This window comes from Panicum virgatum, chromosome 9K (genome assembly GCF_016808335.1).
Source record: "Panicum virgatum strain AP13 chromosome 9K, P.virgatum_v5, whole genome shotgun sequence".
In the NCBI taxonomy this organism is placed as follows: domain Eukaryota; kingdom Viridiplantae; phylum Streptophyta; class Magnoliopsida; order Poales; family Poaceae; genus Panicum; species Panicum virgatum.
Window position 1 is genome coordinate 70998394 of NC_053144.1, and position 63006 is coordinate 71061399.

At 51.5% G+C, this 63006-nt stretch overlaps 2 protein-coding genes, 2 long non-coding RNA genes and 1 pseudogene across 4 annotated transcripts; 3 read left to right on the forward strand and 2 right to left on the reverse strand.

Annotated features, from left to right (window-relative positions):
* The first annotated feature begins 21535 nt into the window (after window positions 1-21535).
* Window positions 21536-23338, forward strand: LOC120647661. The gene is made up of 2 exons (XR_005664854.1): window positions 21536-22982; window positions 23173-23338. It is a non-coding gene; the product is annotated as an uncharacterized LOC120647661 (long non-coding RNA).
* A 1029-nt stretch (window positions 23339-24367) lies between these two features.
* Window positions 24368-25380, reverse strand: LOC120647660 (annotated as a pseudogene).
* Window positions 25381-27593: 2213 nt separating this feature from the next.
* On the forward strand, window positions 27594-30679 carry LOC120647659. Its single transcript, XM_039924534.1, has 9 exons — window positions 27594-27864; window positions 27986-28113; window positions 28209-28280; window positions 28369-28514; window positions 28598-28712; window positions 28785-28865; window positions 29329-29466; window positions 30011-30098; window positions 30189-30679. The coding sequence occupies exons 1-9, from the start codon at window positions 27636-27638 to the stop codon at window positions 30347-30349; spliced, it is 1158 nt and encodes a 385-aa protein (XP_039780468.1). The 5' UTR covers window positions 27594-27635; the 3' UTR covers window positions 30350-30679.
* A 1815-nt stretch (window positions 30680-32494) lies between these two features.
* On the forward strand, window positions 32495-35601 carry LOC120647662. The gene is made up of 4 exons (XR_005664855.1): window positions 32495-32641; window positions 34624-34663; window positions 34765-34818; window positions 35056-35601. It is a non-coding gene; the product is annotated as an uncharacterized LOC120647662 (long non-coding RNA).
* A 630-nt stretch (window positions 35602-36231) lies between these two features.
* Window positions 36232-39890, reverse strand: LOC120648288 (protein NRT1/ PTR FAMILY 7.2-like). Its single transcript, XM_039925009.1, has 3 exons — window positions 39716-39890; window positions 37818-38203; window positions 36232-37689 (listed from the first exon to the last, which is right to left on the reverse strand). Exons 1-3 carry the CDS (start codon window positions 39888-39890, stop codon window positions 36232-36234), a joined length of 2019 nt encoding a protein of 672 aa, XP_039780943.1.
* Between the last annotated feature and the right edge of the window lie 23116 nt (window positions 39891-63006).

Sequence of the window (63006 nt, forward strand, 5' to 3'; positions counted from 1 at the left end):
CCAAGGAGCTCCTGGGTGCGGAATGGAGTGACTGGGGGCGGTCGATTTGGCCTGGGCGAGTCGACGGCGAGCGGGCGGAGCGGCAGCGGCGCGGCGCATGGCTGGGGGTGTCGTGGCGGCTCGGGGAGCGGCCTGGGACGCGTGTGGGCGTGGGAGGGCGCCAAGGGGCGGGCCAGGTGGTGTGGAGAGGTTTCCCCGGGTCCATTTGGCCGCGGGCGCGCGGTGGACGATGTCCACCGGCGGCGTACGGCGGGCGGCGCGAACAGAGCAGGCCGGGAAAGAGAGAGATGGAGATAAGGGCATATTTGTGATTTCTGAAATTCCAGGGACCTCTCGGTAAACTAAAATTATCTCCTAATTGGAGGGCTCAATTGGAAAAGTGTTGAATACCACTTTTGCATAACTTTTCAAGATCTACAACTTTTGTGTTATGCAAATTTTCATTTGAAACTCACATTTTGAACTATTGGTACATTTGCATATTTGCACAAAAGGACTTTAGTTTTATTCAGTTTTTGAATTGATTTTTGCTGAAGTTCAATTGAGAACATGTCAATTGAAACACCTCCCATGAGCTAACTAAATTTTTGTGCATATTTTTGAATTAACTTTTGAATAGCTTTTCACCCTTTTTCTTTCTCCTTTCATTTCTTATGCAATAACTGGTCTTTTATTTGAACCCTTCTCTTGAATTATTTTCCCAAATTTTCTTTTAACTTTAACTAAGGTGTATTGATTGGATTTAAAAGTATTGACACCTGAGGTGTCACAAATACTCTAAGGGAAAACTACACGAAACCGTGCGCTTGCGGTATATAAATCGGGGGCGCTAAGGAGTGTCAACAAGCTTTTCTGGCGCCGTTGCCGGAGAACCATCGATTTAAGATCCAATCTTACTAGCATTCGTAAATATTTCTTTTTCTTGATTTTTCTTTTTGACCATTTTAGATCTCTTATTTTTCTGAGCTAACTAAAAAAAGGGATCTATTCCACGAAAATCAATCTAATCTAGAGTTTTCTTTATTTTGCTTTATTTTTCTTTTATGTTTTAGATCTTGTATATTCATCTTTTAGATCTCATATATATTTTTCTTTTTCACTAACCCCTAACAGGAGATGGACGGGAGCCTCTCCAACAAACCCGAAAATTTTGTGGATGATCCAGAAAAAAATTTACAGGCAAAGGAGACGAGAAGCACGATCAAGGAAGCCGGAACTAGTAGATCTAAAAGTTGAAGCCGACGATTCATCGTCTTCACCTCATGCAACTCCACCAACAAGTCCAAAGGAGGCGCCACTTCACCAAGGGATGGCGCTACCGGAGCAGGAGCGTAGGATCGGAGAGCTATGCACTCCGGACCTTCGGGACTTGCCGATCCAAAATCTCGGCAACATCGGAGTTCCATTTGAGATCAAGACTTCAATCATAAGGATGGTGCAAAGCTCGCCCTCCATTGGAAAAGAAGACGCTAATCTACATCTTCAAGCATTCCTCCAACTATGCCGCACCTTCGACATGCAAGGGATGACTCAAGATCAAATAAGAGCGAGGCTCTTTCCGTTCTCTCTACTAGGGAGAGCATTGCAATGGTTTCATTCTCTACCACCGCGCACGGTGCAAAATTGGGAGTCCTTGATGAAAGAATTCATGACGGAGTTCTACTCGCCGGGCAAGACCTAGATTCTGCGCAACAAGATTGTAACATTCGCGCAAGCCCCGACGGAGACTATTGCGGAAGCCTATGAGCGCTTCAACGACTACATCCGCGCCGTACCTCATCACAAGTTCTCAAGGGAGGATGTGGTCTAGAAGTTCTATCAAGGCCTCACTACTGCATCAAGGGGGATCATTGACGCATCGGCGGGAGGTTCTATCATTGAGCTCATGCCTACTCAAGTTTTCAAGCTATTCAAGAAGGTGGCGGACAATGACACATGGGCATCATCGGGGCACCTACAACCACTCCAAGCCGTGGGCGCCGCGAAGAGTGTATTACAAGTGGAACACAAAGAAGTGCTAGAAGGGAAGATCGACTCGCTCATGAGAAGGTTGGATAAGATGGAAGTGGAAAAGAAAGAAGCCCAAGCTATTGATTTGAAGGCGGCCGAAGCAAGGTCTACATGTGAAGAATGTGGAGAGTACGGCCATGTCCAAAAAAAATTGCCCGGAGGAAGCCAAGATGCTCGACTACATGAAGAAGGGAGAATGGATTCCGCCAACCAACTTCCGCTACGGGCAAGGTAGACCCCAATTTAATGCAAGCTCTTCCATACAAAACTCGGTGCCTCTTCGTATACAATTGAAGGAGTTCATGGAGGAGCAAGGCAAGATCAACAAGGACACTGTCACCAAGTTCAAGGCTATGGACAAGATCTTGGAGAACATTGATGGCAAGGTGACGGAGGTCGGGAGCTCTAACCTTCAAGTACTCAACATGATGAAGATGCTAGAGACACAAGTAGCCCAGCTTGCCGGATGCCTATCTAGCAATGAAGGAAAATTGTCCGGGCAACCTTAAAGTCCGGAGACGGCTAAGGCAATTCAAACTCGCTCGGGAAAGGAGACCGAAGAACCCGAACATGCAGCAGGAGCAAGGAAGCCTAAGCCAAGAGTTGAAGTGGAGACCATCATCAAGGGGAAGGCACCTACTCCTATGCCAGAGATAGTCACCGAAGAGCCGGAGTTTGAGCTAGATGATATAGACACAAAGATTCTACCGCCAAGGCCACGATACCACAAAGGTAAACATGAAGATGAGCAATTCAACAAATTTGTTGACATGGTACGCAGGTTGAGTATCAATATGCCGCTCTTGGACGCTCTACAAGTTCCGACGTATTTTCGCTACTTCAAAGACATCATGGGAAACAAGCGCGAGATACCGCCAAGCACCGTCAAGCTAACCGAGGATTGTAGCGCGGCAATCGCTAATGAAGCTCCTAAAAAGAAGAGGGGCCCCGGATGTCCTACCATCCCGTGTTCCATTGGATATCTTATGTTCGAAAGAGCACTTTGTGATCTCGGTGCAAGTGTGAGCGTCATGCCCAAGAATGTGTTCGAGAAGCTATGCTTATCGGAGCCGGAGCCCACCGCCATGTGCCTAGAGTTAGCGGACAATTCCGTTCGCTATCCTTTGGGAATCGCCGAAGACGTGCCCGTGAAGATTGGAGAACACTTACTCCCCGTTGACTTTGTGATTCTCGATATGGGAGAAGGGAGTAAGGCTCCTCTCATACTTGGGAGGCCTTTCCTCAAGACCGCAAGGGCGAACATCGACGTTGGCAAGGGGGAGATAAAGTTCGACATCAATGGCACCACAAGCGAATTCAAGTTTCGTCCACGCTTCGAGGTATGCAACATGATCAATGTCAAATATGTTCCGCCTCACCGCCGTGTCACAGAGGAGAAGCCAAAGAAAGAGGAGCCGAACAAAAAGGAAGAGAAGAAGGAGATAGAAGTCGTCGCATCCATCGCGACAAAGAAGATCGTTGCACCCGTCAAGAAGAAAGCTAAAAGCCCGCCTGTGAAGACCAAAAAGACGACTAACCTAGAAGACAAACCCGCACCACGGATTGTGCGGAAGTGGGTACCCAAGACTGCAGCGCCATCATCGAGCGTTGGTCCGAAGTAAAGAAGAAGAAAGTCTAGCTATAGACTATAAACGAAGCGCTTCGCGGGAGGCAACCCGTTCGTCGAGTCAAGAATAAAGCTGCCGGGAGTTCAACCCGTTCGTCGAGTCAAGAATAAGCTGCCGGGAGGACAACCCGAGAGGTTTTGGTAAGTGAGTCAAGAATTTTGCTACGCAAGGACATGATATACTTTTGAACAATTGGTCGTTCAGTCGAACAATTCGATTTGGATTTTATTCGCTCGGTCATTCCAATGTTATTTCTTATTTTAAACCAATGACATGAGCCATCCTATGATTTATTTGCCTCTTCTTGAGAAAGCCACATCCAAAATTCCATACCCATTTTTGGTGACCGTCCTGTCCATGACGGCCAGACCAAGTTGAGATAAAACACACGAATAGAGCCGCGCTATGTTTATATAATTTGAATTCTTGATGCGTTGGTTCGCGCAAACATAGAGAGAATTTTCAGCTTCATCACCATAGGCTTAGAATTTTTCTAACTTTAATTATTCTTTTTTTTTCAAAAATCTCTCTATCATTTTGGCAAAAATTAGAACCTAAACCCAAGACCCACGGTTGAATTCGAGATTGTTCGCTATCAACTCATGAAAGTGAACGGTTCCGGTGCAATCAAAATTAATGTAGTCGGGAAATATTTTTCGACTTACAAATGTAAAAATGTTTCAATTCCCCTCTAATTATTCACTTAAACTCATTGCATGCTTTGAGTCAATTCTGGAATTTCGAAGTTAGAGGAGGATTAAACATCTAAGCATGATTTGGAAAGGGTTTATGTGCTTGATTAACATTCATTGATCAAAGTGAGTTCACGGGAAAGAGTTGTACTCTCTACCTACCACCACATGCAAATAATTCAAAGGAGGGAGCAGCCATGCATGGGAAGGACATGTGATTTTCAGCAAAGATGGCACCATGTGATGAATGATGAAGCATGGGACAAGGTGAATGACACAAAGTGAAGAAATAATATTGCAAGTGGACATCAAAGGCAAAGGAGTGGTTCACAAGATTTGGACTGTGCAAAGCACCAAAGATGTACTGGACAGAAGTGAATAATTGCACCAGGAAGCCACCAGAGAAAATTGAAGTGGAGGAGAGCCAGGAAACCCCTAGGCCGGCCGGCCTGGCCCCTTTTTAAGCCCTCTGGTGACACCCTTTGATAGGTACACTCCTCATTCAGTTCCTTGCTTATGTTTTTCAAGTTCTTCACCCAGAAACATCAGTTCGAGCTTTGAAAAATTCGTCCACCAAAACCTACTCCAAAAATCTCAGAAAATTCACCACAATTCCTAGTTTGTTCCACTCTTCGATATATTGTTCTCCCGCCGGCAAGAAACCCCCGGTGTGTTTGTTTTTGAGTGTGTGCAGCAAGGAGTCACCATGAGTGGCCTCATGAAGTTCATCGCCGGGAGGAGAAGGACGCGTTCATCAACATCCGACGCATCGCCAAGTTCTTCGCGGAGGCACTCGGTCTCCGAGTCTCCGCGGAGCATGGAGGAAGACAACCCCGCACCGAGGAGCGACATGCTGCTCCTTGGTGGGATGAGAGACCCGAGAAGCTCCTCCATGAGATTCACTGAAGGGATGCCACCTCCTCCACGGCGTTCGACAAGGTCATCCGCACCACCGCCATACAAGCCCAAGAATTCAGAATATGGGTTTACTATCTTGTCGAAGGAAGAAGAAGAAAGGCTCAAGTTCATGAAAGGAAGGCTGCGAGCAAATTATGATTTTGATGATGAAGCATTGGAGAAGTTGGGATTCCATCATGACATCTATGAGCTCTTGGAGAACATCGGTTGGAAATTATTTTCCGACGGTGTCACGGTAGACATGCAAGAAGAGGTGGCTCTGGAGATGTTCATGACACTGGAGAAAACAACGGAAGTGGTGGATGATGAAGAAGTTCTATGTCTGAAATTTCGGCTCAAGAATGAAGAGAAAGTCATCACCTATGGAGAAATAGGGAGTTTACTCGGATTCAAAAGTAATGCATATGAAATGGTGCAAGTTAAAGATGGAGAGCTTGATGAATTTTGGAGAAAGATAGCAAAAGATGTCAACTGCCAAAAGAAAAATATAAGTAATGTGACCCTCCAAATATTCCACTCTTGGTTGAGCAAAAGAATTCTCGGGAGGATGAGAGAATCAAAGGTCACCGACCAAGAATTAAATTGGATGTATGCTGCATTGGTGAAGAAACAAGTGATTGATCCCACCTACATCATGGTTGAAAGGTGGATTTGTGAAGCATCATCCGGTACGGGAGAAGTTGGTTCGGGGTGTTATCTCACAATGATAGCCCGAGCCATGAATCCGAGGTTACGAGTGATCCAAAAATATTATGTCCCGGGAAGAGATATTGGGATTGAACATTTGAGGCAAGGCCATTATATCGGAGGGGATGAAAAGAAGGGATTCACTATTTCTGAGATGGATATTTCCCTTCCCGATCAAAGGCTGAAATTATTTGCAAGAGGGAGGACTGATTGGCGAGTTGAAAATATTGGAAAAAAGGTGAAGAAATAAAAAAGAGGAAGGTTAATTGAAGGAACATCGGCATCGGCACAACAAGAAGACTTGAAAGTAAACCTTCCACCACCAAGTTTCGCTTATTGGAGGAATGAATTTCAAGGTGCATCAAGTGGACAAGGATACCCACAAGGATGGACGAGTCAATGGGAAGGAAACCAAGAACAAGCATGGGGGCATGCTGCGGCGGCACCTCCACCATTTAGCAACTACGGCTACCCACCCTCATCATACCAAGGAGAGATGCCCGACCCGTCATTTGGAGCACAATATTTTGACCTCCCTCAACCGGAACAAGGAATAAGAATCATGGGTGCCTATGCAAGAAGAAACATGGAAGATATAGACGCCATCCGGAGGCACACAACCCAACTAGAAGATGGAACCGCGGGAATTGCATATCAAATGGGACTTCTAGGCATGGCACCACCGGAACAATTTAATGGAGGAGCATTTCAGCAGTATTATGACCAAGGATACAACGGAAGAGCCAATCAAGGAGAGTGATCGATGGCAAGACCATGAATAAAATGCTCGCACGTGTGGTTTGGATTTTTCTATTTCTTTTCATTTATTTTCAGCATGTGTGCAAGCTTGTGTGTGCGTAGCAATTTTTTGTTTTATTTATTTCAACATGTGTGCAATTTGCTTTCTTTTTTTTCATCACCATGATAAATAAATACATCACCCACGCTTCAATGCTATGGTTAGCGATGATGATAGGAAGTTTGTGCCATGTTAAAATATGATGATCATTGCCACTTTGTCTACTTTCTTGTGATTGGTTTATGAATGATTAAACTAATGCTCTCTCTAACATGATCTGAAAATCAATTAAATGCTGGCTAATTCAATTGTGGAGGTTATGATAAATTAAGACCCATATCTTTTATTCTTGCTCTCTTACTTAAGCTTGTCAAGGAAAATTTAATTTGGATTTAATTTAGAGCTAACCTTGTCAATGATACCTTTTGCAATTGCTCTACCCTTCTACAAGCCTAAATGATATATCATAACAAACCATAGAGTAAGAATTATTTTCAGGTGAATTAATTCAGGATTTATCTTCTTTGGTATGAGACTAAGAAGCTGACCATTCCGTATTTTTGCGTACCTCTCTTTTGCTAGCCATTCTATCCATGCATTGTGAGTTTCTATACCGGGAACGTCGCAAACCTCGCTGGATATCCACCCTTAACCAAAAACATCTTTTTGTGAAACACCTCCTTGATCACAACCTATATATTGAGTATATATTTATTTCGACGGCAAAACAGTGGAATCAAGAGCAAAATTCAGTAAAACATAAGCTTGGGAAGCATCAAAGAATTCGCAGAAGAAAAATTCGAAGAAGTGGAGGCCTACAGGAAGTAGGCCGGCCGGCTCAACACCCCTAGGCCGGCCTGCCTGCCCCTTTTCCTCCTCTGTTGGCTTCAATCTTTCACGAGGAGATGCTCCATTGAATTCCAAAGTTGAGTCCAGAGAATTGATAAAGGTTTTGTGCACTCACTCCATCAAGTTATCACCACTTCATTGCTTGAGGACAAGCAACTGTTCAAGCATGGGGGGAGGTGGAGTAAGTGCATTGTGTTGCCAATGGTTCTGAGGAGCAAAAAGAAAGAAAGAAAGAAAAAAAGAGGAAGGTAGATAGAAAAGAAAAAAATGAATGATGGTGAAAAGCTCCTCGGTTCCTTTAGCTTCATTAAACTCCAGGTACTTTGAAGATTACTCTATACTCAATTATTCCAACCATGTGCAATCCGATAACAAGGACTTCAGCTGTGCCTTGGGATCAACCGTTGCCATTTGCACATGTCCACCATCTAAAGTGTGTGTCCCATTCTCTCCCTCTCCATATAGAAATTATTTTCCAATGGTCTTTTTGACGAGTCTCGGTAAATCCATAAGAAGTATTTCTTGTTTTGATAATATCTTGATTATAATATCTTTTGTTAAGACTAACCTTTCCAGAGCTCCAGATAAAGCCTCATACATACATATGAGAGAAAGAAAGGAGAAAGTTCTAGCAAGTTTGAGAGACAAGATGAGCTGAGAGTTTCCATGAGCAAATTGCAATGAGGTTTAAATTATTGATCTTGGTTTAGCATTACTTATGGAACTTACTTTCTTAATTCTGAGACTTGTTTAATTTTGAGAGCATGTGCTTAATAATTGTGGGGAAGCATTTAAGTTGTATCTACCTTCCACATTGAAAAAACTGGTTACAACTTGAACTATTAACTAAAAAATATTTTGTGAGCATTGTGTTTTCTCGTGTATGATCGAGTGCAGGGATTGGACACTGAAAGGCAGCGCTGATTTTTATCAAAGACTTACTCGAGGACGAGCAATGTTTAAGCATGGGGGGAATGTTGGCGCTCCTTAAGTATCCATTTTATCCCCTATTTAACTTTGATAATGGCATGAATTTAATATCAGAATCACTAACCATCCTAACCTCGGCCCAATTATTGGTCGTTTTCACATTTGCACATATATTTTGGAAGTACTTTGTTTTTGCAGGTTTTTGACCAATTTTGGAGCATGAAATGGTGAGGCCCACTATCACACGATGACACGAAGAAAGACGTAGGCCAAAGCCCGAACAAAGGATCGAAGGCCATGATGATTAGAGGCCCGTTCATGCACATCCATCCTCCAATGAAGCCCAAAGGACAAAGCCCACAAGATAAGATCAAGATACTTTGGGGCTAAGCAAAGCAAAGAGATATTTAAGGAAGGATTTTTCATCCTATCATTTTTCTCGAAGAAATCTCGAAGATAACGACGTCTAATGGGGTGCAATCGTGAAAGACATAAACTCTAGAAGATTCCAGGAGACTTGGGGAGAAAGATGAACATGAGACGGCGAAGGAAAGAGCCAGGCCGGCCGGCCTAGGCCCATTGGGCCGGCCAGGCCCAGCCCTTTTTTAGGTCAGTTCGACCTCCCCTTTGACCTAGGGTTCCCTGAGGCTATTTAAAGACCCCTCCCCAAGGTTCACGCAGAGATCAATTCGGGAGACGACGCCAAGGAGCAGAGAAGATAGAGGGACACCTCTCGGAGAGCCGAGGGTCGTGCTAGTTGTCTAGGGTTTGCCCTAGTCGACGTGGGAACCTTGCAAGGAAGACCACGTCGGAGTTTTGGTGCTAGGATCATCAAGATCAAGGTAGGGCCCCGGTTGTGATCTTGTGATGTACAATCATTCATGGTGAAGTTATTTGTGATTCCGAATGTTTAGCGACCATGTTCTCTCTTTCGATTTCGTTCTTTTATTTGGGTTTGCTTCATCCTAGATCTATTATCGAGATAGATCACTTAGCATGATCTTGTAGTCATGGTGGCTAGAGGTTCATGGCGGAACTACCAAAGGGGGTTCGACTTGCTTCAGAGTACTTTTGTCGAAAGGGGTGGCGTCGTGACAGGACGTTGCCACTAAGTAGGTGGGGTATCGAGGGATCGGATTGGAGATTTTGAGTTTAAAGATGATTTTCATTGAGATTCACATCTATCTTACTTCACTACATCTAGCTGGAACTACAACATATGCATGATCTAGGTGATCTCGATTGGTTATCTCTAACTTTCTCTTACTACATTCGGTGTTTGTCATTTTTAGTAGATTAGATTCGTTTTCACCATCTCAACACAAAGGAATCTCTATGCTAGTAGATTGTTTCTTGTCTCTTTGGTTTCGTGGATTGATAAACCTTGGGGGAATACTCTAAGGGAAAAGCTACACGAAACCGTGCGCTTGCGGTATATAAATCGGGGGCGCTAAGGAGCGTCAACAAGCTTTTCTGGCGCCGTTGCCGGGGAACCATCGATTTAAGATCCAATCTTACTAGCATTCGTAAATATTTCTTTTTCTTGATTTTTCTTTTTGACCTTTTTAGATCTTTTATTTTTTCTGAGCTAACTAAAAAAACGGATCTATTCCACGAAAATCAATCTAATCTAGAGTTTTCTTTATTTTTCTTTATTTTTCTTTTATGTTTTATATCTTGTATATTCATCTTTTAGATCTTGTATATATTTTTCTTTTTCACTAACCCCTAACAGGAGATGGACGGGAGCCTCTCCATCAAACCCGAAAATTTTGTGGATGATCCAGAAAAAAATTTACAGGCAAAGGAGACGAGAAGCATGATCAAGGAAGCCGGAACTAGTAGGTCCAAAAGTTGAAGCCGACGATTCATCGTCTTCACCTCAAGCAACTCCACCAACAAGTCCAAAGGAGGCGCCACTTCACCAAGGGACGACGCTACCGGAGCAGGAGCGTACGATCGGAGAGCTATGCACTCCGGACATTCGGGACTTGCCGATCCAAAATCTCGACAACATCAGAGCTCCATTCGAGATCAAGACTTCAATCAGAAGGATGGTGCAAAGCTCGCCCTTCACTGGAAAAGAAGACGCTAATCTACATCTTCAAGCGTTCCTCCAACTATGCCGCACCTTCGACATGCAAGGGATGACTCAAGATCAAATAAGAGCGAGGCTCTTTCCGTTCTCTCTACTAGGGAGAGCGTTGCAATGGTTTCATTCTCTACCACCGCGCACGGTGCAAAATTGGGAGTCCTTGATGAAAGAATTCATGACGGAGTTCTACTCGCCGGGCAAGACCCAGATTCTGCGCAACAAGATTTCAACATTCGCGCAAGCCCCGATGGAGACTATTGCGGAAGCCTATGAGCGCTTCAACGACTACATCCACGCCGTACCTCATCACAAGTTCTCAAGGGAGGATGTGGTCCAGAAGTTCTATCAAGGCCTCACTACTGCATCAAGGGGGATCATTGATGCATCGGCGGGAGGTTCTATCATTGAGCTCACGCCTACTCAAGTTTTCAAGCTATTCAAGAAGGTGGCGGACAATGACGCATGGGCATCATCGGGGCGCCTACAACCACTCCAAGCCGTGGGCACCGCGAAGAGTGTATTACAAGTGGAACGCGAAGAAGTGCTAGAAGGGAAGATCGACTCGCTCATGAGAAGGTTGGAGAAGATGGAAGTGGAAAAGAAAGAAGCCCAAGCTATTGATTTGAAGGCGGCCGAAGCAAGGTCTACATGTGAAGAATGTGGAGAGTACGGCCATGTCCAAAAGAATTGCCCGGAGGAAGCCAAGATGCTCGACTACATGAAGAAGGGAGAATGGATTCCGCCAACCAACTTCCGCTACGGGCAAGGTAGACCCCAATTTAATGCAAGCTCTTCCATACAAAACTCGGTGCCTCTTCGTATACAATTGAAGGAGTTCATGGAGGAGCAAGGCAAGATCAACAAGGACACTGTCACCAAGTTCAAAGCTATGGACAAGATCTTGGAGAACATTGATGGCAATGTGACGCAGGTCGGGAGCTCTAACCTTCAAGTACTCAACATGATGAAGATGCTAGAGACACAAGTAGCCCAGCTTGTCGGACGCCTATCTAGCAATGAAGGAAAATTGCCCGGGCAACCTCAAAGTCCGGAGACGGCTAAGGCAATTCAAACTCGCTCGGGAAAGGAGACCGAAGAACCCGAACATGCAGCAGGAGCAAGGAAGCCTAAGCCAAGAGTTGAAGTGGAGACCATCATCCAGGAGAAGGCACCTACTCCGGATGGCCACCTCCTTTTCCTCGAGGGCTTTGCCCTTTTCCTCGAGGGTATCAGAGAGCATGGCGACGATCGCCTTCTTGTGCCCGAGCTCGGCTTCCTTGCCTTGGTGCTCGGCCTCCTTGTGCTGGAGCTCGGCCTCCTTCTGCTCGAGCGCCGTCCTAACACACTGCAGCTCGGCAGTCTGTGCCTCGGCCTCCTGAGCCTTCTGTTCCGCCGCGGCCCACTGGACGTCGCGCTCGCCGGCGGTCCGTGCCAGCTCTTCCTCTAGCGCCCGCTGACGCGTCCCTAGATCTGTCATCTTGGTGTTGGCGTTGATGTTCTTGAGCACCAAGTCGGCATTGTGCTACCCAAGCTCGAGCATTTGGGAGTATAGCTGGGTCAGCTCGTCGCTCTTTTTGCGCGAAATGTCCCTCAGCCGCTACAAGTGGAAGAGCGTGAATGAAACACACAAAATCAAGGCCAAATACAAACGATTCCAGGGAGAGAGCCACCTACTTGGCTGATCTGGAAATCCGTCGTTCTATGTAGCTCCAAGGCGCGGTCGAGGTGGCCCAGAATCTGAGAGCCGGCCTCGAATTGCGCCTTCCAGACGGCTTCCTCCTCCTGCTCGTTGCAGAGAAACTCCAAGGGGACCCCAAACTGGATGATCGCCCCGTGACGGGGCCCCTCGGACGTCCCCATGTTGAGTACCTCCTCGGAGGCCGACGTGAACTCGGCAATCCGGTCGGCGGCGCTGGCCGCAGCAACCGGGTCGATGTCCCTCAAGTCCCCGAACTCCTTGCTGCTCTCCGGCAGCTGCACCACCGGCACCATGTTCTCCGGCGCCGTTTGCGCTGTCACCGCTGCAACAACACCGTCGTCCTGGGCCCCCGTAGGCTTCGGGACGCAGGTTTCCTCCGCTGCCGGCGCCCTTGGCGCCGACTCCTCCTTCGTGACGCCCTCGACCCCAGCCCTCGGGGGCTCGAGGACGAGGGTCTCCACCTCTATTTGGCTGGCGGGGCACTCCGAGGCGTCCCCACCAGCTCCTTCTCCTGCGACCGGCCGGGCGGCGCTATCCGCGTCACCCCGACCAGCCTCGATTTCGATGTCCGGCCGGGTGGCGTCATTTGCGCCGCCCCGGTCGGCCTCCCCCTCGGCGTCAGCCTGAGCGGCCATTACAGCGCCGCTCTGGCCGGCGTCGCCCCTGCTCTCCGGCACTCGAACCTGTTGGGCCTTCTGGGCCCCTCGAGTCATCGCCTTCTGGAGCTTCGCGGCCTCAGCCACAATGTCCACGACGAGCAGGGGCTGCGGTGCCGTGTGCGGCGTGGCGCGCGCCCCGGTCTTGAGGGCCTTGGTTGGTGCAAGCTGGGCTGCATCCCTGGCGATGGCCCCGGAGCTGGTAATCGGGGAAGAAGCACTAAATTCAGCAGGATTGGGGGTCGATTAAACAAATGCGAAGAATAAAATCAAAATCACTTACCCTGACCGGGCGCTCATGCTGCGCTTGCTCGAGCCGCTCCTTCGGGCCCGCGGCACACTGACGCCTCTCGACGACTGACCCGAGGGCATCGTCCTCGGATCGGCCTGGAGCCTCGAAGCTATCTGCGTGGGCGTCTCCGCACTCACCGCGGACCCGCCACCACCCGTCGACACCGCGGGTGCAGGTGTCCTCCTACCCGTCGCCGGTGGAGACGACCTCTGTCTTGTCACGGGCGTAGACGATCTCCCCCCTCCCGCCGCTGGCGTGGGCGACCTTCATCCCGCCGCTGGCGTGGGCGACCTCCGCCCCGCCCCTACGAGGGGCGGATCCACCAACGACCCCGACGTGAGCCTTGCCTCACCCAGCATCACGGGCACATCCTCGTCGCCAGCCCCTCGATAGACAGGCGGGGAACCCGCGCCAGTCGCCGGCTCGTTGACGTCCGAGAAGTTGATCTCAGCAACCGAGGAGCCCTCCTCCTCCTCGGTGGACACGGGCGTGGCGGGCCACGGCTTTCCCTCCGCGTGTGCAATTTTGCATGCCTTATTGTGCTTTTCCTTCCTCTTCCTCTTCCTGGCGGCGGCCGCCTCCGCTGCGTCCTTTTGCTTCTTCACTGCCTCTGCGTGCAGGCGGCTGACTTCGCGTTCCTCCGGGACCGGAGGCCTCGAGGTGTAGCCCCTGCGGCTCACCCCCTGCGAAACGCAACCAAGTCAGAATCAGGGAGTGGGGAGAGGAGAAGCACAAATCGGCAACGAATTGAAACTGGAACTTACCCCAGAAAGGTACCCCATCTCGGGGTGCATCTTGATCTCCCAGAGATCGTTCGGGTTGTCGGGGAACTCCGCCACTGCGTTCTTCACCCTCTGGGCAGCGAAGTCGCGGGGGAGCAACACGTACGATGTCCTCGAGCCCGCGCTCGAGGCTTCGGGGGTGAGGTCAAAAATCGGCAGGCTCCTCTCCGTGAGAGGAATCACCCTCTGCCAGTGAAAGTTCGCGATGACGGCCGCCGCCATCAACCCCCTCCTCGCTAGATGCCGCAACGCGTTGGTGAGCACCTCGAGCCTGGCCTGATGCGGTGGGGGCGATACCCCCAGTCCCACTTCTCCGGCCTCTCCCGGAGCACCCTGTTGGTGAACGCCGGGAGCCGGTTGCCGAAGTTGCGCAGGTAAAACCACCCTCGGGTCCACCCAGCGTTGTTCGTCGTCATCCTGTTGGGGATGTACAAATTCCTTTGGGTTGGGTGCAAGTGGAGCATCAGACCGCCGGCGCGGGTGAACCTCTTCGGCTGGCCCCCGCACGTTCTCGATGAAAAGCTCGCCGCGGAACAAATGGATCCATAGATCCCAGTGCGCCTCGATCCCTAGATACCCCTTACAGACAGCGATGAAGACCGCCGCCTGCGAGATGGAGTTGGGGCTGAAGTTGTGCAGCTCCACCCCGTAGTACTCGCATAGCGCCCGCATGAATCTGCCGATGGGGACGTCGAATCCCCGCTCGTGGAGTCACACGGGGCTCACGACGTAGCCCTCGGGGGGATTCGGCTCGGTCTCCTCCGGCCGCGGGGGAATCCACGCCGGCCACTCCGAGTTGATGTTCACCGGCAGCAGCCTGTCGGCGACCAGCTGCTCCAATACCGCCGCGGTGGCGGTGGACTTCCCCCACGACAACGGCTCCTGGACATCCGACATCGCTTCGAACCGCTGGGGGATGCGGGAAGGCAAGCTCTACAGTGGCTAAGGTGCGCTCTCGCTCTCTCCTTCTTCCTCCTCTCGCTCTCGGCTATGGGCTCAGGATGCAGGGGAGGCGGAGAAGGCAGGGGAGACGAAGGCAAAGTGGCCAGGTGAGCCCAAACAATACCCCCTTCCCTGTTTTTATCCATCAAGACTGGCGGATTTGCCGCCACAGCCCGAATCCACCGCATTGAATGTGGTAGATTTTGCTGTCGATGACGGCTGAGCCCCACGACCGCGGAGTCTCTCACGCGCGCACTTGGCAATAATTACGGCGCGGCAACTGACGGGCGCGGTGCAACTGTAGCACTGTTCCATCCGTCAGCCGCCGCCCACGCCTCTTCGCCTACCCGAGGCAGCCGCCTGAAAAGGCGCGCCCGCACTGCACCGCACGTACCGGGCCACATCGCCCATGACCAGCGGAAGACCCGCGCGGACGACCTACGACTCCTCGCCGTCTGCAAACCATGATGGAATATTCCCTACGGGGGCTCTTCACCCTCGAAGGAAGCTTATTCCGAGGCCTTACTGATCAAGGGTTCGAAGCCTGGCCCGTCGAGGGTTCGACAGGTGCCCCAGATCACCAGAGTCAGGGACTGCATGGATGTGCCATACAAGCTACTCTCGAACATGGAGTTCGAGACATCCTACGTAGTGTTCAAGGCCAGTCGAGTGTGCCTAGCAGGGGGATCCCATCGAGGGAGAGCATCGAGCCCTCGGACCCTATCGAACAGGTCCGAGCCCCGCCTAGCGAACCTTTGCGAGCGCTTTATGTGACGTGTCCATAGACCACGAGCCGACCCTTATCGAATAGGGCACGGACATCCACTTGAACCACCTGATAACAGCTCACTGAAGCAGCCATAGCTCGCGGCCCGGGCATGGGTAGCATGGTGCGCTTCACCCCTCATCCCTGCAGAAGGGCAACGAGGGTCGTAATAAAAAGTCGAGGGTTCCCTGAACGCCTTCACATGGGCCAGGGCTTGGGGGCTTCTCGCACACCGCGGCTCAGGCCGCACCCTCGAATGGATCGACAACCGTCGATTATGAAGTTCCACGTGTTTAACCAAGACCCCCACTCTTAACGCGCGCCTGCCAGATGGTTCAGCAGGACCCCGAGTCGCTGCGCCAGCAAGAAAAATGCTGAGGTCGGCTGAAAGGAATGCCGATGATGGCTAAAAAAGACGCTGGACGGCCACCCCAGTAAAGCAACCAAGCATGGCGATGTTTATAGCCCTTGGACGAGTGCAAACACTCCTCCAAGGCCTCGGGGGCTACACCCGCGGGTGCGCTGGCACGCCCCCACGGAGGAAACTTCACACATTCGAGGACCAAAATCCTCTGCAGGCTTGCTCGAACGCCCTCAGCAGCACGACGTCTACATGCCCAGCGGCGGCACCATGGTACTCGAGGCGACTATGATCTGCATGGGCAACTCGGAGTGGCCACCTCACTGCTTCTCCAGCAACAAACCCCAACTCTGAATCAAACTCCTCCAACAATGCTCCCCGGAGCGCCGTTGCGCCCCCGCCGGGTAAACCAAGGCCACCGCGGTCAGTACCCGAGTCACGCCCTCGAAGGGTTAAGCCTCTGCAGGTCTGATGCTCACCCTTACACCCTCGGTCATCCTCTCCGCGAGGAAGAAGGAGACTTCATTGCGCTTTACAAGCAAAGATTACAAAGGGTCACTGGCTCGAAGCCGTCGAAAGGTATAAATGCATTGCCACCAGTGTGGCAATTTTCCCTGTCTTGGAGAGGAGCGAGCGCCGATGAAGAGCACCGAGTCCTTGGCCGACATCACGACCAGGGTGCTCGGGATTGCGAGGAGCAGCCCCCAGACCGCACGGGTCTGGCAGGATGCCCTCCTCGCAAACTTTCTTCTAGCGTCTCCTCCACCGAAGACCTTGCGGGGGGTCAAGCTGGCGGACAGCACCCTCTATACCATCTCCCCGTGAGCGACATTGTCGCCAAAAGGAACGATGCGAAGAACGGCCACCAAACCTGACGCCGACGCCACGGTCAGGCGTCTCAATGCCCCTTCAGGCTGAGGGACATCGCAGAGGCAAGGCCCCACAGGCCCAATGTTCTTCCGCTAATCCCACTGAAGCCGAGGGACGGTGAGCACGCCCTCTCCAGCTTTCCCCCGCCACTCGCAAGTATTCTTCTAGCATCAAAGCCTAAAGAAGCCAGGCCACCCCATCCGGGGGACGACCGCGAAAGGCAAAGGGAAACATTACTAGACTTAGGCGATGCTAGAAGTAAGAGCAGGGAAGTTGGAGAGGAAAAGGAGTCCCACGACCCCTATTTATAGCTGCGTCGGGCGCCAAGCTTTAAGCCTGTCACAAGGGGAAGGCTTGAACTGCTCGAGATGGTGCGGCACCCCACGAGCGAAAGATGCCCTCGGTTATCGTGCCGAGATGTGACTGGACAGGGCAAAGCTGAGCCCCTGGACACTGAGCAGTGCAGCATCGGCGCTGGCTGACTGCCCTCGAACGGCGCGCCGCAAGGCAACCAGGGATAGCAAGGCTAAGACCTTGAACGCGGACAGCGCGGTAATAGCACCAGTTGCAGAGCAACAGGCGCCATCATAGCCCTGGCCTGCTCAGCACGATGACGCGTCTTGTCCCCGGAACAAAACAAGAAGGGCGCGCCTCGGAGTACTTTTTCCGCAGGCGCACTGGCCCAACCGACAAGTTGTCGCGTCCGCCAGGCCAGCACCCGGATGCGCCTGGCGGGAGCGCAACGCCGATCGATCACATCAAGGGGTAAAATCGCCAAAATACCCTCTGGCCGAATCCCTTGACTCGACCAAAGGCTCGGGGCTATTGTCGGGTACCATGATTAGGGGCACCCTAATTAGGGGGACTAAAATCGCCCTAAAAACACAAACACATGCTGGGTAACCGGGCCCACGAAGGCCTACAGCCTCCTTCCAATCAGGAAGAAAGGAAAGGACTCAAAGAAGCTCAACACGCGGCCCACGTACGTAGTGCGGCCCATCCGCACCCCCCTCGGACCCGCGGGGTGATCTCCGCCTCGCTCGAGGGCTCCCCACCGGAGCCCTCGACCGCGCCCCACGCCTCCGCCTCGCTCGAGGGTAGCGAGCCCACCCTCGGGGAGGCGGATCGTCTCCGCCTCGCTCGAGGGTAGCGAGCCTGCCCTCGAGAAAGCAGAACATCTCCGCCTCGCTCGAGGCAACCCCCTCGACGGAAGAGACAAACGGCCCTTCCACTCACCCGCCCGCCGTACAGAGGCATTAATGCCAACTACTCCTCCACAGCGCCCGGGTCAGACGGCATCATGCTGCCATTCCCCACAGTAGCTGGGACCGAAGTCTCGTCCGCCAACTCCGGTCACTGCTCCGCCATTCCGGACGCTGTGATGACACTGTGGGAACCTGCGACGCAGTGCAAGACATGCTCGGCACTGCTCCAGCTACTATACTGCCAACTCCCCATACCTCCTCCGTACTTTCCCTTCCGCGGAGCCCTCAAACGGCATGGGCACGACCCTCAGAAGCGGCTCCGGCCTTGACCAGGACAAGACCCTGGCCTGTAGGACCCTCGGAACAGCGCCAGGCCACGCCTGGAGGATGGTACCCCCCACAGCAACGACCACGCCGCCCGCTGGAGCCGCCAGGATGCCGGCGTGATCTCCGCAAGACCAAGGATGATGCCCAGGACGACTGCCACGCCCGGCGCCATACCCCACAATGTACTTCCCACAGTGCTCGACCACTGCACCCCCGCGATTCGGGGAGAAGACGATGACTTCCATGATCCCCTGTACACCGTCCCTTCTTGTGTCTATAAAAGGAGGAGGCGGGCTTTCCCTTAAGGGGGTCGACCCATTCGGTAGAACACAACGCTTAGCACTACTCACAGAGCACATACGCTCTTCTGAGCCCCGATATTGGCACTCGCCTCAATCAACTCCCCCTCTAGCAGAGACTTGGGAGCTTCCCTCCCTCTCTCGCCTCGCTTGTACCCCCTACTACAGGCACCCCCGGTGCAAGACAGTACAGTGCTCTCGCACACCCCTTTGCTGGACGTACGGTCCCACGGCCGGAACCAAGATAAACCCGTGCGTTACTGTGTTGCCTCTTGCATCAACATCTGGGACGAGGAACACACAGCATCATCACTGGTTGGGTCTAGACCGCCGGGTCAGGACACCGACACTTACAAAAATAGCGTTGATACCTTGAATCGCGAAAGGCTGCTTGAAACCAAATGGCGCTGAAAACAAAACCAAAAAACCGAGATTAAATATATTTGCTTGTGCTCTCCTGCATGAATATCATCAGGATACTTACCTGATGATGTGTCAGCATTGCCACGAACTGTTTGTAGCATGGTGGACACTTCCTGGACGGGCAAAATCAGAGGAACTAAATCCTCATCATTTTCATGGATGGGAAAAAGTCGCGTCAATCCTGTCGGCACAGGCAAATATATGTGTTCTACCATATTAATTGACTCATGTTCGTTCGACTGGATATATATTATTTGGTACACCTGGTGCTGGTACAGCAGTGCCTATGTTTGAATCTATCATACTTTTTGAATCACTTGAGGCACATGGAACTTGTTGACTGATTCCGGACTTCTTCCGGGAATAATTCTCCCTTCTTTTTGCGTTCCTCTAGGCCTTTTGCTCATCTGTCAGCCTTGCATACCTATCTCTGTCCTTTTGCAGTTTTAAATCCAATGTTGAAAGCCCTGAACACAAAAAATATAACATCATTGAACACTATCCTTGTCTATGAACAAAACCACCGAAATTAGGAAAATATATTGAACATTATCATTGTCTATGAACAAAATCACCAAAATTAGGATTGGGAAACTACAAACACGACCTGCATAAGAGGAATTTTTGTCTGTCTTCCTGGATCTCTTTGCAACACAGGAATCAATCGTGCTTGTGACATTAGAAAGTGGAAGGCGCGACTCCATGGGTCTGCAGAATATAGATATATACAGGATGTACTGACACATCACATATAGAAGAAGAACAGCACCAAGATGAAAATACTTACGTAGGGCTCCCTGTTTCGGATGAACATTCAGCACGTAGCATTGGTCGCTTGCCACTGTCACGGTCCCGTGCATTCATCGACGACGCCAGAAAAGGACTTTGGTTGTGGAGCCACAAAGGGAATGCGACGCGCCCGTCGCCTACGGAGTCATCCGGTGATCTCGAGAAGGACGCGGTTTTCGTTTCTGAGTGTAGTTGTAGGGCTGTTTGTATGTGTACAGTGGTGTGCGTGTGTAGGGTGAGTGTGTGTGGGTGTGCGTGTATATGTATGAACAGACACTACAGCTGTACCCAGATGAGAGGCGTCAACAAAAAAGGACTTTGGTTGACGGAGGATCGATGACCTCCTGGTAGCGGCAGCTCTCCTATGTTGCCAGGGCTTGGCGCAGTCCCTAGCGGATGGCTGGGACCAGGTGGCGGCGCATCCACTGTCAGCCACGCTTCGCCTCGCCGGAACATATTGCATCAAGCGCGGTGCTCTAGCGGATCGCCAGGACCAGGAGGCGGCGGCGCCACTCGTGGTCGACCTGGAACTCGGCCTTCCGGTAGTCGATCCCTTGCGACGCCGTTGAAGCGGGTTTCGCTAGAGCTCGACACTGACGGGATCCCACCTCACGCCTGTAGCTTGGACGCGGCCAACAAGTCTCCGACTACTGTTGGATCGAGCACTTGCACAGCAAGTCGGAGGACAAATATGATTAATTTGTCTACATCAAGACCACGACTTGCATTGGACAACTTACAACGTGGAATTCCTGATGGTGCTGCAACTTTCCCCTTGCCAACGTGGTATAGCACTACGGCGGCCACCAGACTCAGGTGGACTGACGGAAACCTGTCGCCGCTGTCTCCGGCACAGCGCGACGGCGGCCGCGCCGGACTCTGGCGGGCAGTTTTTTTTCGGCGTTGCTCACGCGGAGCGGCCCCTGTGCGATGGTTCGGCGGCACGGATCGAAGGCAGACGTAGACAACATCGCGGTGGTTGGAGCCGCATACCGCTCGGCGTCGGGCGCGACGTTGCGTCGCAAAGATGGAAAGCGTTCCCAGGGCGGGCGTCGGGCGATGCAAAGATGAAAAGCATCCGATTCATCAAGCGCGCCATCGGGCGTTGACGGACCAATCACAGGGCGGGTACGGAGGGGTGGGTAGAGACCGTCGTGGGTGAAAAAAAGACAGTGCTCCACCTCCGATTCAACTGGTGGGAGGGTGGTTTTCGTTTTACCAGGCCTCTCGTCAATTACTTTGCGCTTACATGTGGGCATAAAACTGGTGGTTTGTGAGGTGGGTGGGTATATTTTGCTTGGTAAAAAGTGTTTCAATTGTTTAGATTTTTTATCTACACTATATAAAGAACCAAAACAATTGAAAATACTTCTCACCTAGAAAACATCTTTGTACCCCTCACAATAGCCCCACTTGTCAGATCTAAGATGGAAGAAAGTTTTCTATACAAGAATTTGTTACCCACCCGCGTACCCAACTTCAATCCCGCCCGCGAGAATCGCAATTTTCCCCGCCAATCAAGCATCCCTTTCCTTCACCCCTTCCAAGCGCCGCAGCGCCATCATCTTTCTCCATCCGCTGTTTCCTGCTCCTCGTCCATCCGCGTCGTGCTCCCCCACGGCCCCACCCTTCCCCATTCACATCCACGCTCTCCGATGCGGCGCCCTCCGATGCGGGCGTAGGCCAGACATCCCAGCGGCGGATGCCGGCAGCTGCGGGGGCGGGCCGCGCAGGCTGGGCGAGCTACGGGCCATGAAGCCGGAGCTATTTGCTGCTGAGGGAGCCGCGTTGGCGCTATTACGCTTGTCAGGTACTCAGGTGTTCATCCCCATCTCAATTTCACCTTGATTCCTCTCACCCGCCCGCTGTACCGGCGTTCAATCCCGTTTGCTTGCCTGATTACCCTTGCCCATCTGCACCGCAAAGCTGGCCGCCCTCCCCATCCTGTTGCTCTCCACGCGCTCCTTGCCGTTAGCGAAGTGTGAGCACGCAGAGCCAGAAGCAGAGCAGTAGAGGTGGCGTCTGCGACTGCGAGCGGGCTGGTCCTCCTCTCCTTCCCATCACATCGCTTCGGTGGTGGCTGCGGCCACAGGACGAGGCGGTCAGGCTGGCTTCCCCAATTTTCATAGGCAGAGATCGATGGCGGTTTCGGTGAACGCGGCTCCATCATCGAGGGAAAGCAAGTGCGGCGCTCACCTTTCTCGTCGCGGATCCATGGGTGCAGGAGGAGGTGGACCTGGCAGCAGCAGAAGCCATGGGCTGCACGCAAAGCAGTGTCGTGCCCTCGCTGGTCAGCGGTGTGTGCACTCGGAGGAGGGTGGCCCGGGCGGCGGCTCACTTGACAGCGCTCGGCTCCGGGTCAGCACGACGAGATGCGGCGACGGGCGTGATTTGCTTTTGGATGGTGAGGGCAGCCTGGGCAGCTGTCATGCTCGCCCTGCTGCTCCCTCTCAAGGCGAAGGAATAGAAGCCTCTTCTTTTGTGCATCCGATGCCACCAGAATGGCCTTGAGATGCCTGGTTGAATCACTGGTTCTCCTCCTCTACTTCTTCACTAGAGTGACTTTTGGTGGAGTCCTGGAGACGCCTCCCAATTTGTGGGTAAGCTGCAGCTAGCGGTATTGTTCCATCCCTGCAGCCGTCTACTGCATGCAGCATGCATGCTCACCACATGCTTGATAAAATGCCGGCAATGATCATCTTACACGTTGTGTTGGTAAATTTTACCATCGGTCAGGATTTTGTAACTAAAAGCATGTGGACTTGTGGAGTAGCAGAGCTAAAAATCAGCCAGGACTCAGGTGAGTAGGATCATGTGTGAGAAGCCTTTAGTTACGAAATGAACTAGCTGAAAGATTTAGCTAAGAAAAGAAGAAAAATGACACGGTTATTTGCATTCTATATTTGTGGAGCATGTTTTTGGTGTCTTCTACCGAGGATGTAAATGCAGTCAGAGGGGAAGAAGTAAGTCCTTCTTATTTTTTTAAAAAAAATAATATTTAGTATATTAATTAGAGCAGTACATCATATCCTAATTTACCAATAATTTGTTTTATGATTTCTGTTACTATTCTTTCTAGCAACCATATTGGATCATACTGTGCGGCAATATACCCCTTTATGATTAATTTAATGGTTTCTTATTTCCTTGCAGGGTGTACAAATTGAACCGGTGATTTGGTATTTTTCATCCAGAAAACTAAATTTCAAAATATTTTGTTAAGGATATATTTGACCACAATAATAAAAGCATGTCTAAAGTTTGAGCAACTGAACCTCCAGCTCTTCTGAAAGATTACTGAACTACTGAATATTGAAAATTTGTGCAGTAATTTTGCTCATTTTAGCTATTGGTGTAGAATAAACTTCTACACCTAAGATGTAGAATAACACATGGAAAATTATTTTTTTATAACTATTAGTAATTTATTAGGTTTTTTAAACACGTGCGTGTCGCACGTGCACTCTACTAGTAGTATAGATAGATAGATTTGCCACTATACGAAATGGCACAGTCCATTTAGCACACTTAAAATGACGCTTATATATTTACTATATTAGGGAACATATCAGGTAGACCTGGGCATCCTCCGGGCCGGGTCGGGTTCGGGTCGGGCCAAAAAAAGCCCGGTGTTTTTTCTAGCGGCCCGTGCCCGACCCGACCCGGTGGCCGGGCCGTAAAATTGAGCCCGCACCCGACCCGACAGCCAGTCGGGTCGGGTCGGGTCGGGCCGGGCCTATGTAAAATGTCGGGTTCCTTCGGGTTTTTCGGGTTTCGGGTCAAAATTTTTAGCCCGTGCCCGGCCCGTCAGTCATACCGGGTCAAAAATTTTGACCCGAGCCCGCCCATCAAACTCTTCGGGTCGGGTCGGGTCGGGCTATTTTCGGGCGGGTTGGGTCGGGTCCGTCGGGTCGGGCAGCCCATGCCCAGGTTTGATATCAGGTGCAAACCAACCTCTACATGCAAACTACAGAAACTTCAATCTGGGCCATCGGATCAACATCCAAGAGGAGGGGCGCAGGGGTTGGGAGGGGGGATTTGCAAAAGTGTGATTACCAAATTCAAGAGCGGGTCCAGACTGCAAAATTACCCAATCCCCCATGCCTCTTGGATGTTAATCCGATGGCTCAGATTGAAGTTTCCATACAGAGAGGTTGGTTTGCACCTGATACGTTCTCTTACTATTATTATCTCATGGCTCCTTCATTTGTACCACTTTTGCCTACGTGGCACGCCAGGTCGGCACGAGACGGTGGCGCCCGGTCAGCTCGGGGTGCAAAATATCCTCCTTGCCCCTGATCTCCTCCTCTCTTCTATCTCTCTGACAGCTGGGTCCCGCAACTCCTCTCACTGCCAAGTGGGCCCCACTAGTCAGATTCATCTTTTACCTCTACTTCACGGGGACGGGCCCGGGAACAGCTCGCCGACGCGCTTGAGCAGGTCGAAGTAGAGCATCTTGGGCGCGAAGCTAATGAGCAGCCGCTCCCCGCGCGAGTGAGGCCAGGTGCCGGATCATGGCGCGCGCCTCCTCGTGCGGGTAGTGGATGAGCACGTCCAGGCACACCACCACATCGTACCGGCCCTCGAGGCTCTCCAGGTCGCGCACCTCGAACCGCGGCATCCGAAATGGGGACCACGCTGGCTGCGCCGCCTGCGCCGCTTGCGCCTGCCGCTGTGCCTCCGACACCATCGCCGGAGAGATGTCGGAGGCCAGCACGTCGACGCCCTCCGCCGCCAGCGAGATGGACAGCGACCCCGTCCCGCGCCCGGCGTCGCAGGCCGTCGCGCCCCGCCAACTGCAGCGAAGAGTCGCGGAGCTTCGCCAGCGCCTTGGCCACCGTCTGCGCGTGGCCCTCCCGGATGTCCAGCTACACGCGGTTCACGCCCTCCATCGCCTACCCGTAGATCTTGCGCCACCGCTCGAAGCCCGTCGAGTTGAAGTTGGCGCGGACGGCCTCCTTGTCGCCGACGCCCGCGGCCTCGACCTACGCGCGCCGCCTGCGCTCGGGGTCGGAGAGCGACACCACCACCGCCAGCGCCCACTTGGAAGATGAATCTGACCAGTGGGCCCCACTTGGAAGATGAATTTGACCAGTGGGGGCCCACCTGGCAATGAGAGGAGCTGCGAGACCCAGCTGTCGGAGAGGCAGAAGAGAGGAGGAGATCAGGGGCAGAGAGGACATTTCGCACACCGAGCTGACTGGGCGCCACCGTGTCGTGTCGACCTGGCGTGCCACGTAGGCAAAAGTGGTACAAACGAAAGAGCCACAAGAAAATAGTGGTAAATATGTAGGCGTCATTTTAAAAGTGCTAAACGGACTAGTGACATTCGGTATAGTGGTAAATATTTAAAAAACTCCGTATTCATCGGGCGCTGTTGACCCCAGCAGACTTCTCACACTAAGGTTGGGGCTAAATTGGCCCAACAAACCAATTCACATGTGTAATCCAGTCAAATTTATTTTAGAACAATTTTTTCTTTATTTCGGAACAATTTTCAATTGTTCCAATAATAAAAAAATATTTTGTATCAGAACAAAATAAATTGTTCTGGAACAAAAAATAATTATTGGATCTTGTGTAATGGTTTAATTGCCAGTCACGGATGTAATGCCTAACATTTGGGATATTTGTCCAGCAGCCCTTCCTTTCCTTCATGGGCCGACTGACAACCAACCAGATCTTCGCCACGGGCCGGCAATGGGCCTGTTGGGGATCGGAACCAAACAGAAAATATAAATAGTGGCCAAAACTCAACATAGTAACTTTAGAAAGAGAGAGAGCAAGCTAAGTAAGCAAAAGAGGCAAGAGAGCAAGAGGTCAAAAGTCCCCACCTCCACCCCATGGAGAGCTATTTATAAGGATGAGGAGGTGGTCGTTTATGTTTATTCTATTGGTGAGGTAGAATATTACAAGAAGATCTCTAAGATTTACAAATGAGTCCTTAAAATTTACAAATAGGTATTTGGATACTGCAACTAAGTCTCTAGATCTCGCAAACAAGCCCTCTGACATCTATTTTATAGTACTTGTTTTGTACTCTCTCCGTTCCAAAATGTAGGTCGTTTTGACTTTTTTAGATTCACTAGGTTTGTGACAGTGCGTTGCTACGGGCAGAAAAAACAACTTTTTTGTATTAGAATCAATCTTTATTATACAAAATAAAATACTTGTAGTTACATGTAGCAATTGAGGCATGTGCATGCACACATGAAATATATATTTTATAGCATACCAAATATGCATGGAAAACACTAAAAAACTCAAGGTTATTGCATACAAAATATACAAAGTCAACGGCCTTACAATCTAATATGGATGAATCTTCAGTTTTTGGACACAGCTCAACCAGAGATAGCAGGTCCCATGATCTGATAGGTACAAAATGTTAGCTACATTAAGTTGTTTATACAGGAAAAAATCCTAGAAAATATTATAATTTGTGAAAATGATAAGAAAGAATATGAAAGATTTTCTTTTTATTATTGGTTAAATTTATATATTTATTAGTTTGAGTGAAGTGCAGAGCTCAACCGATGCTCACAAAAAAGAGTAAATACACCGTAAGTTTATATGAAATCACTAACATAGTATAAAACGAAGCACAATATAGAGTGAGCAACCAAAATACATACTGTGCCACCGTGCATCCATGAGTGAGGGTAATCATATGGCTTTAGTAGTCAGTAATCACAAAGAAGTGCACCAACATGACACCACAATTACCTTAAAGTGAATTTGGTTTCAGATGAAAGCAACAATCCAGGGATGATTGGTGGTGCACCAAAACCACCGCAATGCGAACTTCTAATCCTTATCATCCTTGATCAATCCTGGCCCTGTCTAACCTGAAACACATCCAAAATTTGTAGTATCTTTTAATTGTCCAATCTGAGAACCATTAGTCAACAAAATATTTATAAAAGATGTTGAAAATAATACAATCTGTACCTTGACAACTCGGGCATGGCAATCTCATGATTCTCGATGAGTCAAACTAACAATAGTCAAGGGGCTGGGCTCATGTTGCTGTCTGGGCTTGGAGCAAAGCATTGGTGTCACTGCGACCTAGACATTGGGCAATCAGCCACACCCCATCTGCAATCAATACTTGTCTAACAGGGTTCACCTTACGGCCGGTTACCGGTGATTTTCCCGATACCACTACTGAACGGGATGCGGTTACCGGTCCGATACTTGTCTAACATCGGTTAACGGTGTTTTCCGATTCAAAATTCAAAAATACAAAAGTCAATTTTTTTTTTCAAAAAACGGTTACCGCTACAATAAAAAACGGTAAGGTGAACCCTGTTGTCTAATACCCAAGAAATCAATAGCTTCTTTTTAGTAGTAGAGATTTTAGTAGTAGAGATAGTATTTGCCATACATCTAGATATAATATATATCTAGATTTATAGTAAAATATATAAATTTAGAAAAATCAAAATGACCTATATTTTGGAACGGAGGAATATACACAATAACACAAAGATGTACTTACCCTAGGTCCCTATGCAAACCTAAGGCCCAACAGAAGCCCGGCAACCTCCTCCTCCAGCGGATATGGGCCAGGGGCAGAGGAGGACCAGCCGGAGCGGCGAGAGACAGACCAGACCATGCCGTCGCGTTCGCCGCGGCGGCCGGGCCCCCTCCCCCCGAGCGCCAGCAGCAGGCGGAGGGGCGCCGCCGAGCCCCCTCCCGGCCTCTTCCCTGCCAGGGAGGACCTCCTCCGCCTGCTGGCCGTCCTCACCATCGCCTCCGCAGCCGCAGCGGCCTGCAGCCGGCTCAACCGCCGCCCTGAGCCCTTCTGCGACTCCGTCCAATCGCCCGATGACTACGCCGACGGTACTACTGAGACCTCCTTCCTTCTCGGATCTCGGTCTTCCTTCACTGCTAGTGCTAGGAGTACTTCCGTTGCTACAACTAGTAAGTAGTTAGTAGAGAGTAACCAAGGCATGGCGCGCAGATTCGTGTCAACCTTGCCCCCACAACGGCCGATGCGTGGACGGTCAGCTCGAGTGCGTCCAGGGTTTCAAGAGATACGGAGGATCATGCATAGAGGATGGCTTGCTCAGCCAAACAGCTACCAAGATTGTACTGCACTTGCCTTCTCTTTCTTCCTTCCTTGCCTGCAATTGCCAACTCATGCCTAGGCTATACCCGTCTTGTTCTATTCTCTACAAATCAAGTCAGAGTTGCTACAGCTGAGGATCTGCGATCAGCATGCTCGTGCTTTATGCGGCCAGCCCACCAAAATCTTGGTCTGCGCACACCTCAAATCTCTTCAATTTATTACTGGCTGCTAGCTACATCCCCATATCCTGCTGCAACTCGTTTCCTGAATTCCAGTTTCAGAAGCATGACGTCTCAGATACAGTCGATGAACTCTTATCAAAGAATCCTGCCGGCTTAACTGAGGATGCCATCCAACTTGTGAAAGCTAGGGTGCTGGACACTGCTCAGGGCTTCTTCGAGACAACTTTTACCTCCAACCAGTATGCTACCTCACAACTTTTATCCTCATTCTACATTGCATGGTGGATGCTAAGCGTAACCCTCTTGATTTTTTCCACTTCAGAGCTGAAGCATTTAAATGTCCTGAGCTGGTCGCAGAGCGTTACATGCCCCTCACTTGTCAAGTTCGTCAATGGATCTCTAGAAATATCATCTTTGTGGCAAGCTTTTCTATCCTGGTATGCTCGTGCCATTACTATCTTAAGCATGCAGCTTGTATATAGGCAGCTCAAGTGATGATCGAACCCAAGTTTGCAGCACTGCTCCGCGGACTGTGCACCATTTACTGGAGACAAGCATTATCAAATAGAGCTGAGGAAATATATGAGCAGGTATTATATTTTGTTCCCCCTGCCTTTGTTCGAGTGTTTATCAACTGCTGCTTAGATTTTCATGGCGCTGGTGCAATTGGTGTTCTATTGATATAAAATTCTATTTTGCTATATATCACATGGATAATGAGATTTAACTACTATGGCAATTGGCAAATTGAATTTACTTGGATAAACGAACCAGAAAAGTGTAACATTCTATACCCGTTAGTATTGTTTTCCAGAAAATTTATTTGGGATAACAGCAATACTAAAATTAAATTTTATGCAACTTACCAACCATTTCCACTTTGTTCGCTTCTCATGTGTGAGGGAGAATGCATACAATTTCTCTGCTTCAAAAAGTTCTTTGTTAATACACATTCAGAGTGTTGTTTACATCATTTGGAGTTGAGTTTTTATTTTGCACTAACTCTTTTCGGACCCTCTTGTATTTCTACCTTTGTCTGTTTTCATTCAGTAGGTGTGTGAAATCCTTGAAGATAATGCTGTGAATGCCAAGATTGGCAATTCTGATTGTGAGCCTTGGGTGGTTGCGTCTTGGCTGAGGGATCATCTGCTGGTTCCTCGAGAGAGAAAGAATGCTTCCTTGTGGAAGAAGGTAGTTATCTTGGTTGTCATTTATCTATATTATTTTGGGATGCTGTAGTTGTTATGACTTTAGAAAAGCTGGCTGTTACAGGCTCAAAATGTCATGGCAGTGCTTGCCTGTAATCCATGCAATGTATGGATTACTTGCCATAGTTTAGATAATAGATTCTTCTATTAAATGTAATTAGCTGCAACATTTATAGCAATAATACTTACAATTTCACGTGCATAAATGATTTATCAATGTTATTTTTCCTGGATAGTAATATGAAATTATAGTTTCAATCTAATAGTTTTGAATATGTTATAAGTAGTTAAAAGAAAAGACTGCTCTTTGCTGCAGCTTATTCAGGATACACAATTTCTCTGTTGATGGCAGTGAAAAGGGCTGTCTGGGATACTTGTATCGTGCACATCTTTGTTATTGGCCAGATAATCAACAGAGTTCAACCCTTTGTTGTTATATTAATGAGCCTCTAAACATTCACCACTTGCTATTACTCTGATAAGTTACAAAAACTCATGCTCCGATTCTCATTTCTGTTTTGACGTAGGTTGAAGAACTGATACTAGAAGATTCTCGCATAGATCAGTACCCAAAGGTGATTAAGGGGGAGTCTAAAGTTGTTTACGAGTGGCAAGGTACCAACACAGTTCCTGTCGCGGAGCAATACCAGAGTTAGTGGATACTTATTGTGTATTCTTGTTTACTCACTATCCCTACCTTTGCAGCTGGTGGCTCGCTTAGCGGAAAGACTAAAAAGGTGCAAGAGTCTGAGTCAAGGACTGCTGTGGGTGCGATAAAACTTGCGGAAGAAATGGGTACCTGCGTGGGTGAGGTGAGGGAGCAGGGTTCATGCGATCCAGCACGCAGAGACAGAACTAAGGCCTGACGGCTTGAGCCAAGCTCACCTGTAGTGTAGTAGCTAGGTAGGTTGTGCCTCCTGAACGATGGAATTGTTTTCCAACTGCATGAGAAGTCCATGTACTGATGTTGACTTGTTAGGATGTACTGTTTGTTTTGTGTTGTTGCAAGCAGGAATAGCTCAAGTCAGATTGGGATATCCATGCATGGGTCAATTTGTACGCAGGAGCTGCGGATTATTAGTGCAAAACAGTCCGTACCTATATATACTATAGATGACTGAATGAACTGTAAGCATGTAAGGAAATGGATCATGCATGAATGTGTATGCATTGAACTGAATGTGATCACTGGAAGATGCTGCTGACGCCTTCTTTGCTGCTTAATGGGCCTTTTCTATCTGTCGCCAGCCCGAGTGAATGAATTCTCACCCGGCCTGCCCGATGAAGAATGCGTATATATGTATGTATGCTGTTTACACAAATTCAAATTCTTCTAAACACACCAGTTTTTATCTTCTTAAATAATTACTTCATCCGTTCAAAATTATAGGTCAATTTGTTTTTTTCTAGATATATAATTTCTATGTATTATTCCCCCACGCCTCCGTGAGCTCTGGGAGCATCCACGTCAGCGAAAATTCTAAAGTCCCTCCGATTTCTAATCAACGGTGATAACCGATTCCCAGCATGCCAATCACAGCGTCCTCTTTCAGGTCGAAGCGTTCACACATGTATAAACGCATTCGCTGTTTTTTTCGTGTGTTCACATCTTCTCGCGTTTACTTCACTCCGCTGAAGTCGTAAAGTAAACAGTGTGCCTCAGCTTCTTCACCGGATAGTCTCCCAAGTCAACAAAAGCCGCTGCCATCGCTTCCTCCTAGAAATTTCCGTGAGCTGTGCCCCAACCGGCGCCGGCGCGCACGGGCTTCCCGAGCCCGCCGACGGCACCAGGCGAGGAGCAGCGCCCTCCTCCCACCCAACACCGCGCCCTCCTCCCACCCAACGCCCCGCCTCTTCCGCCGGTCGCCGCCGCCTGCGATCCTGGCCCTACGCACCTTGCCGCAGCCAACCCCTCCACGGGCTAGCCTCACCAGCCGCACCACCCCCGGCCAGCCCTCCATCTGAGGCGCCATGGGCTCGTCCCACCACCCCCGCCACCATCCAAGCGCAAGGCGAGGGGAACTACCCCCGCCAGGACGCGGCTCTTGGTGCGGGGCGGGGCAATGGGTCGCGGCACGGCGCGAGCGGCGCCTGGAGATGCGTTGCACGACGGCCGTGGCGAGAGCAGCGCACAGGCAGCCCGCTACCGCCCACGAGTTGCAGCCGTCCACGGCGGTGCGGCGCTCAGGGGCGCGCGCGGCACAGGTGGCAGATGAGGCGTCGGCTACCGAGGAGCCGCGTGGGGGGTGAGACAGCGTGCCGCATCGCCGGGCGGACCGGCCGAGGCCCTCGCACGAGGCGGCGGCGGCGATGTGTGCGGGACCCTCGCACGACGGCTATGGTGGAGCGGCGATCATCGCGACCAGCGGCGCCGACGGAGCGCCGGCCCTCGGCCACAAGCAATGATGACGGTGGCACCACGCAGTGCCAGTGTCCCGTAGGCTGCGGCAGCTCCTCTCCGACCACGCGCGGTGGGTCCTCCTACCTCCTCTTCGACGAGTGCGCCCCATCCTCGGCCAAGTAGGTGGTGCAGACTGTTGATGCCGTGGCCCTTCGCGCGGCAGCTTGCTTGGCGCGGCCTTTGGCCGAGCTTCCGGGCGCCGCCTGCAGAGCTCGCTTTCGACCTCCCCGCCGCTACAGGGTTGGCTGCGGAGCTCCTCCCCCTCCCTCCTCTCTCGTCTGACCTGCATCTGCATTTTCTTCCCCCCTTGTCTAGATCTGTTCCTTTTAGCCTACACAAAATTTGATTTCCCCCCCCCCCTCCAGGAGGCGCAGTCTGTTGACGAGTGTTGGTGGGAGATAGGAGATGAGCACCACGAGCTTGGTCCCTTCCAGCAGTGAGTGCTGGTCCAACTTCATACCCAACAAGCTTATGCTTCTGCCACTCGCTCTTTTCCTCTCTTTTTTTTTACTTTCTTTTTTGCTAAATTTGGCAGCTGGAGTTGAGTGATTATAGCACTCACTATATCTGGATCTTCCTCTTGGTGATCTTCCTTCGTTGTCACGTAGGATCAAGCTGACATTAGAATTATAAGTATTAATCAGTATTTATCATTTTGCATTAAGTTAAGAATATGGTCTTTGTATTTTTACAGGTCATGCAAAAGCACCTTTAGAAGTAATTGTGTGTCCTTCCATGCTGCTCAAGACATTGGCAGGTACTATGAGCTACTTTTCTTCAATCTTATTAATTATTATGTGAGTTCTAGGGCCATATTTGGTTGATGCGGGTATTTTGTACTTGAAAAATAAAATGAAGTACCATATAAGATACATCTATTCTTTTTCATATATGTCCATGGTTATTGTTTAGTTTAGAAAATGCCCCGTCAGTTCAGCATTTCTATTGACATAGTCTGATCTGACGGATATTCCTATTCATATATGTGAATTATTGTCTATTGTACAAACACAAGTCCAGTTGTATTAATATTTCCCAATATGTTTGGGCATTTATTTAGTGTTAAGAACACTGCATAGGCCTCCAAGCATACTCTGCATTTTTAAAGGAAACACAAACTTCAATTATTCTGTGCCATTTGCATTTCCAGATTTAGAGCTGAGAGAATGGCCAATCACATAAATGTTTGTAGTTTGCTTTGTTAGACATACAATTCTAGTGTTGTTGACGTTTAGTTGTTCCACTAAATACATTCTGGCATGCAATTTAAAGTGAACTTAGGAAAAAGAACAATGTGCCAGACCTCATTGTATTTCCTCAGGTCATCAGTAGTTTAGGAAAAAGAACCCTGGATGTATTTTCTCAAGTCATTAGAAGTTTTTTCACGCTTTCATATGTGCAGCATGGACTGCCAAAAGTATGGAGCGCCCTGTGTTGTAGGTGGGCAGAGGAAAGGATAGATTTTCCACGCTTTCATACTTGGAAAGAGGTTGCTGAAGGTCAGCGGTCTTCCATTTTGTAGACTATCATGCACTGTTTTGTCAGTGGTCCAAATTTTGTGAAGTATAGGAAAAAGGTCAGCCTTGAGCAATACCGTTCACATGGGATAGTTTTGCGCAATATGTTAAGCGATATGGCAATCCCACTTGAACCCAGGAAATCTTGATCTCCTAAGCAAAACTCTAATGTGGTTTCAATTCGATTGGTGGACAACACAAAGGTGTCATTATATTTGGTTTCAGCTACAATTTGAGCAGCTTCTTCCCTAATGGTATTCCTTTTTGTTAATTGGACTTTCATTTCTGTTTAAGGCACATGGATTGAGGGTTATTTTCCAATTGAAATTGAAAAGAGATAAAACAGAATACATTGTGTATTTAAACAACTGTGATTTCAAGGACATTTCTTGCTCAAATTTGAAGCTGTTGTATTAAATACAAAACAAAAATTGACTAATGCTCCGAACCAATACTTTTTTATATTAATTGTTTAGTGGTATGGTGAAAATGAAATATTATGGACTTATGGTTCAAATACCCTTTGATAGGTATGATCAAACAGCAGTGAACATGATAACTGTGGGAACAATTTCATCTTTGTCACAAACAACATTGATGCTGAGTTGTGTTGCCTTATGGCCCCGTAGAGAAACTTTCATTTCCATATTACTGTTAAATAACAATAAATGATAGCAAATTATATAATCAAACATTTATAGTATAGTTTCTAGAGAATTAGGAAGAAAAATATGTAATTAAACCTGACATCTTGTTTTTATATACTTCTCATTTTTTTAAGATTATATTTTCTGCAAATATTTGAATTATTTTGATTAGAAAAATGCACCCATCTAGGTTCAGCAACCCCCCATAATAGTGCCAATAACATCTGTTCATAATTTAAAAAATTTATGAATATAGGTAGCTTGACATGGAAGTTTTTCTTATCACCTACATAATCCAAAAGATCTTCAAAAGGTTCTGCGGATATAATCTGGAAATGTAGCACAAATTCTTCCAATATTGTTCCTGTGGGGACTTTCTTGTTCTCTTTGTGCCTTTACCCACGATTAGATTCATTATGCCATGTATTTTAAAAAGATGTTGCGACTGATTTACTATTTTATTTGGGCAATGATTTCTCCCAGTACAGAAATTGATTTGATTCAACTCAATTTACTGTTCTGCAAGGTGCGAGCCCAAAATTGATGGACCTTTTCCTTTTTCTTTTCGTACATAGTTGAAAAAAAAGGATTCTACTGCTACTTTACGGCTTTCAGGTTTTAAGTTCAACTTCAACTATTCTTCCATTTTGTATTGAATTTACTTATACACCACTGACTTGGCTGGTCTTCAATTATTTAATTTTGATTACCTGTAGGTGGGAACAGCATGCTGCGTGGCCATTTACCCCCCCCCCCCCCCCCCGAACCTGGTATGAACGCGATTTCTCCTGCTCCTTTTGCCCATAAGTCCTATGCGGCCACATGTAAATAGGTGCTTCTGTACCGTTTTTGCTTAATTAATGCTCTTCTTCATCCCCCAAATTCAAACGTGATCTCCTTTAGTATGTTCTTTCACTAACCTAATTCAACATGCTTGCCACGGTAGTTAAACGGTGTACTTATCCAACTTCCTTGTTGCTTACCTACATACATGTGAACATATGCAGAAGCAAAGCAAAGGCAAAAAAACTGCCATTCTACTGTATTTGGGGGGACTTCACGGTGACCTGCGCATCCTGCACCTACAACTCTGAAACTGTACCTGGCAGCCTCCGATTTTGACTGCCTTGCCTTCTTTTCCCATCAAGGCTGGTATGAACACAAGAAACTCGATCAGGAAGCTATCAACCTTAACGGACAGGGCTATATCCTACATCCTCCAGATTCCTACACCCACCGGCATTTTTCCTTCCATTGACAATGTTTTGAGCATCATGCACACAGAAATCTGCCATTGAATACAAGTCTCCATATTTTCCTCCTCCCATCTCCGTACCAGAACAGGATAGCCAACATTGGTTAAGGTATTTTAGAGTGTGAGGCCAAAAATATTGATTTATTGTTTAAATCCTTTTTTGGAATAAAATAGGGGAATTTATTGATCGCTGTATTTCCTGCTTTAAATCCATTAGAGATCCAAAGGGATAGCACAGTTTCTTTGATCTTTGTCCATTCAAACATAAACACATTGAGTAAAAATGCATTTCTTCTAATTTGCATCTCTAGATTATATTTGTTGACTCAATCCTATAAGGACTTGCTCTAAGTTATGATTTACAGTCTTTCAGGATGGAAAAAAATTGCAGAGCCTCTTTCTTCTCTGCCTGCAGCTTCATCTTTCAATGATGTGCCATCCCAACATTTAAGCAGCCTAACCCTATCTGCACAACATTCTCCGACTGGCAGTGCGGAGGAAAAAAGGAGCTGTTAAAAAGATGACACAACAAATTTTTCCCAGGCCAAGGCCAATAGCAAAAAGAATTAGCCAATAAATCAAACTTCCTTCTTCAAAAACAGCACGTCCCCTGGGAATAAAAGCACCTTTTCTTACCATGAAAATTACCACCAAGAATACAAAGAGGTTGTGGGCACGCAATGTGTTTAAATTAGGTTACACTGGGGGAAAAAATAGAATTTTCCAAACTTTAACTCTGATATTCCTATTTCCCTTTTCCCTTTCAGATCTTATAAAATGTACATACTATTTTTACATTTCTTGTAAACATCTTCTATTACCATGATAATTAACTCTAGGATTACAAAGGAATTATGCGCGCGCAATCCACTAGTTTGGAATAGAGCGGGTGAAGGACCATCCATCCAATCCATTCATAGTACAGTACCTAGCTAGTTTCATCTGCTCCTGCAGTTTTGATGAGTGGAGCAGGTCTATACCTCTTGGCAAACACCACGTACGCCAACAGATCCATGGCGTTGAGCGCCGCTATGACGAAGAAGAACCTGTCCACGTGGCCTTGGTTGAGATCTTGAGGTATCCAGCACCCAGCTACTACTTGTTGGCCGCCTTTGCAGGTGATGGCCATCACCACAGTAACTAGAAGGCTGCTTGCATAGTTGCCCGCTGACATGGAGGCGACGCTCATGGCGCTCCCGAGGCTTCTCAGGCCCTCGGGGAGCTGGTCGTTGAAGAACTCCGTCATGGTGACGTACATGAACACCTCGGACGCTCCGATCAGCACGTACTGGGGGATCTGCCAAAGGATGGTCAGGGAGCTGGACGACGCCTGCAGCTGTGTCGCATGATGCTTGAGCCTCTGCTGTTCCACCACACCGGACGTGATCATGGCCAGTGTGGAGATGACAAGCCCAACGCCCATCCTCTCCAGCTCGGTAGGCTCTCGTGACACGACCTTGGACATGATCCTGGCAATGCAAAACCTGTAGATGAACACAAAGGCCGTCACGCCCAGTATCTCAAACACGCCCATCCCGGCAGCAGGGATGTTGAGACCCCAAAGGGAGGCGTCCATGGCCTGTGCCTGCTCGATGAACACAGATGACATCTGCGAGTAGGCGGTGGAGTAGAGGATGCTGCACACCCATATTGGAGCCAGCCGAAGGATGCACTTGAGCTCTTCCACTTGAGTTACTGTGCAGAGGCTCCATGGCTGCCTGCTTGTTGGTGCAGTAGTAACCACCACCGCTGCCTTGTCCAGGCACCTGAAATCTGGTGTGTGCCGCAGCATCTTAGTATTATTCTTGGCCGCCTCCCCGTCGTCGTTCCCATCACAAGCGGCATCACCTGCTGCATCATCCTCCTCGTACAGATCCTGTGCTTGCTGCGGAGTCTTGACGTGCCTCTTCTTTGTCGCGGCGACAATGACCTGGCAAACGCTGACGATAGCGTTGCCGTTGGGCAGGAAGTGCCGGTACCTCAAGGTTCCGAGCGCGAAGAGGACGACGCCAACGAGCGCCGCCGCGGTGGAGATCCAGAATGCCAGGACCCACTCGCCCTTGTCCTCCATGTATGCCAGCGCGGTGACGGCGAGCACGCCCCCCAGGTTGTTGGCGACGAAGAAGTAGCCAAAGAAGGCGGACTTTGATTTCCTTTCGCCTGCGTCGGTCTCGTCGAACTGGTCGGCGCCGAACGTCGTGGCGGCAGGCTGGTAGGCTCCATTTCCCAGCGCGATCTGGTAGATGGAGATGTACAAGACGAGCGACTCGGCTCTTGTGGGTGGCCTGCAGTAGTGTTGTGCTTGTCTCCCGGCCTCTCTGTGTTGTCCGAAGTCGCAGGATCTCTCGAGCAACAGATGGGAGGCTATGGAGAGCTCCACCAAACCCTGTTTTGCAATTGCATTAATATATATTGTTGTTTGTTAATTGGAGTCGGAAACAATAAATTAAATGATGATCTCTCAATTGATTAAGCAGGCTAGCCAGCCAGCTCAGCAGGTTAATTACTACTCACTGCGAGGAAGATGATCTGGAAGATGGTGCAGGCCTTGTATCTTCCCCAGTAGGAGTCGCTGACGAGAGCCCCGACGATGGAGAAGACGTAGGTGGTGCCAGCCCAGTTGTTGGCCCGGTTGGCGGCGTCGGCGTTGTCCAGCCTCATCACCACCGCCATGAACGTCACCAGGTTCGTCCCCACGCACTTGACGGCGAACGTCACCAGAGCTTGGTTCGCTGCCCAGCTCGGCCGGTCATATATATAGTTATGAGTATAATATATTGCAGGCACAACAAACTTGAATGCTTTCTTGGTCAAACTTCTACAAATATTGAAATCGTTTACCGCCCCCCGATCGGACCCGCAGACATCGGACCCGTCTGTCAGGAAGGTGGGAGAAAGGGCTAATAACCCCATAAAAATCGCATATTGAAGAACGTTTCTATCAAAAAAAATATTTTTCTCACCCGATATTTCCCTACGCCACTGCGTGCCCCCTCGTCCCGATTCCTCCCTGAGCACCCCGGATGAGTTTCCTCTGCAGTAACTGCAGAGAGACTTGACCACTGCCGTGTGGCCCGGTGATCACCTGCCCCGCCTGGCAGCGGCTCAGTCCTCCTGCAGTTACTGCAGAGGATTTGTTTCCGAGCACCCCACCCCCCTCCTCTCTCCGCTTCTGTCCTCATTGAGTGCCGCCCCCACCTCCTCCTCTGGTTCTCTCTTATTCTGTTTTTATTCTGTTTGGCTGGCTGTGGCTGGTAGCTGATGCTAATTTGTTATGAGAGAAAAATACTATTAGCTGACTAATGGCTAATATTGATTTGGTATGAGACAAAAATACTTAGCTGACAAGCCAGCCGAACGAGTGTGCCGGCCGACCGGCCGCCCGCCCGCTCTCCTCCTCCCTCTGGATCTCCCGGCAGCTCAGACGCCGCTCCCGCTCCCCCGGCTACCTGGTGTCCTCGGGCCTCGGCTGCCCCGATCTCCCAGAGACCCTGCCTCCCGGCGTCCCCACTCCCCAGGGGCCGTTTAGTCCCCAAAAATTTTCACCCAAAAATTTTCACCTCCCCTTTAAACACATGTATGAAGTACTAAATGTAATTAAATAACAAAACTAATTACACAGTTTGGATGTACACGACGAGACGAATCTTTTAAACCTAATTAGTGCATGATTAGCCATAAGTGCTACAGTAACCCCACATGTGCTAATGATGCGCTCAAAGGCCTCAAAAGATTCATCTCGTGGTTTCCAAGTGAGTTCTGAAATTAGTTTTTTAATTAGTGTCCGAAAAGCCCTCCCGATATGTGATCAAACTATTGACGCGACATCCAAAAATTTTTGTGTTTGGAACTAAACGGGCTCCCAGCCACCTGGCACCCCGTGCGGCCGGAGCGCTGCGCCTCGAGCTCCCGGCCGCTTGGCGCTCAGTGTGCATGCCCGCACTCATGCCACCGCCCGCTCGGAGCCCGATCTGCTCTGCACTTCCACTGATCTGCCCGATCTGCCATGCTCTTGCACTATGTGCTCTTCCAATGCACCAATAAATAAGTAGCATATGAAGGATTTTTTTGTGCCAGCCCTTGTATATGTATTGTAGCATGAGCTATAATGTTAGATCTGCAGTTATATACTGATATAATGTGAAGTGAGTATGTTTCTACGCAGCCGAGATTTTCACGTGGTCGATCTTTTCGGCTGTTTCCTTGCTGTTAAAATATACTTGTGTGCTTGATTTTCTAAAATTTACAGGTACATGCGTGGAGATGTAGTACCCGCGGTGATGGATCATGGGTGCAGATACGGGTATAAATTATTGCTCGCGGATGTGGATATATGTCGCCTATATCTATGCGGATTTTAGTCATTGCCATCTTTAGCCTGCGCATACCCTTCCGTCAAAGCAGACGCTCACTCTGTGGCTGCCATTTCCGTCTCCCTCCACTTTGCTCCGCACGGCCTCGGGCATCGCAACCGCCGGGGTCTTCCCTCCTCTGTGTGATCTCCACCGCCGTGCCGCCGTCCCCGGTCCTCTCCATCCCGCTCTCGCGGCACGCGTCCCTGCCGGCGCCAGCCAACAGCGCCGTCATCGCCGCCAGAGCTACCTATGGCTGCCTCCTTCGCCCACGACCGCGCCAGAACCTACAAACCGAGCCCTATGCCGCCGGCCGCATGGCCAATGACTCCTGGGCGCTCGGCCAATAGGTTCATATCGACCTAAACTACGAGATAGCAGTGACGTCTATGATAATACAGGTTTTTGGATTTAATTTCATGTGTGTGCCGCACGTGCGTCTATGCTGATATGTATAAAAACTCTTGTAGTAACTGTCGTAGAATGAATAAGCAAGGAGTATTTGACAAGCAAGGTAGCGTTTAGCTAGCTAGTTTCCACTGCTGATAGACAAAATTAAACTGCACTAAGAGCACAAGTCTACAGAGCATGGAACTAGCTTACCCAGCATGAGGAAGCCGGCAAGCCATCCTCCTGATCTGTCTCTAAGGCAGGGCCTCCCGCTCCAATTCACAGACCCATCCTGCGTCGCCGTCCTCTCCGCCCTAGTAGCGGCGGTGGCACAGCCATGCTCCTCGTCCTGAACCTGTTACAGCAGAGCATGCAGTCGCTCGATCGATGTGATGGATGCAGCTGATGAAAGGAAGGGATCGATAGATGTAATCAGTGCATGCATGCCACTTACAGCCATCGTATCCTTCAAATGAAATTATCAGCAGCTAGTAGCGAGGGAGCGAGATGGTTCTTATTGGGACGGATGGCTAGTCGATCAGAGGAGAGGAGCCTGTTCTACAGATGCTGGAATGGATGATGTCTGCATGTGGGTGGTAGGTGACTTGTTGTAAGGAGAGCAGGGGAGGAGGGCTGCGCCGCGTGCAACGTGGTCGGACAAGGAGATGGGTGCCGTCGTCTTAATTGCTTGGATTGGATTTCAGTATATATCCTTTGTTAAGTTCATTCCCTGGCTTGGCCTGCGATTGCATCCCCATTGTGGGTAGGTGCCTCTGGGCTCTGGCACATTCATCATCGTCCGCAGGCACAAGACACCAATATGCTCCGTCGTCTCCTGCTCACGTCATGCCCATGGCTTTGTCTTGCTTGCTTCTCGACCCTTTAATTTTGTAAGTCAAAAGTATGTATGTGTGTCTATATATATATATATATAATAGGTCTATTTAGTATCCTGGTATGAAATAGTATTCCATACCCGACCCAACCATCCAGCATCCGATCGGCCCGACCTGCCCGCGCGTGCGCCGGCTCGAGCCGCCCCAGCGCTCGGTTTTGCCGCCGGATCGACCTGCCTCCCGCCCGGTTTTCCTGACCCACGCAGCACGGCAGTTTTTGTTTCTAGTCGATTCGTCCATCGTGTCGCCGCCGCCCATTCCGAGCTGCGCGAGGTCGCGATCTGCTCCCGCCACCGCTGCCCCTAGATCAGATCATTACCTGCCGCCGCCGTTGCCGTCGACCACCTGCCGGAGTCCTGCGACCCGATCCACTTAATGTGCGGGAACTCATCCATCCGCTCGCCGTCGTCCGCTCCGAGCTCCGCCGTGCTGCCTCGGCGCCCGTCGCCGTCGCCGTCGCCTCCAGGTCAGCAGATGCCGTTGCCGTTGCCGTTGCCAGCCGGCCAGAGTCCTTCGACCCGATGTACCTAACGCGCGGAACTAACCCATCAGCTTGCCTTCTGCTCTGCAGGAGCTTCCTTGATGGTGTGTGGATCTGTCGTTCCCTTCTCCGATTGAGCCTGCGAGCGGTGATGCGGCAAACTAATCTGCATGCATCGAGTTCCCACTTGCGTGATGATGCAGCAGCCAAAACAAGGACCCTGAGTCACGGACACGACGCCGACACACCCCTCCCCACCCCCGATTCTCCCCTGCGATCAATGATAGCGCCAGCAGCTTTAGCAGCATCCACAAGAGGAATTCCAGGTACAGGGAGGAATTTTTCCCACCTTCTTTGATCTCGCCAATGATTAATTTAATAACCATTTTCATTTTCTCATCTGCGTGCATGCAGATTGGAACTTCAGTGTTGATGGATCTGATTTATTTCCTCTTTTTGTTTAGGAGCCTAATCTTTGGATTTGAGTATCAGGCAATGGCATTTCCGTCCGGCAACCAAAATTAAGAATAGGATTGCGTGGAGCAATTGGTTTAACTCTAGCCAAAAATAAAAAAAGAAGAAAAAGAGAAAACGGCATTTTTTTTATTTAATTGTCAATGAAGTTCTTAAATATGTGTCCTATTTATCACATTTATTTGCCTGGCACATCAATTCCAAAACCTGGTTGATTGATCCCGTGCATAAATTGCTTAAACCATACTATCCTAAGTCCTAACTGTGCTGTAGCCATTTATACTAACCCTCTTACTCATGAATATGATCTTTTTAATCTTTTCACTAGGGTGGACACTGGGCAGAGGTTGGTGGATAGGATGCCTATCAATCCCAAGATAGCCGTGTTTGAGAGCACACAGGAGAGGTATGTGGATATAATCAACTTGATTGTGACTTGTGTGTTGCTCTTCAGCAATTGATCCATCCCATCGACTTATATTTATACTTTCTTTTCTGCATTTTAGGTTTGAGGTTCCTCTCCGACCTGATATGTGGTCCTCGCATGGAGTTCATATTTTATGAATTTGGTGCCTTATTCTCCTGCATCTCTTGAATATAAAATATGAGATTTGATCTAAACTATGTCATCATCCTGCATTTCTAGATGTTGGCTAATAGTTAACTTGGCTACCATGGAGAGTTACTATCTAAGCTAAATCATCTCATTTTTATAAAAACAAATTAGTTATCTTCAATTTGCACATTAGGAAAGAATATGGTGTTCGGTGCATGTGTCATTGTATAAGCTAGCATTTTTTTAATGGTTGCACTCACGCCATTTTTCTATATTTCTTTTCTCTCTCTATTCTGTGTTTGGATAACAATTTGAGTCTTTGACCCTTTTCAGTCTTAAGGATGAGTAGCAATAATTTTGCTTGGATGGTTCTGCAGGTCTGGTCGTCTGGATGAATCCTCCACTTGCAGCTGCAGGAACAATCTTAATTGAAGTTCTACATGATCTCAGATGCAACTACAAAAATTTATGTACAAATGTACTGATTGCAGAACTACCTATTGGAAACTTTGTACCTGTAAAGCAATGTAATCAAGGTGTTGCCGTGAAATCTGAAATTTCAAGTACAATGTTGGATACTTGACCATAAAAGTTAATCATCATGTGTTGAAGAAACATTACGATATAACCTTATTTGTATGTGCTTGTGAATTTGGTGACAGAAGATCTTGATTGTTGTTCTTGTTCCACATGCTTGCGAAAAGAATAATTAACTTTTTTCGAAAAGAAGAATCAATTTTTCATTCGCACGCTTGCTTGCGGCAACGTATTTTGTTTCCTTCCCCGGCAACTGATTCGTGGCTTCTTGTATATGGCTGACATCGGCCTTGCATGCAGCCCTCAGAGAGTAAAACATTGTGGGCGTGCGTGTCGTGCTAGGATTTGGTGGTTGTTTCTCTCCCGCTCCGGAGAGATGGTTCTCAGTCAAACAGGCCTCCGTCGGTGGGCCTGAAAAAAAGAGGGCCAGAGAAGCGAGCGCGAGGTGGTGTGGTGCGCGCGCCAGCGCGCGGTCGCTCTGCATCGGAGGGGCTCGGGTATGGAATAACTATTCCATACCCAGGGTAGAGATTAGCCCTGGCATATATATATATATATGGAACGTATCTGGTGCAAACCAAGGATCTTGTGCAAACTCGTGCAAACCTACTAAAAAAAGTTTCAAAAAATTCTGAAAAAAATCATGAATGTGCTTCTCAGCTTACCCCATCTATATACAAAATTTTATGGTCAAATTCATCTTACTTTAAAAGTTACAAAAAAGACAAATTTTCTGACAACAATAATGGTTCAAATGCATCTCAAATTTGTCTTTTTTGTAACTTTTAGAGTAAGACGAATTTGACCATGAAATTTTATATATAGATGATGTAATCTGAGAAGCACATTCATGATTTTTTTCTGAATTTTTTGAAACTTTGTTTAGTATGTTTGCACTGGTCCTTGGTTTGCACTAGATACGTTGCCATATATATATATATATATATATATATATATATATATATATATATATATATATAATGCATCGCTACGGCTAAAGATTAATGCATATATAATGCTTGTTGCTTGTTTTAAAATAGTAGAGATGCATATTATGATTCCGATTTGTGGCAGAACCATCCGAAATAACATCGGATTAAGTGCGCTAATCATTATTGCAAGGCAATTCTGATCCAACTCCCACGAACCTCGGCAGTTCCTCGAGTAAACTTTCAATTAAAGCCACGATAACCCGGATCAACAAGCAAACACTCATACGAAGGTGAGCCCAGAGAGTACAACAACATGTATTTCATACATCACAGAGTATTGCAGCGGAATTTAATTATTGCAAACCAGTTCTGAAAATAAGATAGTACTATAGAAGTTCCAACTACTACAGTTCATCAGAGTTCATTTATTCAGTGGAAGGTAAAAACACGATAGCTAACGATAACATGACATATCGATATAGCCCGTACGAGACATCACTCGGGAAGAGAAGTGTCAGCACTAGCTGAGGATCCATCTCACACCACAGACCAATCCGGAGGCAAGGAACACGGCCAAGTTAAACTAGCAATCATATCTTCAAAAGCCTCACATGAAAAATAATACCACAAGCAAGGCTGAGTATACTAATACTCAATAAGGCTTACCCGTCAACGGATATACCTTAGTCCACTTAACTAGACATGCAAGACTGTAAGGCTCTGGGGTTTCTTTTGCTTAAAAGTAACAAAGATTAAGTCCTTATATTCAAATTTTATCTTCAAGATTCTAGATTGATTAAACCAGTCTAGATGAGCATCTATAACTAAACAAACATGGTAGATAAAACATTAAACATGTGACACCCAAAGTTTTGTTTGCTGTTTTTATGTATTGTTGTACTGTTTCTTAGCGTTTGCTTTTGTTTGCATGTATGTGTATGTGCTGGACTTGTTTTGGCATTGCGATCGTGAGTAGACGTTGATCCTTCGGAGGAGTACCAGGAGCCAGCTTCCGCGGGACACTTTGAGCAGCAGGAACACTTTGAGGAAGACAAGTATAACATGAACAACACCTATCACCTTTAAACACATTTTCATACTGCATTTTAATACTGTATGCTTATAAGGACTTTCCTAGCCACTTTATATCCTTTATATATATATATGTCGGTACCCTGCAGCAGGGATACCCACTCTTGCTGCAGGGAAGCAGGACCCGCGTAGTTATCCGTAGCTGCGCGGGAGAGACGGAGTAGCCAGGCCCCACAGGCCAGGCTTTTTCCCTCACCAGGCCAACGGCCCCGGACCGTTCCCCGCCTGAGGATGGGTCCGGTGGCGCCACGTGTCTCCATGGAAGGGAAGCTCCAAGCTGACCGCCGAAGCCTCGGACCCCCAGAGGGGTCCGGGACCTCCTACGCCCGTCCGGACTCCCCTCACCGTATAGGGGTCCGAAGCCGCCACGTATCCCGGAGGCGTGGGATCGTGCGCGAGCCTTCCGGAGGAAGACTCACCCACCTACCGCATTTAATGCGATAGACAAGGCGTGCTCTGCCGCCGTGGTACACAAGACAGCCTTTTGTCAGGCCCCGCTGCGCGCCGCGTATTACCAAGGAGCACAGTGCAGCCGCCTGAGCCGCGCCCGCGCAGAGCCCGCCTGTAGCATTAAACGGATACGACAGCACGGCACTTTTCCATCATGCCGCCTACGCCGCAAGCTACACCGCCCGCTTAAGCAATGTGACGGGCGGTGTCACTAGCTGCGACGGGCCCGACCTGACAAGACGACGCTAGGACATGATGGACGAAGGGCTCCGGGAGCAGGCGAGGGAATCCAAGAGAAAGATCTCCTTTGCCTGCAACGCCATAATGCATGAACAGTGCGTTAGGTTATACTACATCGTTGGACCCACCTGTCGGGGATCCAACGACTGTGTACGCGCCCCCTTGAGATATAAAAGGGAGGCGCTCGCTGTGCACAGGACACATCCATACAGACTCAAGCTCTCGCACCTCCTCACGCTTGTGGGAAGGCAATACAACACACAGTGGATGTAGGGTATTACGCTCCGGCGGCCCGAACCACTCTAAATCCTGCTGTGTTTCTTGTGTTCTGGAGGGAGATCGATCTAAGACTAGCTACCCCCTGAGTACACACCCTCTGGGCTAGGGCGGGTGCCTTCCGCCACCCGGCCGTGGTTTGCAACACCACGACATTTGGCGCGCCAGGTAGGGGACGCTAGCTGGTCGCATTTCATCATCCTCTTCGTCCCCATGGTTCGTGTGGACGACGTGGAGATGACGGAGGGGGTGGCGTCCTCCACGCCACACGCCCCTCGCGTTCCTGCTCCAGGGGCAACCGTGCCTGTGGAGCAGCCACCGTTGGCGGTGGCGCGAGCCGCCCGCCGGCAAGAGTCAGGGCGCCCATCAAGGGCCCCCTCACAGACTGCGAGCGGCGGAGCTCTAGCCGCGGCTAGGGAGTTGCTTCGCAACCCTCCGGCTGAGGCAGCCTCGCCAGACGCCCTGAGGCAGTGGCGAGACGACGTCGACCGTCTCCTCCACCTGGCTCAGGCCTCCCCCAGTTCTGCAAAGACTGGGCAACGACCTCCGCCTGGCAACGCGGTGGTACCTTACCACCAGCGTCAGGGCGGTGCGTCGGCATCTGTGCGCTCCCCCACCGTGAGGGGTGCACGAACAGAAGACTTGCGGGCGGAGCTCAACCGCCGGCGCGCGGGGGAGGATGCCCGCATCGCTGTCGAGAGGGCGCGAGAGCGCCGTCTCAACATTGAGGGACGCAACCTCAATGTCGATCTGGACGCGGCGGCACCCAGGCCTCCGGTGAACGCCCGGATTCAGCCAGGGGCACCGGTGGCCGGGGTGGGCTGTGCTGCGCTTGCGGAGCACCTCCGCGCCGTGGCGTGGCCACCCAAGTTCCGCCCCCACTTGCCGGAAAAGTACGACGGTACTACTAACCCGTCGGAATTCCTGCAGGTGTACGTTACCGCCATCACAGCAGCTGGTGGCAATGGCGCCGTCATGGCAAGCTACTTTCATGTAGCCTTGTCTGGGCCAGCCCGGACCTGGCTCATGAACCTCACACCTGGGACGATCCAGTCCTGGGAAGAGCTCTGTGCAAGGTTCACAGCGAACTTCGCCAGCGCCTACCAGCAGCATGGTGTGGAGGCACACCTTCACGCCGTGAGGCAAAAACCCGGGGAAACGCTTCGGGCTTTCATCTCGCGCTTCACTAAGGTACGGGGTACCATTCCTCGTATCTCAGATGCATCTATTATTACTGCTTTCCGTCAGGGGGTGCGTGATGAGAAGATGCTCGAGAAGCTGGCGACGCACGAGGTGGAAAGCGTCACTACGCTTTTCTCCCTGGCAGACAAGTGTGCCAGGGCCGCCGAGGGCCGTGCATGGCACTCAGCCCCCCAAGACGGAGACACCAAGGCTGGTGGCTCCAGCGCTACCGCTCAGGGCGGTGGCAAGAAGAAGAAGAAGAACCGGGGTCGTGGGGAGCCGCATTCTGGCGGACCAGTCGTTGCAGCAGCAGCGCCACCAGCGGCGCCGGCTGCGGCGGCAGCGGCTGGGGGCCAGAATACACACGGCAAACGCCCTCGCCCGCAAGGTGGAAGCGGAGGTTCATGCCCAGTGCATCCCACCGCTCGCCACAGCGCTGCTGACTGCCGCGAGATCCAAAAGCTCGCGAAACGGGTCAGTGGGCGGCGGGAGCAGTCCTCTAAGGATGACTCACCCCCTCCTCGCCAGCGGGCCGGCAAGGAGAAGGCCTCTGACAGCAGAGCCGCAGCCGGGGAGAAGGAGCTGGGGTACCAATCCCCCGCTCGAGAGCTGAAGGGCGTCTATCACAACGACGACTCCGATTCCGACAACGGCGACCGCCGCAAGAAGCTGTACGTGATGTATGGCGGGAGCTGGGAGCTTGTCTCCCGGCGGGACGTGAAGACCCTTCGCCGGGAGGTCCTTTCGGTGAAGCCGGGGGTCCCCAGGGCGGCGCCGCACCAGAGGTGGATGAACACCACCATCTCTTTCGGGCCATCCGACTGCCCGGAGAATATGGCTGGAGCTGGTGTGCTACCTTTAGTCACTGCTCCTGTCATATCCAACGTGAGGCTCTACCACGTGCTGATTGACGGTGGGGCTGGCCTCAACGTCATCAGTTATGCAGCATTTAAGCAGCTGCAGATCCCAGAGTCCAAGCTGACTCCCTCTCGCCCATTCTCCGGAGTGGGCCCACATCCGGTGTTCCCCCTGGGGAGCATCACATTGCCGGTCACGTTCGGGACCGAGGAAAACTTCCGCACAGAAAGCGTCATGTTTGATGTTGCGGAGGTAAACCTCCCGTTCAACGCTATCATTGGCCGACCGGCACTCTACCGCTTCATGGCCATTGCCCACTATGGGTATTTGGTCTTGAAGATGCCTTCCCCTGCCGGAGTCCTCACCGTGCAGGGCGACCGCACCGCTGCCGTTGCTGCAGTTGAGAGACTGCACACTCTGGCGGCAGAGGCTGCACGCTCCGAGGAGGATCCGTCCACCTCGCAACCCAGGGCGCCTGCAAAGGCTTCCAAGGTCCAACCATCTGATCCGGACCAAGTTCCCGTGAAGTCGGTACAGATTGGGGCAGACACCACCAGGACCACCCGCATCGCGGGGAACCTGGAGGAGAAATAGGAAGACGCGCTCATCGCTTTCCTCCGGGCAAATGTCGACGTGTTCGCCTGGGAACCGTCGCAGATGCCCGGGATCCCCAGGGAAGTGATCGAGCACAATCTGAGGATCTACCCCGACGCCACGCCGGTGCGCCAAAAACCTCGGAAGCAGTCTGTGGAGCGGCAGAACTTCATCCGCGAAGAAGTCCACAAGCTCCTACACGCTGGCTTCATCGAGGAGGTCCACCATCCCGAGTGGTTGGCCAATCCGGTCGTCGTCCCAAAAGCCAACGGGAAGCTCCGGATGTGCATCGACTACACCAGCCTCAACAAGGCATGTCCAAGAGACCCCTACCCTCTTCCGCGTATCGATCAGATCGTGGACTCCACCTCCGGGTGTGATCTTTTGTCTTTCCTAGATGCATACTCTGGTTTCCACCAGATTCAGATGTCTAGAGAGGATAGGAAGCATACTGCCTTTGTAACAGTAGATGGGCTTTATTGCTACATTGTCATGCCGTATGGTCTAAGGAATGCCTTACCCACGTTTGTGCGAGCTATGAACAAAACCTTCTGTAATCTAATTAGAGATATTGTTGAGGTTTATGTCGATGACATTGTGGTCAAGACTAGGGTAGGATCAACACTAGTGGAGGACCTGTCCCTCGTCTTCGACCGTCTTCGCGCCACCCGCACGAAGCTGAACCCAGAGAAGTGCATCTTCGGCGTCTCAGCAGGGAAGCTGCTGGGTTTCCTGGTCTCGCATCGAGGCATCGAGGCAAACCCAGCCAAGATCAAGGCGATCGAAGCAATGAGGCCTCCTGGCCGCATCAAGGACGTCCAGAAGCTTACTGGATCTCTCGCTGCTCTTAGCCGCTTCATATCGAGGCTGGCTGAGAGGGCCCTTCCCTTCTTCAAGCTGTTGAGGAGGTCCGGTCCATTTTCATGGACCGAAGAGGCTGAACAGGCCTTCCAGGAGCTGAAGCAGCACCTCACCTCGCTGCCAGTATTGGTGGCACCAGAACCCGGTGAGCCGTTGTTTCTGTATCTTGCTGCATCTGCGGAGGCGGTCAGCATGGTGCTGGTCGCCGAAAGGATGGAGCAAACCCGCCAGGGGAGCACTAAGGTCCTCTTGGCCAAGGATGGTGAGCCGGACCCCGGACACGGGGGCCCGTCAGCCTCACCCCAGCTTGAAGGTCCGGGCCCCGCACAGGCAGGCCCGGAGGAGCCTCATCCCATTGGGAGCCCAGAACCACTGGGGGCCCAAGGGACAGATGCGGTGGACAAGGGCGAACCGGACCCAGGAACTAGGGTCCGGACCGTCCAAAAGCCAGTCTACTACGTCAGTGAAGTCCTCCACGAGGCAAAGGCCAGGTATCTTGAGACGCATAAGCTTATCTATGCAATACTTATTGCGTCCAGGAAACTGCGCCACTACTTTCAAGCACACCGAGTTGTTGTAGTGACCTCTTACCCATTAAGAGCGATTCTACACAATTCCAACGCCACAGGCAATATCGCCAAGTGGGCAGCAGAGCTGGCAGAGTTCCAACTGGAATTCCAGCCACGCCATGCGGTCAAAAGCCAGATCCTGGCTGATTTCATAGCGGAGTGGACTCCTTCCCCAAGCAACCCTGGAGGTCCGGCCATAAATGTTGGACCCCCGGAGCCGGAAATCAGGACACCAGTCTTCACCGAGCCTCACTGGACACTCTTCTTTGATGGGTCCGCCCGCGAGAAGTGGGCCGGAGCTGGTGTGGTCCTCATCGACCCAAACGAAGATCAGCTGAAGTACATGGTGCACCTTGAGTTCAAGGCCACCAACAACATGGCGGAATACGAGGCTCTGATCTTCGGCCTGACCCAAGCCCTCTCATTGGGGGTCCGGCAGCTTCTGGTGAAGGGGGACTCCCAGCTAATCATTAAGCAGGTCCGAGGGGATTGCAACTGCAATAATCCCCAGCTCGCGGCATACCTCATACACGTGAGGAAGCTCGAGAAGGACTTCGACGCTTTGGAACTACAACACGTTCCCCGCGAGCACAACTCAGCAGCAGATGATCTCTCTGCGAGAGCATCTACCTGGGCTTCTGTGCCTGAGGGTGTCTTTGAAAGACGGCTGCTGAAACCTACCGCCCAGCCTGCCGAGCCGGGTGACGGGGATCAAGCTGGCACCTCGAAGCTAGCGGTCCCGGCAGTATTCCACCTATGGTGCCCAACTAGGGCTGTGTGTTCTGTTGAGGAGCCTGTTGTCCTCACAGAACCACCCCTATCTGCTTTGGGAGCTCCCGATGCATGGATCTCCGAGATCCGGGACTACCTGAAAGATAACATCCTCCCTGATGACGATGTGTCCGCTGAGCGCATAGTCCGATTGGCTAAACGCTACGCGGTGGTAGAAGGGGATCTCTACCGCCGTGGCGCCAACGGAGTCCTCATGCGATGCATTTCCCAGGGAGAGGGCCGCGAACTGCTTGCGGAGATCCATGGAGGCGAGTGCGGAAGTCATTCCTCCTCTCGCACGCTTGTTGGCAAGGCCTTTCGGCACGGCTTCTACTGGCCAACAGCACTCCAGGATGCGGCTGAGCTGGTAAGGTCCTGCAAAGCATGCCAGTTCCATGCAAAGCAAATACACACCCCAGCTCAAGCTCTACAGATGATCCCGCCCTCATGGCCATTTGCTGTGTGGGGTGTGGATATCCTGGGGCCTTTCCCCCGGGCTGTCGGCGGGTACCGGTTCCTCTATGTTGCCATCGACAAGTTCACTAAGTGGCCGGAGGTTACTCCTGTGGTGAATATTACTAAGAAATCAGCAGTCGCATTCCTCAGGTCCATTGTGTGCAGATTTGGCGTCCCAAACCGCATCATCGCGGACAACGGGACCCAATTCAAAAGCAGACTTTTCCAAGAGTACTGTGAGGACATTGGCATCCAGCTATGCTTTGCGTCCGTGGCACATCCCCGCAGCAATGGACAGGTTGAGAGAGCGAATGCAGAGATCCTCAGGGGACTCAAGACCCGCACCTACAACTGCTTGAAAAAGCATGGTGCCAAATGGGTTGACGAGCTTCCATGTGTACTATGGGGCAACCGGACCACACCCAGCCGAGCCACCGGGGAGACTCCGTTCTTCCTGGTCTACGGGGCTGAAGCATGCCTTCCCCCAGAAATTCACCTGGGCTCACCACGGGTCCAGGCCTTTGACGAATCCATGCAGGAGCAGCTGCGGTGCGACGACGTGGACTTCGTTGACGAGCGAAGGTGGCGAGCAGCGATCCGAAATGCACGCTACAACCAGGCGCTCCGGCGCTACCGTCAACGGTTCGTGCACAGTAGGGAGCTCCGGACTGGCGACCTCGTCCTCAGACGGATCCTGAACCGAGCGGGGCTCCACAAACTCTCCCCCAGCTGGGAGGGGCCTTTCAAGGTTACAGAGGTATGCCGGCCCGGATGTGTTCGCCTCGCCACAGAAGACGGAGTACCGCTGCCCAACCCGTGGAACATAGAGCATCTGCGTAAGTTTTACACCTAGGCAGAGCAGGGAAATAACCTTTCCTTTGTAATAAGATAGAGTTAGCGTGCGGCCCGGAGCGGTTGAGGGCCACCCTCGTAAACCCGACCTCTGGCATCCATCGCACTAGCGGCTAACGCGCGGCTCAGAGCGGTAGAGGTCCGACCTCATAAACCCGGCCTCTGACATCCATCGCGCAAGCCATGTACATCGAGATTGCAAAGGAAAGATTTTTTCCTAATTCTGTCTTTGTGTCAAAGTTAAATTACGCATTTCGATTCTCGTAATTTTCGCTTTTTTCTAACCCCCGCGGGACCTCTACTCTTGTTGCTGCAACTAAGATCTGCATTGAGCTGCTGGACTACCGTACAGGTCCGGACCCTCTTGCTGCAGGAGAGGGGTCCGGACCCCTAGGGACCTACTCTGGGGAGCGGGTACTTGTTTCCTGGGGTGGTTCGGAGTACAGTGTAGCCGCTTAGCTGGTTCCGTACCCAAAAGCCTGCACTCTCCACCACCCTGTAACGAGTACTCTAGTACCTGAAGCCAGGTAATTGGGGGCCCGGACCTCGACCCAGCTCAAGAGCTGGCTTCCTAAGTCCAACACGGCGTGTCCAGCACTATATCTCAAAGGATCGAGCACAGCAAAGTGACCTCACCCACTGCTGCGAAGGGTCTAGGACGAAGAAGCCAGGTCCGGAAAGATCGTACTGTTTCCTGGAGTGGTCCGGAGCCCTGCGTAGCGCCTTAGCCTGGTTCCGACCCTAAGCCTACGCACTCCCCCACTCTGTAACAAGCACAGAGCTACCTGGACCTGCGCATCTAGAGTCCTAGACCTGGTACCAAGCCTGGGATTGGTCAGGAATGAGCCCCGCGGGTCTGCTCTAAGCTATAACTTTGAGGTGGTACACAGGTTCAAACCTGGCCAGTGGTAGACAGTCTCAAACCATTGAGCCTATCTACCAGGGGGGCCGAGTATCTGCTTCAAAGCTTTCATGCAGGATAAGAGCCAATCTCGGTGGTAGACAGACTCACAGCAGCTGAGTCTCTCTCCCAGGGGGCCCAGGCATCCGCTTTGTCCCACACATCATGGATGGATTCTGCATGCGTCAAATAGCTAAGTTGCAGTATCATTGCTACCATATAAGCAAATTTGATTCTTCTCTCTGTACTCCTGTATACTACGCAGGGAACAAGGCGCTTGCTCGCCTTGCAGGCTATGTGACACCTATGCCCAAGGTGGCAGACAGGTCCAAACAACTGAACCTATCCGCCAGGGGGCCAGGGCGCCGGGGTGCCGCATACCGCAAATCAACAACCGCCAAACAGCTAAGTTGAAGTTTCTTCTATTTCAAAAACTTTCAACTAATACAATGTTTGTTACATAATGCAAAAGAAAAAAGATACAATCCCCAGCCTAAGGGTCCGCAGGCTCTCGCTTGAAGTAGGCGGCGACGAAGTCAACGACCTCCCGCACGCTGTCCCGAGCGGCGGCCTCCGTCTCTGCTACAGGGCCATCGACCACGGGCGCCAGCGAGATGGCCGGGTCGTGGCTCCGGAGGCAGGTCAGGATGTGCTCCGCCACCATCCGGATCAGCTCGCGGCCCTCGGTTTCAAGCTGTCCAGTAAGGACCGGCCCCAGGCGCTGGAGCCTATCCGAAGCGGAGCTCAACACTGGGAGGGCGTCAGCTATCGAAGCTGGCGGCTCCGCCACCTGGATCGGGCTCATTCCAAATGGCACCAGTGCGAGGCTCGCTTCGGCCGCCCAGTCAGCGATCCGCTGAGCTCCAGCGCGCTGGTCTTCCTGGTGCTTCTGGACCGCCTCCCGGACAGCCTCCTGCACCCGGGTGTCCAAGGCCGCCTTGGCCACCTCCACCTCGCGGGACCTCTCCTCCAGCTCGCGGGATCTCTCCTCGAGTCCGCGGGACCGCTCCTCCAGCTTGGTCTCCTTCTGCTCCGCGTATACCTTCCGCTTCTTGAGCGACTCTCGCTGGCGCCCAAGCTCCTTCTCTATGGCGGTGGCGTGAGCTTCCCGCTTGGCAAGAGACTTCCGGTCCTCTTCCAAGTCCGCCTCGTCGGCAGTCAGCTGGCGGGCCCTCTCCTGCAGTTGTTCATGCCATCCCTGCAGAGTCGCAGAGAAGACGTCGAGCTCCTGCCTCCGGACCTCGAGGTCCTCGCTGCGAGTCTCCAGTTCTGACTGCTGGGCTGCGAGGTGAGCCTCGAGGCCGGACCGCTGAGCAGCAAACCCAACAACCTCCAGGGTGAAGTCCTGCTCCCGCTGTGCCAAGGATTTCTCCCGATTCGACACTGCGAGCTCTCGGTCAAACACCTTCTTAAGGCTGGCTCGGTAGGCCTCTTGGTCCGACTTGAGCTTCGACCGAGCTTCCGCAGCGCGGGAGGCTTCCGCCTTCGTGTGCGCCTCCAGGCGGGTGTGCCAGTCGGAGAGGCGCTGACGCTCGCTCTCCAGCGCAGACCACTCCCGCCGGAAGGCCACCTCGGCGGAGGAGGTTGCCTCTTCAATCGAACGCCGAACTCGCAACAGCACCTGAGGAAGCGGAGTCGCATCCTCCTCCGGGGATTGGAGCTGCAGGAGCCGCCTGCCAAACACCACCTCCAACTCTTCCTCCGCAGCAGGACCGGAGCTGGAGGTAGGGGCTTCCGCTGCAGCACTTGTCTCCGGCGCTTCCGCTGCCGCCGAGTCGGGCGCGGCCGGGCCCAGCTCCGGCGCCTCCGCTGCCGCCGAGTCGGGCGCGTCCGGGCCCAGCTCCGGCGCCTCCGCTGCCGCCGAGTTGGGCGCGTCCGGGCCCAGCTCCGGCGCTTCCGCTGCCGCCGAGTCGGGCGCGACCGGGCCCAGCTCCGGCGCCTCCGCTGCCGCCGAGTCGGGCGCGTCCGGGCCCAGCTCCGGCGCCGCCGCTGCCGCCGAGTCAGGCGCGGCCGGGCCCAACTCCGGCGCCTCCGCTGCCGCCGAGTCGGGCGCGGCCGGGCCCAGCTCCGGCGCCTCCGCTGCCGCCGAGTCGGGCGCGTCCGGGCCCAGCCCCGGCGCCGCCGCTGCCGCCGAGTCAGGCGCGGCCGGGCCCAGCTCCGGCGCCTCCGCTGCCGCCGAGTCGGGCGCCGTCGGACCCAGCTCCGGCGCCTCCGCTGCCGCCGAGTCGGGCGCCGTCGGACCCAGCTCCGGCGCCTCCGCTGCCGCCGAGTCGGGCGCGGCCGGACCCAGCTCTGGTGCCCCCGCTGCCGACAAGTCGGGCGCGGCCGAGCCTAACTTCGGTGCTCCCGCTGCCGCCGTGGCAGACGCGGCCGCATCGAGTGCCCCCGCCACCAATACGTCAGGAGCGGCTGCACCCAGCACCGGCGCCACCGCCGCTGCCGCTGCTGCACTGAGCCCTGCAGAGTCTGGAAATGGCATGACAGTCAGCATCGCATCATGTGTCACGGAGTTAGCAACAGGACGCCGTACCTGAGGGTCCCGCACCTACTGCCACCGTCGCTGTCGATGCCGAGGTCGCTGCCGCCCGGGCACCTGCTGATGTGCCAACGGTGGTAGAAGAACCGCTGGGGCGGGAAGCCCTGGTAGCAAAGCAGAAAAGCCGTCAACACAAAAAAAAAAACAGAACACCGGCGCAAGGGAGGAGAGCAAGATGACACTAACCCAGCAGAACCGGGGACCCAGCGTCCCCGGAGCCCGGGCCTCTTCTCTTGCGGCTGCTGCTGTTGCTGTTGCTGTTGTTGTCCCTGCAGCTGCGATACAGGCGTAACCCGGGCCTGCGCCCGTTGCTGCTGTACCTGCGGCTGCGGCATGGGTGCAACCCGGGGTCGCTCCTGTTGCTGCTGCTGCCGTCCGCGAGCCTGCTGCCGCTGCTCCTGCGGCTGCTCCTGCTGATGCTGCTCTTGCTGCCGGCGCGATGAATTCCTCGGCGGCGATGGTGGTGGTCCAGTTACGCCAGAGGACCCGTGGGGGCCAGCAGCCCGGGAGCTACCCTGGCCTGCGCCCTCGGAAGACCTCTGGCGCTTCGCGGCGGGCTCCGACACCAGGGTCCCGTCGCCCCGGAGTAGCCTCCGCCGGCCTACGTCCCCTGACGACGCACCGGAGCTGCTCTGGGCCCGGCTGGAGCCGGCCGCAGCCGCGCTGCTAGCCACGGCCTGTTTCCCCTTCGTAGTGGCACCGGACCCCGCAGCGCTTAGCGTAGCCTGATCCCCGGACGAGCCAGGGATCCGGAGCCCACGGTTCGGGTCACCCCCGGTCTGCCGCGGGGCCAATCCCCCGTCGTCCAGGGTTGGCAGGGTGGCCAGCACCGCCAGCCTCGCTGGGTCCTCGCAGAGGGGGACTATGCTCTGCGGGAGGATCAGATTCTCTGCGATGAAGGTGTCTCCCATCACGTTCCGCACCAGGACCTCCAAGGCCTCCTGGGTCAGGTCGCTTCCCTCCCCGCGATGGGTCCTGCTGCAATCGTTGAGGCCGGTGAAGCTCCACGCCGGTCGCGGCCGCTGCTTCAGGGGGGCGATCCGGCGCTTCACGAAGTCGCTGAGCACGTGCCACGAGGTGAGGCCGCTCCCTGCCAGTGACCTGATCTTATCCAGCATGGAGTCGAACTCCGGCTGCAGCGATGGCTTGGCCCTCCAGGATGCTTTGTCGGAGGCGGGCCCCGCGGTCGGCAGGACAAGGCGCTCGTTGGCTTCGGTGGTGGCAACCACCCAATCCCTGCGCCACTCCTCCCACCTTCCGCCAGCAAGGCCCGGAATGTAAGGAGTCGGCAGGTCGCTCCTTATCTGGAAGTAGTACCCTCCCACTTCGTCCTTGCTCCTTCCGGACCTCACCAGGATGAAGAAGTAGCGGAAGAGGATGACGCAGGGACGCACTCCCACGAACATCTCGCATAAATGCACAAAGATGGACGCCAGGAGGAGGGAGTGGGGCGTCAGATGCTGAAGCTGGAGGCCGAAGTCTTCCAGCAGCAGCAGCAAGAATGAAGAAATCGGCAGCCCCACGCCGGCGGAGACGTGCGAGGTAAATAGCACGAACTCCCCGGCGCGGAGGTTGCCAAGGGGAACCGAGCCTGCTCGCACCCCCCAGCCGGTCTCCTGAGCGCTCCACCCAAGCAGGCGGCGCACTGTGTTCAGCTCTCCCTCGGTCTGGAAGCGACGGGGATGAACAAGGGATGCCATCTCCTGACGGGCGAGGAAGGAGCCTGTGTAGGGGGGAGAGAAGGTCAAGGAAGGCTCGGAGGCAAAGGGGCGCAAAGGCTGGAGGAAGAAGACGAATGCGGGAAAGCAACCGTAGGATACGGTATGCCCCGTTATAAAGCCTGTCTCAACCGGCGCGCCCCGGAACCGTCGCCGGAACTCAAGCGACGCTCGCACCAGGAGTTAGCCGCCCAGTCCATGACGTGGGGGGCCCAGGCCCACCTGTCAGGGAGGGTGGGTAATCAACGGGGGTGCGAAAAGGCGGGATCCGAACCGTCGCCCGCGCGCGTGAAGCAAGGCGGAAGCCGAGCTGACGTGCGCGCATTAATCATAGGCGTGGCCGAGCTTTTCGGGAGCTGCGCCGGTGGTAAATGATCCATTTACTCCGGCCGCAACAATGCCGAACGTCGTGCGTGTGACTAAGTGAACCGCTTATCGTGGGGCCCTTAGTCAGTAATCCGTTGCGACGTGATGAGGCAGCAACTAACCCAATGGGTAGTCAAAGCCGGTCAAGACCTGCAGAAAGGAGCTTCAAGCTATATAGTGCCAAATCGCAGAAGTGGCCCCACCTGTGGGCTCGTACCTCCCTCAAGGTGGGCCCGGGGGCCACTGTCGGTACCCTGCAGCAGGGATACCCACTCTTGCTGCAGGGAAGCAGGACCCGCGTAGTTATCCGTAGCTGCGCGGGAGAGACGGAGTAGCCAGGCCCCACAGGCCAGGCTTTTTCCCTCACCAGGCCAACGGCCCCGGACCGTTCCCCGCCTGAGGATGGGTCCGGTGGCGCCACGTGTCTCCATGGAAGGGAAGCTCCAAGCTGACCGCCGAAGCCTCGGACCCCCAGAGGGGTCCGGGACCTCCTACGCCCGTCCGGACTCCCCTCACCGTATAGGGGTCCGAAGCCGCCACGTATCCCGGAGGCGTGGGATCGTGCGCGAGCCTTCCGGAGGAAGACTCACCCACCTACCGCATTTAATGCGATAGACAAGGCGTGCTCTGCCGCCGTGGTACACAAGACAGCCTTTTGTCAGGCCCCGCTGCGCGCCGCGTATTACCAAGGAGCACAGTGCAGCCGCCTGAGCCGCGCCCGCGCAGAGCCCGCCTGTAGCATTAAACGGATACGACAGCACGGCACTTTTCCATCATGCCGCCTACGCCGCAAGCTACACCGCCCGCTTAAGCAATGTGACGGGCGGTGTCACTAGCTGCGACGGGCCCGACCTGACAAGACGACGCTAGGACATGATGGACGAAGGGCTCCGGGAGCAGGCGAGGGAATCCAAGAGAAAGATCTCCTTTGCCTGCAACGCCATAATGCATGAACAGTGCGTTAGGTTATACTACATCGTTGGACCCACCTGTCGGGGATCCAACGACTGTGTACGCGCCCCCTTGAGATATAAAAGGGAGGCGCTCGCTGTGCACAGGACACATCCATACAGACTCAAGCTCTCGCACCTCCTCACGCTTGTGGGAAGGCAATACAACACACAGTGGATGTAGGGTATTACGCTCCGGCGGCCCGAACCACTCTAAATCCTGCTGTGTTTCTTGTGTTCTGGAGGGAGATCGATCTAAGACTAGCTACCCCCTGAGTACACACCCTCTGGGCTAGGGCGGGTGCCTTCCGCCACCCGGCCGTGGTTTGCAACACCACGAGTGGGTTCGATCCCCACGGACGGCGCCAAAATGTCGCGGGGATTTTCAGGGGTACCCACAGCCGGGTGGCGGAGCGCACCCGCCTATTCCCAGTGAGGGAGTACTCGGGGAAGTACTAGGCGATGGGGCTAGATCTACGCTGAGATTGGGACTCAGGAACACACGATTTAGAGTGGTTCGGGCCGCCGGAGCGTAATACCCTACGTCCACTGGGAGATGTATTGTCTTGGTTGTGTGAATGAATCTATCCTCTGCTGGTCTTGGCTCTTACCCAGCCTGAGGTTTTCTAACGGCGCTCTCCCCTTTTATAGATCAAAGGGGGGGGCGGATACATAGAACGTTGATGCCCCGACAGGTGGGCCCAACGTGACTGTGGCTACAGTGGTAGCGAATCTTTCCTTCGATATGCGTACTGCTGCTCTTCTGACACAGGGGGTCTTCTCTTGTCCCGTCAGCGAGGCGCCCGTTGGAGTAGCGTAGCTTGCGGCGTGGCCTGCTGAGGCTATTATGTAGCGTCATAATGGGTGAAGCCGAGCCGTCGTATCCGACTGTTACGGCAGACTGGCAGACGCGGCATGGGCGGCGCCATCGGCTCCACTGCCTTGGTAATACGCGATCAATAGTGCCCCCTGGTCAGTCAAACGCCTCGGCTTCCACTATATCAAAGTGGACGTCCACCTACCGCAATAAATGCGAAGGTAGGTGGACCTCAATATGGAGACCAAGGGCCTCATACACGTGTCGGCCCCGGACCACCCTGAGGCGGGGCGTCCAAACTTTCCCTTGGAGAGGGGTCCGGTTGCTATCCCGGACCCTATGAGGGGTCCGGGACCCCGCGGGGGTCCGGATTCCTTGGGAGGTCCGGAGCCCTGGCTGCTTGCGCTTGAGCGCCTGTTTTTCCTGGGACACGTGGCGTTCCCAGACCTTCCCCGGCCGTGGAACAGGTCCGGACCTTTGTCGGGAGGACAGGACTTCGGACTGCAGGGGTCCGGCTGTTTGGTTGTAGTCAAGGATGACTACAAAGGCTCTTGCCTAGTCACAGCAAGAGTGGGTACCCCAGTCCTGGGGTACCGACAATATATATATCCCTTGGGTTGCATTTTGGTTAGTTGTGCTAGGTGCTGCGCTCTCACACATGGTCCTTTTTAATTAAATTGTTAATGGTCTTATGCAACTTAATTCTGAGCGTTACCCTATGTGCTCTGTACTTGAGTGATTTACGTCTCCTTAAAACATGTTTTTTTAGAAATTTAGTTTAGGGGGCTCGCACTGTGTTTTGTGCTAGCTACTCTCCATAAGGACCGTACATCATTAGAGCGACAACCTGGGACAACCGCGCAACCACAAGACTGGAATGGGACGGTCTTGGCTTACTAATTAGGTCTTTTTGGTTTGGAGTAACTTACCTGCGGGGCAAGGGTGGTAAGCTTCAATGGTCCCTGCTCCTCCGGCTTGGTCTGTGCTACGTGTCTTTTACCCCCGTGAGGTGGGCCCTATCGTCGCTGATCCAACTCTTCGCGGTTACGCCTTACCAACGAGATTCTTTGTAACGGCCTCGTAGTGTGCTTGCTAGCCATCTCACCTAAGAAAGTGTGATGAACAACTAGCGTAGCTCACGACTTGTGGGTAAAGATGTGCAACCTCTGCAGAGTGTAAAACTGGTATACTAGCCGTGCTCACAGTCATGAGCGGCCCGGATCCTCCTTTTAATTAGTAGGGTTACCTTTGGTGGTTTCGGTGTGGTCCTCAGTAGTTCATAATTAATTTTGATTAATTTCTATGTAACTGGGTTTATGGTAATTCATCCACTTGTAGTAATTAGTTTTAATAAAATTTTGCCAAGATTAAAAGCTAATGCAGTTGAGTCAGCCAACCTTTGAGCCTCATAGTTTGTGTTATACTTGTTGAGTACAAGTTGTGTACTCACTCTTGCCTACTCTACTCTTTTCCTCTTGTTCTCTTTGGGGACACCCTACTGCTGCTCAGTTCCCGGCGACGCGGAGGAGTTCACCCGGAGCTACCAGGAGTACGAGGACTTCTAGGCGTTCGTCTCCCAGTCGATGTCCTTGTGGCGCCCTGCTTCCGAGAGTTTTTCGCACATGTTTTTATGCTTTCGCATACTTTGTATCAGACATTTTGTCATTAATATAATAAATAACATTCGTACTCGTTTTAATATATCTCTTTACGTGATATGTGCTGTGATATACTGTTCATTTTGTTGTATATACGTGTGACTTGATCCTGGCATGTATATGATTGCTCGGTTTATGTCGTTTTGTAAACCGGGTGTTACAGAAACTGAGGAATTTTTGCCCAAACATGTTCCACATGTTTAGAAGGACCATATAGGAAAGATTTATCTGGCGCTCAGCCCTGTAGGGCGATAGACAGGGCCTGAGCCCCGAATACCTTCCCCGTGCAGTTTAAAGGCTATAACTCATGCTATAAGATCCAAAATCGGGAGTTCTCGGTCCTGTTGGAATAGGGGCACAGAATACTACCCTGTAGGAATGAAAACTCATATAGAGTACCCTGACATATTTTTTTGAAAATATAATAGTCCTTACCACATTGAAATGGGCACCTACATTCTCATCAATTTATTATGAGCAGGTGGCTCTGTTGCACCCGCACAACCGACTAGCCTCCGATGAAACTGAGGAATTTTTGACCAAACATGTTCCACATGTCTAGAAGGACCATATAGGAAAGATTCATCTGGCGCTCATCCCTGTAGGGCGATAGACAGGGCCTGAGAGCACCGAATACGTTCCCCACGCAGTTTAAAGGCTATAACTCATGCTACAGGATCCAAAATCGGGAGTTCTCGGTCCCGTTGGAATAGGGGCACAGAATACTATCCTGTAGGAATGAAAACTCATATAGAGTACCCTGACATATTTTTTTAAAATATAATAGTCCTTACCACATTGAAATGGGCACATACGTTCTCATCGATTTATTATGAGCAGGTGGCTCTGTTGCACCCGCCCAACCGACTAGCCTCCGATGAAACTGAGGAATTTTTGCCCAAACATGTTTCACATGCCTAGAAGGACCATATATGAAAGATTCATCTGGCGCTCATCCCTGTAGGGCGATAGACAGGGCCTGAGAGCCCCGAATACCTTCCCCGTGCAGTTTAAAGGCTATAAGTCATGCTACAGGATCCAAAATCGGGAGTTCTCGGTCCCATTGGAAAAGGGGCACAGAATACTAGCCTGTAGGAATGAAAACTCATATAGAGTACCCTGACATAAATTTTTGAAAATATAATAGTCCTTACCACATTTAAATGGGCACCTACGTTCTCATCGATTTATTATGAGCAGGTGGCTCTGTTGTACCCGCCCAACCGACTAGCCTCCGATGAAACTGAGGAATTTTTGCCCAAACATGTTCCACATGTCTAGAAAGACCATATAGGAAAGATTCATCTGGCGTTCATCCCTGTAGGGCGATAGACAGGGCCTGAGAGCCTCGAATACCTTCCCCGTGCAGTTTAAAGGCTATAACACATGCTACAGGATCTAAAATTGGGAGTTCTCGGTCCCGTTGGAATCAGGGTACAGAATACTACCCTGTAGGAATGAAAACTCATATAGAGTACCCTGACTTATTGTTTTGAAAATATTATAGTCCTTACCACATTGAAATGGGCACCTACATTCTCATTGATTTATTATGAGTAGGTGGCTCTGTTGCACCCGCCCAACCGACTAGCCTCCGATGAAACTGAGGAATTTTTGCCCAAACATGTTCCACATGTCTAGAAGGACCATATAGGAAAGATTCATCTGGTGCTCATCCCTGTAGGGCGACAGACAGGGCCTGAGAGCCGCGAATACCTTCCTCGTGCAGTTTAATGCTACAGGATCCAAAATCGGGAGTTCTCGGTCCCGTTGGAATAGGGGCACAGAATACTACCCTGTAGGAATCAAAACTCATATAGAGTACCCTGACATATTTTTTTGAAAATAAAATAGTTCTTACCACATTGAAATGGGCACCTACGTTCTCATCGATTTATTATGAGCAGGTGGCTCTGTTGCACCCGCCCAATCGACTAG

Coding starts and splice junctions, on each gene's coding strand:
- LOC120647659 (XM_039924534.1), top strand. CDS start 27,636: ATGCCGTCGCGTTCGCCGCGGCGGCCGGGCCCCCTCCCCCCGAGCGCC. Junction 28,281..28,368: donor GCCAGCCCACCAAAATCTTG/GTCTGCGCACAC, acceptor CCTGAATTCCAG/TTTCAGAAGCATGACGTCTC. Junction 28,866..29,328: donor CTGAGGAAATATATGAGCAG/GTATTATATTTT, acceptor TTCATTCAGTAG/GTGTGTGAAATCCTTGAAGA.
- LOC120648288 (XM_039925009.1), bottom strand. CDS start 39,890: ATGACGGCGCTGTTGGCTGGCGCCGGCAGGGACGCGTGCCGCGAGAGC. Junction 38,204..39,715: donor ACGGAAATGGCAGCCACAGA/GTGAGCGTCTGC, acceptor TGGGGTTATTAG/CCCTTTCTCCCACCTTCCTG. Junction 37,690..37,817: donor TCCAGATCATCTTCCTCGCA/GTGAGTAGTAAT, acceptor ATTGCAAAACAG/GGTTTGGTGGAGCTCTCCAT.